Genomic DNA, 72,089 nt, shown 5'->3' with positions numbered 1-72,089 from the left:
TGTGATGCTTTTGAGACTCAGAGCTGGATTAAAGAAAAGAATTAAAGGATCGTTGTGGTTAGATAGTTCAATTATTTTACAGCTTGTGGAAGCACAATTTGATTATGAATTATGTAGAAACTTAAAGACAACAATAAAAATTTATCCTGGTTAGACAAAAATGAGAATGATACCATTCTCTCCCTTAGTAAAATTTTATTCTAAGACAAAATGGCCATTTTTCCTTACTGTATTTCTCTCTCTTTCTCATATTTTTATCTCTCTCTCATATTCACTATCTCTCTGTCCCCCTATATGTGTGTGTTGGTGTGTGTGTCCCAAGCTGGCCTTGAACTTGTGAAAATCCTCCTACTTAGCTCCCCACGTGCTGAGATTGCAATGTGAGACACAACTCCTGAACAAATGAAACAAATTGTTCTATCAAGGAGAAAATTTCTCACCTTGAATCAAACAGCTTTCTGTAATAAATGGGGCATGATTGTGTTCAGGGGCATTGGAAATTCGTGAGTATGGGAATCCCCTCTTCAGCATTGTGTTCTGTTTCCAAGTTGATGTGAAAAATCAGCATGTCATGAATATATCTTACAGCTTGTGGAATGAGAAATGTTCTTGGGCACAATTTCCTCCCCTACTGAGCCTGCAGGATGGGAGCAGAAGTTATAGTTGATTTAAAGTCAATCAGAGAGTTGATTATTACTCAGCAGTGATTGCAGCTCTCCACTGACTCCAGGGAGAATTTTCAAACACAAGCTCAGAATTCTAAGATAAAGGTGAGGGAAGGCTTCTAGAAGGTTCCAGGCCATACATAGCTCTACTCATTGTGCTCTCTTGACACAGGACCTTGCAAATTTTCCGGACACTGAGTAACCTGGGAAGGAAGTTGGAGACTTACAGTTTGAGATGGCTGGGGGCCATCCTGGAATTTCTCCTTCTAAGTAACTTTCTTCTCTCTGTGAATCCACTGTTTTCAAACACTGCTTCTGTTAGCTCTCTGGACATTAGGGCTCAAAGATATCTTCTGGCTCAGCAAAACGTCCTTTTATTAGCATTCTGCACTGACTGTCGTAAAGTTCATCCTATTTCAGTTAAGGGAGATGGAATAGTAGTGTCCAGTTACTGATCTGGAGATGTATTCACTTTCCAGTCTCATAATTTGAAGACTTTCAATATGGTGCCATCTGTCTGAGAATCTAGGGCTCTTAATGAGACCAGAATGGACTTCCTTATCTCATGCCACTGCATTCCTCAAAACTATGACTTGTTTAGCATTCTTCACAGACTAAGGAAACGATCACCCAAGCTCCAATCCATCACTCATGTTTGCTGGGCCTTACTAAAACCACTCTCACCTTCCCAAACGGTGCCTTGCCCTGACTGACGTCTTTGACCAGAGAGTCTCATGCTCACAACATCCTTTGTTTCCTTTCCCTTCTCACTCCATGTTTAATCTCTTTTTATTTATATTTTCCCACTGTCTTCCTTACCAATAGTCAACCTGATCACAGAACAGTTATTAAAGGAACAACTGACCCTGTGTTAAATTTTTAGCCAGAGAAATACAGGAAGCTGTGAAGCCATTTAGGTATTTTTTCTAGTCCTGTATTCATTTTCACATGGATTTATCAGGCTAAGATGATTAAAACGTTCCTTTATTGAATTCAGTAGAATATCTGTATTCAAGCATTCTTTCACCAACCTCTCGTACTGCTCTCCCTCTCCCTTTTTTCCTCTCCCTCTTTACCTCTCCCCACACACTTGATCTTCAATAATGGAGTTTCACAAGCTTTAAATATAGCTTTAAATCTGAATTCTCATGACGCCACTACTGACTCTTCTGTCTTCCTTTCCAGGTTCACATGTCTTATTACTGTTTAATGTTATCTGTTCACACTACAGACACCATACTGTGATCCAGTGCATGATTCAAGTAATTCAATGTATCAGAGATGCTCCTTACAGATGGATTCTGTAACTTTCAAGACAATATGTAGAATGTGGTTTGTGTTTCTCTAACTCAGTTACCACCACACAAAATCAATTGCACTTAGTACAGGGACAACAGATACTTTTTCCCTTCAAGGAAAAAGAGTTTTAGGATACCCTACTCTCTCTCCACACACAGAGTGTGAAAATGAAAGAGAATTTATCCATTTAAAATGTTGAAATTTACTATCGTAATTTTTCTACATGCTGCAGATTTAATTTATCTCATGTGAAGTCTCTTAACATGCTTTTACTGTTTCTCACTATGTAGCCATAGCTGGCCCGGAACAAGTATGCAGATCAAGCTAGCCTGGAACATAGTATAGAGACTTGCTTGTTTCTGCCTCCAGAGTACCAGGATTAAAGCCAATGCTGGGCCTCCAGTTTACAAGATTATGAGCTATTTGGAGGCTCTTTGTGTTTCTCATTTTGTGATTGTTTGAGTGGTTTGATTACAGGAAGTACTTACATTGATGATTGCCATTAGGGCATCAAATTGCATGTATCAATTCAGAAATTAAAACATTGGAAGGAAACTTGATGACACTGAGTACTGCATTGTTTAATATTAGGTCAGACAGGCCTTTGATCTCATTCTGTTAGGATTTCTGTTTTAAACAAAACCCTTTGATTATTATTGTACACAATCTAATTTGTGAAAGGAAAGACACATAGATCAACTGCAGTGTACAAATTTTTCTCTTGAAATTTCTGAAACAAAGAAAACCCACCAAAACCCAAATGTGTAAATTCTTGGGTTTCCTCTACTCTTAATGTCTTGGCTTTGAGCAATGATTCTCAACCCTCCTAATGCTGTGCCCCTTTCACACCGTTCCTTGTGTTGTGGTGACATCCTACCATAAAATGATTTATGTCGCTACTTCACAACTGTAATTTTGCTACTGTTAGGAATAGTGATGTGTATATCTATGTATTCTGATGGTCTTAGGTGACCCTTGTGAAAGGGTCTTTCAGCTCTCAAAAGGGTTATGATCCAAAGGTTGGGAACCACTGATTTAGATCCTTGACAGTTATGACAGTCCAACAGCAGGCAATGCTGTCACTAAATGAATCTTAAAACATAAACATTCCACATTTTCCTCTGGTCTAATATCTTTATGTCTTTTTTTTGTCTTGCAGATAAAAAAGCAAGTTCATCATCAGGACTCTTCCCTTTTCCCACTGATTCATGTACCCAAGCAAAGGCCGTTTCTAAGTAGCAATCATTCTTCATCTCTATACCAACACAACAAAGCAGAAAACCATCATTTCTTGTCCAAATATCTTTTTTATTTTATTAAAAATACCTTTATTTAATTATTTGAAGATTTCATGCATATTTACAATGGCTCTTATTCATCTCTAAACTAATTTTCTCCTCCTACTCCTCTTGGATCTCCCAACCTAACAGGTCCCTCTGCCACTATTTTGTTCTATTTTTCTTGTGTAGTTTTTGAAAAACACGGAGAGCAGGCCATTTATTATGGCATTCATTTTAGTTGTACCAATCAACAATTTGAGGAACAATCTGATTGCTCTTTGGCAAACCACCTGAACCTTTTCATTACAAACTGGGAAACTTATTTAAAGAAAAAAAAACCCAAACCAAAACAAAAAGTCCATTAGCTTCATCAATGTAGTTTCTGTTTAGTGCCTGAGTACCTAGGTTGAATGATACAGTATTTATAGCTGCTTTCATGCACTTGAAGACTTATTTACACAGGAACAGAATGTCTACTTTATGGCTGGAATCTATTCCATTTTGTTACTCCACCATATTATTTCCATGCACTCTTTTTTGGTGAACATGAAAGCGACTTTCACCTGCTGGCTGTTTTGGAAGATACCACTACAGAAAAGTATTTAGAGGCATTTTTGGTACTCTATTTTCTTTTCTTCCTTTTTATTGAAAATGGGGTTTTGTTCCTCCCCTTTCTCTACTTCTCTCAGTTCCCCATCCCCTCCCCTCCCATTTGGATACACTCCCTTCCCATAAAATGAAGTATAAGATTAAAACAAAAAGCAACACACTGAAGTTGGACAACACAAACAGAAGTAAATGAGCCCCTAAGAAGGCACAAGATGACCTACTTACTCATCCACATACTCAGGAATCTCATAAAAACACTAAACTGGAAGCCAAAATACATACACAGAGAATCTGGGCCAGATCCATGGAGATTCTGAGCATGCTGCTTCATTGAATTTGAGCTTTGATATTTTCTTGGTGCCTTCCATCACCCCTGGCTCTTACACTCTTCCCACACCCTCTTCTGAGGCATTTTTTGAGACCTGAGAGAGGGGGGATTTGATAAAGACATCCTGTTTATGGTAGAGTGTTCCAAGGTCTCTCACTCTCTGTATAATGTCCTCTGTATTTGTTCCTGTCTCCTCTAGAAGGAAGCTTCTCTGATAATGACTGAGCAAGGCACTGATATATGAGTACAACAGAATGCCATTAGGAGTCATTTTATTACTACATATTTTTTGTATTTGGGGACCTTAGGTTCCTGGGGTATCTAGTCTCATGTTCTTGGTCTAGCAGTTCTGGTAATGGGTTCCGTTACATGGAGTGGACTTCAAGTAAAATCAGATGTTCCTTGGTTACCCTCACAAGCTTTGTGCAACTTGGGCAAAACACCTTTGTAGATAAAACGTTTGGAGATAGGGCGATGATTATGTTTCTATTTTGGTGGGATACAGAGTACCTTCTTGTACCAAAGACACTAGATCATAGAGGTGGTTAAGGCTCTATCTATGTAGGCATCAGCTGACTTCTTCACCTTCAATAAGTTATGTAGGTGTTGTCTTCAGCAATAGAGCCTTGCTGTCAGTTTGTGTGGAGTAGCCTATAAACTTGGAAACAGCCTGGGTTGTTTGGGGATTCCCATAGGACACCTTTGTCCACTTATTAATTGTTGATCTTAGTGGGGTTTTTTTTGTTGTTATAGTATAGAAGTATAGTAATAAAACAGCTTGGTATTGGCATACAAACCAACATGTGGACCAATGTAATCAAACTGAAGACCTTAACATTAATCCGCACACCTATGAACATCTGATTTTTGACAAAGAAGCCAAAACCGTACCAAGGAAAAAAGAAAGTATCTTCAACAAATGGTGTTGGCATAATTGGATGTCATCATGTAGAAAATTGCAACTAGATCCATATCTATTGCCATGTACAAAACTCAAGTCCAAGTGGATCAAAGATCTCAACATGAAACCAGTTCCACTGAACCTGATAGAAGAGAAAGTAGAAAGTAGTCTTGAATGCATTGGCACAGGAGAGCACTTCCTAAATATGACACTAGTAGCACAGACACTGAGAGAAACAATAAATGGTACCTCCTGAGACTGAGAAGCCTCTGTAAGTCAAAGGACACAGTAAATAAATCAAAATGGCAGCCTACAGAATTGGGAAAATTCTTCACCAACCCCACATCTGACAGAGAGCTGATCTCCAAAATATATAAAGAATTCAAGAAAATAGACATCAAAAGTCTGCCCATGATATTCTAGAGTATCCCCACATTTGGCCCTGGATACCGGGGACTCTGGCCCTGGGTGACAGACCTACTCCAGCCCCTGGGGCACAAAGCCTCTACCACTGCTTGTATGCCTTCTCTTGCCCTGCTTGTCAAGGCCACAGAGCCCAACCTCCAGCTGTGTCTGTGTGGTGCTTGCAAGCAAGTCCTGGCTGACTGTGCTCTCCTTACCTTCACAGCAGAAAATGCACAGACTCTCACTGCTTGAGCTGGCTCTCTTGGCCTCTACTACCTGAGATGCTCCATAATGCCCTGAGGGTCTCAGCAAAGCAGATGCTAAGTCAGCTGCTGCTCCTGCTGCTCCTGCTTGTGGAGGGGTCTTCTGAAGTCACTGCTTGTTCTTATACTGCTAAGTCTACAGTGGCTGCTTGGTCTAGCTGTGGCTGCTCAGTCCCAGACACTGATTTCTGCATACTGGCTCCCACATTGGGGAAAATTAGTTCTATCCTAAATTATTTTCTTTATACCTAAGCCTACATTTTTCAGAACTAACGAGAGAGAGAGAGAGAGAGAGAGAGAGAGAGAGAGAGAGAGAGAGAGAGAGAGAATTGCTGCAGCCTAAACTTAGTTCCCCTAGTTTTCAAGTTATCTACAAGCAAAGTAAGTATCTTCAACAAATGGTGTTGGCATAATTGGATGTCATCATGTAGACACAAGTGTCTACTATTGCTCTGTTCTATATTTACAATTTTACTCCTGAAAAAGAGAATCACCGCACCCTAATTAATTATCTGAGCATGCCCCCTTAACCTGTTATGTTCCTTCTCTTTATCCTCCTTCCCCAAGTCCCACCATTGGGCACCATATATAGGAGACCTGTCCAAGGGATCTTGGGGGGAGGAGAGAGGAATAAGAAAGTATTAGATAGATATATAGGTGAAGAAAAATGATAGAGACACAGGACAGTTTCGGAAGGTCAATACTCAGCTGCCCAGAGTTTAATCATGATGGCCTTTTTACACATCAGCAAGAAGAGGAGCAAAAGACCTCCTATTTTCAAATCAAAACATAATGTACACCAAGTGTAGACCCTTCAAAACACCTGGTAACCACACATTTGACCAAATCATCTTATTATGCAGCCCTGCTGGGTAAAGCAAGCTCAGACTTTCTGACCTTGAGTAAGGCCTTACTAGGGAACCTCTGTGGGCCCCCACAGACCACCAACAAGTGTTCTTTCTCTGACTAATATTTGGCTTTGGGTCTCTGCATCAGTTCTCAACAGCTGTCAGAGATAGCCTCCCTGATGAGGGCTGGACTAGGCAACAATCCTTGTCTCTGGACAATTCAGGCTCCATGTCTGGTCATCCAGGCAGTGTTGACTTGGACTCCCTCTTGTGATGTGGGCCTCAAATTAAACCATTGCTTTGCCACTCCCCTAAGTTCTGTGCAACCATTGCCCCAGAACAACTTGCAGTCAAGACGGATTGTAGGTTGAGGGTTATGTGGCTGGGTTGGTTTTCCAGTTCCAGGACTAGAAGTCTTGCCTAGATACAGAAGATGATTCAGGCTCCATATCCTTCATAAATAGGAGTACTTACTAGGGTCACCCTTGTAGATTCCAGGCAGTTTCCACTGTACTAGGTTTTCACATCACCCCTGCCCCCAAAACTGTCTAATTTTTGTCTTCTCCCCCCATACTCTTTCCTTCCTTCCTTCCACCCAAATCTGATCCCACCCATTCCCATCCCTACCTACCCCCAGTCCACCTGCAAAATCTATTCGATTTCCCCTTCCAAAGGAGATCCATGTGTCTCCACTTGAGCCCTCTTTGTTACTTAGCCACTCTGGGTCTGTGGGTTGTGTCATGATTATCCTTTACTTTACAGCTAATATCCAATTACAAGTGAGCACATACCTGGTTGTCTTTCAGGGTATGTGTTACTGGGGTTGTCATTGGCTTTGGGCCACTAACCAGTTCCCAAATAAGGACAAACAGATTTATTATTAATTATGAATGCTCAGCCTTAGCTTAAGCTTGTCCCTTACATTAAGTCTTTGACTTAGTTTAACCTATTCCTATTCACCTGTGTTTCACTTTGGAGCTTTTAACCTTTCTTCCATTCTGTATGTTCTACTATTCTGCTCCCTCTGTATGTGGCTAGCTGGCCACTGATGTCTCCTTTTCTTTCTTCTCCTTTTTCTTTTCTTCTGGAGCCTCAATTCCTCCTCCTATTTACATTTCCTGCATGGAAGGTATGCCTATACCTCCTCCCTCAATATTGACAGTTCATCTTTTTATTAGACCAATCAGGTGCCTTAGGCAGGCAAAATAAAACAGCAAAATGTCTTTACATAGTTAAACAAATGTTCCACAACATAAGTAAATGCAGCATATCTTTACATAGTTAAACAAATTCAACACATCTATACAAAGTTAAACAAATGCAGCACATCTTTGAGTAGCTAAACATTCTGCAACAGGTTATTTCACTCACGATTACTTTTTAAAGTCCCATCTATTCACCTAAAAATTTCATTATGCCATTTTTAAACTACTGATACTACTCCATTATGTGAATGTATCACATTTTCTTTACCCATTCTACAGTTGGGGGCCATATAAGTTGTTTCCAGTTTCTGACTATTATAGACAAAGATACTATGAATATAGTTGTTCAAGTATCTTTTTGGTAGAATGGAGGATCATTTAGGTATACGCATAAGAGTGGAAAACTACGTCTTGAGGTAGATCCATTTCCAGTTTTTTGAGGAACTGCAACACTGATTTCCATAGTGGCTGAATAAGTCTACATTCCCACCAGCAATGGAGGAGTGTTTCTCTTGCTCCACATCCTCGCCAGCATGAGCTATCACTTGTTACTGACCTTAGCCCTTCTGACAAGTGTAAGATAGAATCTCAAAGTAGTTTTGATTTGCATTTCCCCAATATCACCATTTTTTAAAGAGTTTTTTGACATTTGAATCTCCTTTAGGGAGAATTCTCTGTTTAAATCTGTACCTCATTTTAAAATTAGATTGTATGGTTAATTCTCATCAGGTTTCTTGAGCCATTTTTGGTGATATTTTTTTTGTGCTGAAATGTGATTTTATTTGTATGTTAATAAATAAAGTTGCCTGGGGGTCAGAGCTAAAAGCAAGGCATTTAGCAGAAGTTCAGAGGTGGTGGCACACACCCTTAATCCGATCACATGGCAGGCAGTCTCTGGGTGTTCAAGGACACAGCGAAGCGGGGACCTGAACCTTTAATCTCAGTACGAACCATAGAGACCTGAAAGTCTGTATAGACAGGCAGTGATGAGGAAATCATGTGGTTGGGTTTAAAGCCAATGAGAAGGGAGAACAGAAAGGCAATAAAAAGATGGGTCACACAAGTCTCTCCGGGGAAGGACGGCAGTGACTGGTAAGCTAAAGGCTTTGCTAGTGCTCTGATCTTTTGGGCTTTTAACTCTGCATTTGGCTCTGTGTTTCTTATTTAATAAGACTGTTTAGACTTTCATCTACAGTTATTTATAAATTTTGGATATCAGCCTTCTGTATAAGTGGAGTTGCTGAGACATTTTCCCATTCTATGGGCTGCCATTCTGTCATATTGCCAGTATCCTTTGCCTTACAGAAGCTTTTCAGTTTCATGAGGTCCCAGTTATTAATTGTTGATCTTAACACTTGCACTATACACGGTCTGTTCAGGAAGCTGTCCCTACATGAATGAGTTTAATGCTATTTCCTCATTTTCTATGCTGTAAGGTTCTTTGTGTCTAATTTTAAGTTGAGGTCTTTGATCTACATGGACTTAAGTGTTATTGACAGTTGTGGCTCACACCAGCAGGATTTGCTGAAGGAGATGGAGGCAGGAGGATGCTTGATATTTCCAATCTGGAGTTTTGGCATTCTACAACAGATAAAAGAATATGCCAATATATAAACAAAGGGAGATAAGCAGGGCTCATGTCAAACTTGGGAGAAGCTTTCTCTTACCACAGCAGGGTAAAAATATGCTGGAACTACGCTTGATATTGCTGATGAGAACAAAGGGGCAAACTATGGGAAAGCATATTTCTAGAAATAGAAATACACTTACTCCCCATGGCACAGAACCTTTGCAGTAGGCTGTGAAGATGACCACAATGGATGAGAATGAGTAAGAGATGACAAATATGCAGACTAGGGTGAGAATAGTTTGGGTGGCTCTGTCCTCAGGTGAGACTTTCAGAAAGTGTTGAGAACTGTGAATATGCTTGACTTGTCTTTTATGTCTGTAGAGGAGGCTCACCATGGAGACACTTGAACAGGCCATGAGACCCAGACACAGGCCATCAGAGAAGCACAGTAAGAACATATAAAGTGCTGTAGCCACATTGCCAGAAGCAAACCATGAGCAGTACCCATAATTCATCCTGATAGTTGCATTTTTGTTGTAAATAGGGCCTGACACTCTAGTTGGAGTCAAGAAGTTTAGAAGCAGGTGCACAAGCCAGCCTAGTGAGCAGGAGGGACCAATATACTTTGTGGCTCTGTGTTTAAGAGTGATCCACCAGGAGTTGCTGGGGTTTATTGTGATCACTTGGAAGCAACTTAGTAGGCACATGGCATACAGGGACATCCCCCTTGTTATGCGGTAAATATACACTATCAATTTACATCCAACATCATCTACAAAATACTTAAATCCAAAATCTGACATTGTCCGTGGAATGCCTCTTAAGATGATAGACAAGTAGTTGGCGAATGTCAAGTGCTGTATAATCAGATCTTTTGGCATTAAATGCTTTCCAGTGACTATCAAAATGAGATAATAAAATAGTATTGAGGAATTTCCAAGCACTCCTACTGTAATCTGGGAAAAGAGGAAAATTCCCATTGCCAAGTTGTCAGAAGCCATTTTCATTCCTATTAAAATTGTAAATAAGTTTATTATGGTCTGATAAATGAAGGCACCATGGGAATAGGGAGAAGCAGAGTACTAGGGAGGTCCCCAGGAATCCAAAAAGATACTCCACCATAGACTACTGGCAATGGTCGAGAGGGTGCCTCAACTGACCTACTCTGATGATAGATGGCTGAATACCCTAACTGTCATCATGGAACCCTCACCCAGTGAGTGATGGAAGCAGATGCAGAGATCCATGGCCAGGTCACAGGAGGAGCTCCAGCAATCCTATCAATGAGAGAGAGGAGGGATTCTATGAGCAAGAGATATCGAGACAATAATTGGAAAAAGTACAGAGACAACTAGCCAAACTAGTGGAAACACATGAACTATGGACGAATAGCTGAGGAGCCCCCATGGTACTGTACTGGGCCCTCTGGATAAGCGAGACAGTTGTTTAGCTTAAACTGTTCAGGGATTCCCCAGAGAGTGGGAACGGGATCTGTCCCTAGTTCATGAGCTGGCTTTTTGGAACTTAGGGCCTATGCTGAGACACATAGTGCAGCCTTGGTGCAGGGATGAGGGGCTTGGACCTGCTTCAACTGAATGTACCAGGCACTGCTGACTCCCCATGGGAGACATTACCTTAGAGGAGGTGGGAATGGGGGGTGGGTTGCAGGAGAAGGTTGGGTGTGGGAGGAAGGATTACAGGGGAATCTGTGGTTGATATGTAAAATGAATAGAAAATCTCTTAATTAAAAAAAAGGAGAAAAGAAAAAAATATTATGGTCAATAGAACCTGGAAATACATTATGAATGTGAATTGTTTCAAGATGTTAGCTAAAATAATATATGTATCCATTTACTGTATTTACATAGCTCTCTCACTGAAGAAGAATTTCTAAAACTTTGTTCTTTATTGAAGGACATATCTGCACTCTTTAAACAGAAAGTTTTGATATGTTTACTAAAGATTAGTGTTTTCACTGGATGATGTACCACATAACTTTCAAAATAGTAATAAAGAGATTGAGGCAGACATACACATAAATTTGGGGCTCACCTGGTCTACAGAGTTAGTTCCAGGACAGCAAGTGCTACACAAAGTGAAACTTTGTCTCAAAAATCCCACCCCCAAAGTCTAATGTTTTCATTGCTTTTGACCAAACACAGTGATTTAGGGTCAATTTTCAAAGATAGAATTTTTAAAACATGCCATAATTTCTGAAATTCACATGACCAAAACTCAAAATTCATCAAGAAATACATGAGAAAATAAGGAAAATCATTTTTAGAATGAGGGGTTAAATATTCAGAATATAAAGAATATTTTATTTTAAGATATATTTTAGTGTTAATTGTGTGTGTGTGTGTGTGCTGGTGGTGGTTGCATATGAAAGTGAATCCTAGCAGGGGCCAGAGGCATGGGTTCTCACACAGCTGGATTTGTAGATGGTTATGAGCCACCAGTAGGAGCTAGTAACTGGACTCAGATTCAAAGTAAGAGCAGTATGCACTCTGAAATACTGACTCATCTTTCTACCCTAAAAAGAGTATTTAAAACTAAGTTTGAAAAATCTTAAATATAAAACAAATAAGAGATGGATTTCATCCCCGGATAAATTTCCTATGAACAATTAAAAAATGTCCATAATGTGTGCAAAATGAGGCTCAACACCACCATTAATTAAGGGAATACAAGAGGTGATGCAAATCCAAGTTGCAATGAGCTATCATCACATGCAGTACAAACAGGTATTAAGCAAAAAAAAAATAAATAAACATAAACAAAAGCAGGAGTTAAAGCTGCTGAGCACATGGTGAAATAAGATCCCTTGTGTCTACTCTATAAGAACATAGAATGTTGTAGAAGATTTACAAATTAGTATTGGTTTTCTTCAACAAAATTTATAAATCGTTACAAAGTGTTGAGTAAGAAGGATAAATGAAAGGTCTGGCATTCCCCACCATTGCCCTGCTGAGTCTCTGCAGTTCTTAGGAAGAATCTCAGGAAGACACAATCACTTCTTTCTTGACCATTTTTTTTGTGTAGCTAAGTGGTCAGACTTTCTGATCTTCAATGGCTTTGCATAAAATGAATATTCATCACATAAGTATAGCAATATCTCTATATAGCCTTACAGTGTACAGAAATTAATGTTTTATTATTCAAAAGTTGAAATACTAAAACTCTCAGGAAAATGTTAGTAATACAAGATGTAGGTAGTGGCAACAAGGCCCAATAGCACAAGAAATGCACCAAAAATTAAAGAGTGGAACTGCATGAAATTAGAAACTTTCTTCACATTAAAGAAAACTACCAGCTGAGGGGTGATACATCCTACAGAATGGGAGAGAGTCATTGACTTCTGTATTTCACTAAGGAGCTTTTAAAACTAGAATGTATAAAGTAAAATAAAGAATGAACAGTCTCTTCACAAACTTTCCAGTCATCAATCCGGTTAATGAAATGGGCAGTGAGAAGACGCATATGGGAGTAAATGATTTTTAAAAGCCTTTAACATATTTAGCTATCAGGGAAATTCAAACTACAAGTACTTTGAGACTCCATTGGAACCCTTAGTATGATTAACATCAAGAGAATACAAAACAACAAAGACTGACAATGTGGGAAAAGAATTCTACATTCTATACTGGTGGGATAGAATGTATTAAGTTCATTATAGAATTAAATAAAAGCTTTCTCAATATACTAAAAGTAGAATTACTATGTAACCCAACTGTATAATTTCTGAGCATACACACACACAGGATTCTATGTCTTACTTGAGAGAAGTTTGTAAATCCAAGTAAACTGCTGCATTATTCACAATAACAAGGAAATGATGTCCATCCTAGATATACATCGGTAGATATGGAAGTGATATATATATTTACACACACACACACACACACACACACACACACAGTGGAATTTTGTTTATCTGTAAAGAAGAATGAAACCATGAAATACTCAGGAAAAACTTACAAGGAAGTCAAGAAGGTGACAGAGACACAGGAAAACAAAAACTACATGTTCTTTCTCAAAGAGGGACATGGATAACAATGTCCACTAGTATGGAAGTGTTGAGAGTATGTGTTATAGGATATGGTTCCAGAAAGGAGATCAAAAGATGCAGAAGAAAGTGGTATTGAGGAGTCAAGGGGGAGGAAATAGGACAAATTTGTCATTAAAGTGAAAAGAATTACAAAGGTATAGGGAGGTGGAAGGGTGTTTTGGGGGAATGGACAAGGAAAGTGGAAGAGAATAATCAATAAATTTGCTTGAAAATGCCATAATGAACTTAAGTACTATGTTTGCTAATTAAAATTTTAAAAACCAAACCACATGATGAAAGGTGAGTACCAACTTGCCAAATATCTTCTAATCTCCACACACGCATGCTGTGTGATGTGCATATTCCTTCCCAAGAGTCAGTGAATCAAGGGATGAAAATGTAAAAGACATTAGAGTGATGATTGACAGGGATGCAAACAGAAGGTGATGAGTGTTTGTTTCTTGGGCACAGAGTTTTAAGGTTTTTTTTTTTTGGTTTTTCGAGATAGGGTTTCTCTGTGTAGCTTTGCGCCTTTCCTGGAACTCACTTGGTAGCCCAGGCTGGCCTCGAACTCACAGAGATCTGCCTGGCTCTGCCTCGAGTTTTAAGTTTGTGATGAAATGTTCTGGAAATCAGCTGCAGAACAATAGGATTATTTTTTCAAATGACTGGACTATAAACTGACAATAGTTAATATGATAAATGTTTGTAGTTAAAACTTGATTTTAACTTAAAAAGTAAGGGCACTGTGGTCAATAAATGAGAAATTCTTACAATGTTGTGTGCTACACAGCTGCAGGGATTACAGTCATTTAAGATGACACTGACTTGGGCTCATTGTTTACTGATACAAAGCTTGAGGTCATATTGATAAACTTGCATTTTTGTCTAGAAGGAAGAATTAGAAAAGTATTTAATAGGTATACAATATGATAGACTTTTGATGCTGTTATTTTGGTTTGGGATTCATTAATTAATGAATTCCCTGACATGAGACAGATATATGATAGCTTCTGAAATTGTAGACAGGGACCAAGATAACAGGAATATAGAAAGCCAAACACACCTGTGTGTATTTCCCAGAGGGGAAGAGGCCTAATTCTTCATATGACCAGAGTACTGTACCTTTATGTTCTTGCAGATAACACATGAGCTGGAAGCTTCTAACAACCAATTTGGGGTTGTTAGAAATAGAACATAGAAATAGAGTCATGGAAACATCTTTCATGTTTAAGAATAGCTGAAATACCAAGAAGTAAAGCATACTCCTGGTATGCATCTATTTCTTACTTGTAATTCATTTAATTTTTAACTCTTCAAGCTTCCAAAAAATTCATCTTTCCTAGTAAAAAACTATCCTATAATTCTATCATAGATAAAAATTTTAATTACCAGTATTAATGTTCTATTCCACCCATTCCTAAATCAAGCTATTTAGACACAAAAATAGAATATAGCATTTTCCAGAAGTATATAAAATGATTCATAATAGGAATGAAAATATTAAAAATACTTCAAGCTATTTAGGATGAGACAGGGATGCAGCTCATGGCTTGTCCTGTTGGTGCAAGGCCCTGGTTGTGTTTCCCAGTATCATTAGTAAACAAAAAGAAGAATCCAACTAAATCTTCCCTTTAAAATCTAAAACTTAGGAAGAGACATGTAGAAAGCGATAGAGAGAAGGTGAGAAAGATGGAGATGGAGCCAGAGCCATAGAGGAGAGATAGAAACAAAGGTGACCAAGTGAAGCTAGGCAGATGAAAATGAGGTGATATCACTAGGAGATATTTTACTAAGATATTTCTACTATGAGAGACTCAGTACCAGCTCATGGGAAGAGCAAGGTTCACGCACTTTGGGGAGGACTGGCGACAGTTGACTCTGACCTGAGTTATAAGTAGCCCCAGTTTCATCCAAAAACCCATTCAAATTCCCTGTTCCTGACCCAATACCAGAGTTTCCCCTACCCCACCTATTTCCTTATATTCATTCCTCCCTTCTGTCTTTTTTCTTCCTTCTTTCCTTTCTTCCCTCCTTCCTTCCTTTCTTTCTGTCTTCTTTCCTTCCTCACCTCCTTCTCTCTTTCCTTTTAGCAGAGCTGTTGAAAGAGTTGTTTAATATTTTTAAGTACAAGTATGATTAAGAGAGGCACTTAGCTGGAAAATAAAACTTATCCAACAACAAGCATGGCTTCTCCAAGGAGTGTTTTCTAATGTCTTTAGTTCTTGGTGTGCCTATTCTCTGGTCACTCACCTTAGTGCTCGGTGACACCATGATGGTAGGTGTTGCCATGAGAAGTGAGACTCTGCTATAACTGGGATGGGGCACTTTCCCTGACTTAAAGGTTCATGATCTCTTGGTACTCTTTCCCAGAAGATTGGTGATTTTCAAATCACTTCTAGATCCATGATGACAGCATTTCCACAAGGGTCTGAAGTAACTTTTAAATACCTTGGTCATGTCACAAAAGAAAATAAAATGAGCAACTCCAAGGAAGCAATTAGAAATTAGAATGGGAACTTTTCTGCCAATCCTTTGGGCACAAAGCATATGGCAGAGAGGCATGCAGAAGGAACAGAGCCCCATTGTTGTTAAAATAGAGGCAAACTGCATGGCCTTGCCCCAAGAGGAAATTTCCCTATCACCTTGTATCCTAGATACTATCAACATCTCCAAACTATGAGGTCCCAAAGACAGTCAGGAAAAATGCCTACCTGAATTGGTTATTAATACACCAAAGCAGAATCATTCAAGACATAGGACAATATTTCAGTAGATAAATATGTTTGATGTAGAAATCTGATGACCAAAGTTTGTATCAATGAACAACATTAGAACACAGTACCAAGGATTGGAGTGAAGGCTCAGTGGGTAAGAACCTTTCTTACTTTTGTAGATGACCAAGGTTCAGTTTCAAGCTCAGATATGACAGCTCAGAAGAGCTTGTGATTCCAGATCCTGAGGATCTGATGACCCTTCTGATATGCAAGGGATTATTCACAAATGTAAACATATATACACTTAGACACACACACACAAAAAATAAAATGAAATAAAATAAAGTGAAACAAAAAATTTGAAGGGCAGATCCAGTGGCAGAGACATCTGTCCTATGAGCTCCTAAGAGGTGTGAAGAATGAAGACAAGAGGATCTCTAAGAATCTGATCTCTACTGGGATTCAAATTGTAGAACAAAACAGTCTCTCTCAAGTAAGGTAGAACATAAGGCCCAAAAACCCTATAGTACAGAGGCCCACTAACACATAGGACACATGCATACTCACGTGAAACATAATACACAGGAGTTACACAGAAACCTCACAATTTATTTACTAATGAGAATTAAGATAAGAGCCAATATTTAGGCATTTGGTAATCTTTAGTGACCAAACTGTCAAATCTCTCATCTTCTTTACCCTCACATGCCACTTGGAAGTGACAACAGAGGAAGGAACAATCCAGAAGTTAAAGGCACATCTTCATTGACTAAGTACTAGTTAGAAGCTACATACTTCTTCATCTGCAGATGAGAAACTGAGCTGGAGCCCTGCTAACCTCGGGGGAGGGGGTACACAATTCAGGCTGATTTGTGGCACTTCCTCAGGTGATGGTGTATGTGGCTGACTGGTGGAAGCTATGGTTACACAGGGAGCAGGTGTAGGGCTTCTCTCCTGCGTGAATCATCTCATGAGCTTTCAGGTTGGTCTTGTGGCTTCTGTGGGTTATGTCAGACCTCATGAGCTAGGAAGTCTGAGACTGGATAGAAGCCTTTCTGACAAATGGGACAGCAAAATGGCCTCTCATTGCTGTGTCTTCTGTGGGGGACTGAAAGTTTACAGGGATATTTGAAGATTTTGGGACATTATTCAAATTTGTAGTTTTGAGGTTTTGCTGGATTCTTGAGCTTTGATCTGCATATGTGGAGATTATCTCATGATTTTGGTATACAGGGTCCCAGAGTAATTCTTCTAACAGCTAGAGGTATTTTGACTTGCTCTTCTGACATCCTGAGGGATTCCAAAAGAAACACCCACATTTTCAGGCTTAGGATAATGCCATCTCTGGATAACAAGATGGGAATCCATCTCATTTATGAGACTACTAACACAGCCATTTCTTTCAGCACTGGAGCGGAGTTGTAGCCATAGTCTCTGTTTTCATGCCCTGTGGAAATAAGAGAGCCTATGAAACTGTGTTTGGGAAGAGGACCCCACAAGACACCCCTCTGCCTTCCAGCTTCCCTACTGAATGTTGCCAAGAATGTATCTTGTGGGATCTGCAAAAGTATCCTTGCATTCTCTTGTGCTAGAGTTGTTGCTGATTTCCTTGTTTCAAAGGCCTCTTGACTTGTTTGAGGACATGTTCTGAGAAAAGAGGGCTTTTGTTGTGGAATATTAGTTTAAGATATGTTCCATTTGTTTATGCTGTGAAATATTTGTTTATTGATACAAAGATGTGTTGCATTCTTTTATGCTGCATCTGTTTAACTCTGTGAAGCTGTGTTGCTTGACCTGTCTAAAATACCTGATTGGTTTAATAAAGAGCTGAATGGAAGGCAGCTAAGCAGTAAAGAGGGATAGGCATGGCTGCCAGGCAGAGAGAATAAATAGGAGGAGATTTCTAGGCTCTATAGAAGAAGGAGGAGCAAGAAAAGGAGATGGAGAGGTGGAATCCAGGGGCCAGCTACACAGACAGCCAGTGTGTAAGAAGAAAAGAAAGATATATAGAATAAAGAAAAGTAAAAGCCCAGAAGCAAAATGTAGTTAAAAAGAAATGGGATAATTTCAGTTAGAAAAGCTGTCTTGAAATAAGCCACACTAAGGCTGAGCAATCATAAGTAACAATGATTCTCCGTGTATTTATATGGGAGGTGGGTGCTGGTCCCCCAAAATGTAAAGAAAAAACCAATTACAGGCTTCCTGTCCCTGTTGGAGAAATGGACCTCTAGAGAAGATCAGATGACCATTATCAATGAATCTTCAGAAGACGGATAACCTGCCCTCAACCTGCTTGCACAGGGTACCCAGACTGGAGGTTGGTTCATTTCTCTATCCCTCATCTCTAATGATGCCATGCTGGCATTCCCAGGTTATTTTCTCTAAAGTCACTATTTACAGTGTTTCCAATGTTGAGTCCCTGTTGCTAGAGAAAAAAAAGTTAGTTTCTTATGAGCTCTGGCCACAATGTTGTCTTGCAGTCTTCAAGCCATTAAAGGAGAATTAGCCTTTCTTTAAGGGACCAGCCTTTGTTTAACACATGGGCCTAACTTCATCTGATCCTCCCTCACATACATTTTCTCCACAGATGCACACTGCCTCTGCTCTTAGGAACATGACTGGCCATTATGGCAGCAGTGTACTTGGAATTGGTTTCAGTCATGAAATTCTCAATTTAAAGCAAAGCTCAAAAGAGTGTGAATGTGGAATAAAAGAAATTGTGAAATGAGAACTTGTGTACGGATTAAGAAACTCAAATAAATAGTACTCTGTAGTTGTCAGCATCATTAATTGAGCATTTTGGAAGCAGAGGATATATAATTTCCCTGTGTTCCTGGCCATTCAAGGTTACCCAGTAAAACCATGTTTCTAATAATAAAGAAACCAAACAAACATAACAACAGACAATGAGGATATCCAGAGAATCATCATGTCATGCTTCAAAACCTGTACTCCACAAAATTGAAAATCTAAAAGAAATGGTCATGTTTCTGGATAGGTGCCACATACCAAAATTAAATCAAGATCAGATAAACAATTTAAATAGACCTACAAACCCTAAGGGAATAGAAACAGTCATTAAAAGACACCAAGTCAAAAAAAAGTCCATGGCCAGATGGTTTCAGTGCAGAATTCTACAAGAATTTCAAAGAAGAACTAATATCAATACTCCTCAAATTTTTCAACACAATAGAAACAGAAAGAACATTACTAAACTCTTTTTTTATGAGTCTATAGTTACACTGATAACCATACCACACAATGATGCAACAAAGAAAGAGAATTACAGACCAATCTCTCTCATAAACATTGAAGCAAAAATACTTAATAAAATACTGGCAAACTAAATCCAAGAACACATCAAAAAATTATCCACTATGACCAAGTTACCTTCATCCCAGAGATGCAAGGATGATTCAACATATGAAAATCTGTCAATATATAACACCATGTAAACAAAATAAAGAAAAAACCACATGATCACCTCATTAGATGCTGAAAAAGTCTTTGACAAAATCCAATATTCCTTCATGATAAAAATCTTGGAGAGATCAGGAATACAAGAAACATACCTAAACATAATAAAGGCAATTTACAACATGCAGACAGCCACTATAAAATTAAATGGAGAGAAACTCAATGCGATTCCACTAAAATCAGGAACAAGACAAGGCTGTCCACTCTCCCAATATCTATTCAAAATAGTACTCAAAGTTTTTCTAGAGCAATAAGACAACAAAAGGTGATCAAGGTTATACAAATTGGAAAAGAAGAAGTCAAAATTTTTCTACTTGCAGAAGATATGATAGTATGCATAAGTGACCCCAAAAATTCTATGAGAGAACTCCTACAGCTGACAAACACCTTCAGTAATGTGGCAGGATACAAGATTAACTCAAAAAAATCAGTAGCTCTCCTATATACAAATGATTACCAGGTGGAGAAAGAAATCAGAGAAACACTACCCTTTACAAATCTACAAATAATATAAAATACCTTGGGGTAATCCTAACTAAGCAAGGACCTGTATAACAAGAACTTTAAGGTTCTGAAGAAAGAAACTGAAGAAGACATCAGAAAATGGAAAGATCTCCAATGGTCATAGTAAAACCAACATAGTAAAAATGGCAGTCATACCAAAAGCAATCTACAGACTGAATGCAATCCCCATCAAAATCCCAACACAATTCTTCACAGACTTTGAAAGAACAATACTCAACTTCATTTGTAAAAACAAGAAACCCAGGATAGCTAAAACAATACGGCACAACAAAACCACCTCTGGAGGCATTACTATCCCTGACATCAAGCTCAACTATAGAGCTATAGTAATAAACAGCTTGGTATTGACATAGAAACAGATATATGGACCAATGAAATAGAACTAAAGACCCTGATATTAATCCAAACACATATGCACATCTCATTTTTGAAAAAGAAGCCAAAACTGTACAATGGAAAAAAGAAAGCTTCTTCAACAAATGGTGCTGGCATAACTGAATGTCAACTTGCAGAAGATTGCAAATAGATCAATATCTATCACCATGCACAAAACTCAAGTCCCAGTCTATCCAAGACCTCAATATAAAAACAATGGCTGAGGGGTTCCCAACTGGATCAGGCCCTCTGAATGGGTGAGACAGTTGATTGGCTTGATCTGTTTGGGAGGCATCCAGGCAGTGGGACTGGGTCCTGTGCTCATTGCATGAGTTGGCTGTTTGAAACCTGGAGCCTATGCAGGGTCACTTGGCTTGGCCTGGGAGGAGAAGACTGGACCTTCCTGGACTGAGTCTACCAGGTTGATCTCAGTCCACAGGGGAGGCTTTGCCCTGGAGGAGGTGGGAATGGGAGGTGGGCTAGGGGGAAGGTGAGGATGGCTTGAGGGGAGAGAGCAAGGGAATCTGTGGCTGATGTAGAACTGAATTGTATTGCAAAATTAAAAAAAGATAAATGGTTTATATTTTATAGAAAAAAAAGCCAGTTACACTGAACCTGATACAAGAGAAACTATGAAGTATCCTTGAACACACTGGTACAGGAGACCACTTCCTAAATATAACACCAGTAGCATAGACACTGAGAGCAACATTTAATAAATGGGACCTCCAGAAACTGAGAAGCTTTTGTAGAGCAAAGTACACTGTCAATAAGACCAAATGACAGCCTACAGAATGGGAAAAGATCATCACCAACCCCACATCTTACAGAGGGCTGATCTCCAAAATATATAAAGAACTCAAGAAACTAGACATCAAGATAACGAACAATCCAATTAAAAAATGGGCTATAGAGCTTAAACAGAGAATTCTCGATGGACGAATTTCAAATGGCTGAAAGACATTTAAGGAATTGCTCAGCATCTTTAGTCATCAGGGAGATGCAAATAAAAACCACCCTGAGATACCATCTTATACCTGTCAGAATGGCTAATGAAAGCACTGCAGACAGTTTATGTTGGAGAGGATGTGGAGCAAGGGGAACACTCCTCCACTGTTGGTGCAAGTGTAAATTTGTATAGCCAGTTTGGAATCAGTATGGCGATTTCTCAGAAAATTGGGAATCAATCTACCACAAGACCCAACTATACCACTCTTGGGCATATACCCAAGGAATGCTCAATCTTACCACAAGGATACATGTTCAGTTACGTTCATAGCAGCATTATTTGTAATAGTCAGAACCTGAAAGCCACCTTGATAACCCTCAACTGAAGAATGGATAAAGATAATGTAGTGCATATACACAATGGAGTACTACTCAGCAGCAACAACAATGACATCATAAAATTTGCAGGCAAATGGATAGAACTAGAAAATATCATCCTGAATGAGGTAACCCAGACTCAGAAGTACATATAAACATGGTATGTACTCATTCATAAGTGGATACTAAATGTAAGGCAAAGTAAAACCAGACTACAACCCACAGCTCCAAAGAAGCTAACTAACAAGGAGGACTCTAAGCTGGACACATGGATAACCATAGGAAGGGGAAATAGATGAGACATCCATGAGTAAAATGGGGATGGGGGGCAATGGAGGGTAGGTGATGGGGGATGAGAACATAAGGGAATGGGATGGTCAAGCTGGAACAGGGACAGAGTGAGAGAACAACGAAAGAGATATCATGATAGAAAGAGATATCATGTGGCTAGGGAGATACCAGGTGCTAGGGGACTGAAGTGATGGCTCAGCAGTTCATAACTGGCTGGTTTTGTAGAAGACTTCTTTTGGTTCACAACATCTGTTTCAGATGGATCACAACAGCCTGTAATGCCTGGCACTTCTCATCTCTGTAGGAACTAAAAAACACGGTTACATACACACATGCCCACACACACACACACACAAATAAATTTAAATATTTTTTTAAAAGATTAGAAAATGAAAAAAAAAAGACTGAGCAATACCAACACAAAGAGGAATATTTGGCCTACACAAGGAAAGGCTTTTGATTGATGAATAGAAGTTTCCAAAGTTGAGAATGCAGGATAGTTTCAAGCCTTCAGTGTTTAAAATTTATATTGTTTATCTCAACAGAAAATATTCCTTAACATAAGGTATCAAGTTTCCTCCCCTTGATTCTTTAATATCAGTAATTTATCCATATCCTTTTTTTTTTTCTCGATAGAGAAAGAATGACTCCTGAGAATGTAGCAGTAGGGATCCTCTTCTCCCAGACAGCCATAGGAATCCTGGGCAACTGGTCACTTCTGCTTCATTATTTCATTTCGATATGTACTGAAAAGTTTTTGATGCTGAAAGACCTGATTATAAAACATCTAATCTTTGATAACTTTTTGGTTATTATCTCAAGAAGGATTCCACAAATAGTGTCAGAATTTGGATTGAAATCTTTCCTGGATGACTTTATATGTGAACTTGTTGTGTACTTTATTCTAGTACCCCAAGGTGTTTCCCTGTGCACCACGTACGTGTCTCCTCAGCTGCTTTCAAGCAATCACAACCAGCCCCAGCAGCACGAGATGGATGAAGCTTAAACACAGAGCCATCAAGTACATTGGTTCCTCATGCTCATTTAGCTGGTTTGTGCATCTGATCCTCAACATCACAACTGCTGTGAGAGTAACAGATCCTCACAAGAGCAGGAATGGCACCAACAGATTCAGTTTTGGATACTGTGCTGGGTTTGTTTCTGGAACCATTACAGATTCACTGTATTTGTTTCTGTTCTGCTTCAGTGATGGTCTATATTTGGGTCTCAAGATCTGGACTACTGTCACCATGGTGTGCATCCTCCACAGGCACAAGAAAGAAGGGACAGCATATTCACAGTGCCCAGGACTGCCCTAGAGTCTCCTAGAGTCTCCCCTGTATCCAGAGACATTCAATCCATTCTGATCTTTATGTGGACCCTTGTCACCTGCTACTCCATCTTTTCCATCCGGGTTCTTTATATGGTGTTCTTTGATAATTCAGGTTGATCAGTCCTAAAAATATTTGCAATTCTACAAACAAGTTTTTCCACATCCAGCCCTTTCGTTCTCCTCAGAAATAAAATTCTCCCTCCAGGTTGTACTTTCTTCATTGTAGAAAATGTAAAATTTTAAACTATTTTTACATGTTCTAGTAGCTTATTTTCTCTAATATATTCATGTGTTCCTTCATCAATCATGACTCTGTCTCCTTAGACCTGATCAACCAGAATGTTTTATATGAATTTCACAACAGGAGCAGCCTTGACTGTAGTCTTAGTCCTTCAACTGAATGACTTACATGAAAGTAGGAGACTCTACAAAGTATCTAGGAATTTCAGTCATTTGAAATAGCATCTTTATAGAACTGGCTCCTGGCTTTATAAATCCACTGATAATCTATCCTGTGATAGCACTCAAAATTGTCTGTGAAATGTGTGCAGTGTTAGGCAGTGCCCAGCATTTAACACATATATGTACAAATTATACATAACTTGAAAATTTTTTATTACTTTTTGGTGAAGTAATTGTGACCCTGAGAAAATACATCAGATGGACTAACCTTTCCTGAATGTTCAGTCAGAGTTCCCTGGCTGTCTTTTTAAATCTTGAAATGAGTATTTTATTGTATTCCTCTAGGAGCATGAGGTTGAAGATAGTTTTATCAGTAGATTTGGGGTTTATATGAAGGGTTGGTGCTGGGAAATAGAGCATTTGGGTTTTGAGGGATGTGCTGAGATGGGCTGAAAATCAACTCATGTTGAGAAACTGAACTGAATAGAATAGATCAGAAGTAATAACTTCTGGAAATAGTAGCCTAGGTGAACCCTAAACCCAATGTTGTAAAGTCGTACTTCTGAATCATTTGTGCCAGTGAGGTGGTAGAAGAGGAATGGGAGCTATTTGGGAGACATGTGATTCAACCAAAACTAATGATGTTTGGGAAACTCATGTAATAATTTACCAGTGTATAACCTGATTGGAAAATACAATTTAATAAGGAATTTTAACAGAGATATTCAGCATGATTTAGCAGAAACCATGGGTTTTCAAACAAAAATTCTGCTTCTGGATGAGATATATATTTCCTTATTTATTATTTGGAGAGTCTCCTGTGTTGCAGAATATTGGTATCCTGCATAGAGATGTGTTGCTCTGACTGGTTTAATAAAGAGCTAAATGGATAATAGGTAGACAGTAGAGAATAGGCAGGACTTCCAGGCAGAGAGAGAGAAACTGGGAGGAGGAAGCAGGAAACTGGGATTTTGCCAGCAGATTCAGAACAAGTCAGATGTGCCCAACTAAGAGAGGCTAACAGAGCTACATGGCAAAATGTAGATTAGAAAATACATAGGTTAATTAAGTTAAAAGAGCTGGTTGTGATAGAGCATAAGCTAAGGCGAAGCTTCATAGTTAATAATAAATCTCTGGGTCATTATTTGTGGGCTGGTGGTACAAAGATAGTCCAACAAGAATGTGTGCTGCAACCCCCAGACTCCCAAACCATTGAGGTATGGCTATTGTTCTTGGTTGCTTACTTGAACTGGGTGGTAAGACTCTCTTTCTGAGTACACCATACAGATTAGTTGCAGAACATTGAAAAATCAGTCTTGAACTGACCAGAAAACTCTTTTCCTGTTGGCTAGGTGGCATAGTACTGGAGGTGCTACATCAGCTTGTGGGAGAGAAGAGACATTAATGGTCTCATTCAGCACTGGACCCTGCAGGCTACAATAATGACCTACCCAAGCAAGATGTGCAAATGGTACATTAGTGTCATGGTTGTTACTCAGATAACCAGTTGCTTTCTTATTTTATCTGGGGCTAATAACACAAGAGGGAATTCATGCCTATTCCTGCAAATCTGGTCAAATCTCCAAATCTTGGGAGATCATAGACCCTATAGGGCAACCTACCACAGCTGTTTTCTTAAGTAGTCATATTGTCCAAATGCTGCCTTTTAAATATTTATGTTTGTACTCATAGATTTGTGTTATACTAAACCTTGGTCAGAGAAGCTTCTTTTTGTAGCAGTTAATGCATGAACTCATAACAAGTCAAGTGCTGAGAATGAGTTGTGAGTACTCAGCCATAGACATCCATTACTCCAGGTGCAGGGGACACGGCATATAAGAAGAAACAGAAAGAAAATTACAATATAGAAGGTACAGAGGACAGCTATGAAATTCTGTCTTCCGTATATGACATGCCTGCTTCCCATCTGGACTCACAGCCACTGTGGTTACGGGCATTAGATCTATACAATGTTCAGCCAGTGAAGATTCCAGAATGGATGGGGGAAGGGTTACTAATGCCCCACTCCTATATATGGACCATTGGCAAGTGGTCGGTACTGAGAGCAGGAGAGTGACTTTTCCTTGGCTGTTTGAGAACTAAGTAGACCAAACAACAGTGATGACCCACAACCATGAGCTATTAGTAGTATTAATTGGACTCAGTGGGGCACACAAAAAAGAGAAACAAAAAAAAGAAAGGATGTGAAATTGAGAGGTAGATATACTGGAGAGGAGATATTGGAAAAGAGGTGGGGGAATAGGTATGACCAGGCTACACTGTGTGTGTGTGTGTGTGTGTGTGTGTGTGTGTGTGTGTGTGTGTGTGTGTGTGTTTTAAAATCATAAAGAAAAGTATTTTAAAATAAACGTAAACCCCCCTAACCAATGATTCTTTCTTAAATTTATGCCATCAAAATACATGCACATTGCAAATAGAATCCCTTTGCTAGGAAGTTCAGAGAATCCTCATTTATACAAGCTCAAAATTCTCATTTATGCAATCTCAAAACTGGAATCCGCACATCAGCTGTTCAGATATATAACTGTAAACACATGCACTAGTGTTTCTTCAGACATGAAAACGAATGGACTCCAGCTGCACAGAAATGAAATGAGAAGCTCTTAGAAAATGCTGCTTCAAAGAAGTGAGATGTAAAATTTTCCTGGAATCTCCCATTTCAAGGCCCCTTGGTGCTGGTTATTAACTTCTGACATCACCTAAGATATTAGGTGGTGAGTTAAAGCTGACAAGTCTGCTCAAATCCAGACAAAGCCACATATTTCCCTTGTTCCCTCTCCTCTGCTCTAGGCATGGGACTTGTGTGGCTCTCCTTGTGACACCCTGAGTACTCTAAGGACTCACAGAAAAGTTTTTCTCAACTCTTTATAATGTCTTCTTGGATTTGCTGTCTTAATCTGGACTTTTTTCTTTTACAGGTAATTGGAGCATGGCTGTTGAAAAGGTATTCTTAATTCCCCATGTAGATGCTGTTATGGATCTAGAGCTGAAAATCACAGGTCCTGTGAGGGAAAAGACCAGGGAATTATAAGCCTGTAAGTAAGGGACCAGAGTCTCATCTCAACAAGACAGACTCAGTTGCTTACTCCAACTTCTGTGTTAAACAGAACACACGGTAAGTACATTTTCTCTTTATACCAAGCCACAAGTGACTGGAGAATCTATATTTAGAGGGAATAAGGGAAAGTTACTGTTGTTAAGTACTGAAGTAAGATGATGAAAAGGATTTCACATGAAATGGAAGCTATTTTTTGCTGGCAAAGGATGATGGACAGTTTCCTGCCTTTCCCTATCTGTGCATTCAGCAAGCTCCAAAGGGTCCCTTCCTATCTTATGATACATTGACTCCACTCATTTCTATATGTGTTATGAATATACATGCAAATGAAAACATCCAGTTAGACAGACAGACAGATAGATAGATAGATAATAAGTTGATGATAAATAGGTAGGTAGGTAGGTAGGTAGATACATAGATACATACATGTTGCATAGGGAGGTAGGTAGATAGATAGATACATACATACATAGATACATAGAGATACACAGAGATAGATAGATACGTAGATAGATAATAGATAATGTAGTATATGTGTATGGCTAGCAGAGGAGTGGTTGGATATTCTTCCATTTTCCTCTCTACCGTTTTTATTTAAACAAGATCTCTGGCTGAATCTAGAGCTTGTGTTTTTTTTTTCTAAGTTGATGACCAACAACCCCCAGCAATATCATGTAGGCAGTGTGATCTTAACTCAGGTCTTGATACTTGTAGTAAGTGCTCTTACCTTTTACCCCATCTATTCTGCCCATGTATTATCCATTTTAGGGGTTGAATTCTGCTCTTATTTTTCCCTCCTTTTGGAGAAAAGTTCCTTTTAAGATTTATTTCTATTATTTTAGATTACAGGTATTTGTGTTTCTATCTGTTTGTGGGTATGTTCATATATGTGTACAGGAGCCAGTAGAGCCCAGAGGTATCAGATTCTTCCTAGAGCCAGAGTTGCAGGCAGTGGTGAGGCACTCTGTGGGTGTCACAAACAGAACCCAGGTTCTTTGAAAGAATAGCAAGTGCTTTTAACTACTAACCCATCTCCCCAGCCCCCAAAGTTACCAATCTTAAAATCACAGGTGTGTAAGCCATTAATGACTTCCTAAAAAAAGATGATTTATTTTCTTAAAGAAATAGGTACTTTAAACCACAGCTTTTGTGTGACTGAATGGACAGTGTGCATATTGAGCAACAATGCACACACAGTATGATTGGCTCCTCCTCATTGCAGACTCATTTAGAATTCCTGTGTTTCAACTGAGAATTCTTCCAGTTAGTTTTGCAAAAGTTTGGGACAATAGATACCCTTCTGCATCAGCTTAAGGGATGTACAGAAAACACAGTTACTATTATCCTCAGCACTTTATCATGAGTTTTATGAATACTATTCTTGATTGAAAACCCGATGGGGAAAGCTAACTGTTGACTGGTGTGGTTTTGACCATTCCTGGTACAATCTGAAGTTCAGCAGACATGTAGGACATGAGCCCAGGGTTCAAGTGAAAAGGTGATGGAGAGTGCTGGCCCTTCCAGGAACCCAGAAAGAGCATCACAGGCTGGACAGGCCTGGACTCAAGCAAAGAACACTGCAAGGAGAGCAGGGCGGGGTGGGGGGCATTCTGGGAACTGTTGCTTCTGAGCACTTCCCTCTGTATGTGAATCCACTACAAATTCAGACACAGCTTCTCCAGTTCCCTTGATGCCCAGCCTGAAAGACACTTTTCTAGTTTTTCAAAATGAATTTATGGAAAATTCTCCTTTGAATTGCATCAGAGAGATGACTAGCATTCATTTTCTGGTTTAGACCTTTTATCACTTTTCCTCCGTGTTGTTGAAGAAATTTCATATTGAGCTATCTGTGTACTGACAAAGTCTTTCCTTTCTAGATGTTCTATTATCTATTTACATCTTCCACTTCCCATTATTTTGGAAGAACTGCTTATTATTCATTATAGACTGATGAAATGACTGAACCCAAATACGGCATCTATCACAAAATCTGACTCATTGGAGCTGTCTTGTTTGAACACAGTATCTCCTACATTGCCTGATTTTCCACACTGTTTAATAGCCTGACACTTTTCACCCTGTGAACCAATGTATTTTGTCTTATCATCTTCTCCCTGTCTAATTTCAGGCTAGTGTGCTGTTAAGTCTCTTGTTCTACACAATGTATTTGTTGCTCTCTTCCTACCTCACTACATCACTTAACCACAGAAGCTTTATTAAGCAAGTATGTGACTTAGTATAAACTCCTATGAGTAGAAATTTTCTATTCATTTTACATGCCAACCACAAATCTCCCTCTCTTCCCTCTTCCCACCACCAGACTTCCACCCAACCCACCCCCTCATCCCCACATTTTCCAAATTGAGGTTTCCCATGGGGAGTCAGCAGAGCCTGGCACGCTCAGCTGAGGCAGGTACAAGCCCCTCCCCCTGCACCAAGGCTGTGCAAGGTGTCACACCCTAGGCACTGGTCCCCAAAAAGCTGCCCATGCACCAGGGACAGATCCTGATCCTCCTACCTGCCGCCCACCCCCAAACAGTTCAAGCTAAACAACTGTCTCCCATATTCAGAGGAACTAGTCTAGTCCTACTGGGGCTCTACAGCTATTAGTCCACAGTTCATGGGCTTTACTGGCATGGCTGGCCATCTCTGTATGTTTTCCCATCATGATCTCCACTTCCCCTGCCCACAGAATCCCTCCTCTCTCTCATCAATTAGATTCCCAAAGCTCAGCCTGGTGCTCAGCTGTGGATCTTGCATCTGCTTCCATAAGTCACTAGATAAAAGCTCTATGATGACAGTTAAGGTATTCACTAGTCTGTTCACCAGAGTACATCAGTCCAGGCATCCTTTCGACCATTGCCAGAGTCCAAGGTGGGGTCATCCTGTGGATTCCTGAGAACTTCCCCAGCACCCTGCCTCTTCCTATTCCCATGATGTCTTCATTTTTATGGTATCTCTTTCCTTACTCTCCCATCCTGTCCCTGTTCCAGCTTGACCCTCCCATTTCCTTATGTTCTCATCCCCATTCTTTGCCTTCCATCACCCCCCACACAAACACACACTCCCAGTTTGCTAATGTAGACCTCATCTCTTTCTCCTTCACTCGGCTATCTATGTGTCCTTCTTAGGGTCCTTGTTAGCTAGCTTCTCTGGAGCTGTGGGTTGTAGTCTGGTTGTCCTTTGCCTTATATCTAGTATCCACTTATGAGTGAGTACATACCATGTTTGTCCGTCTGAGTCTGGGTTAGCTCACTCAAGATGATATTTTCTAGTTCTATCCATTTGCCTGCAAATTTCATGATATTGATAATGATGTAATTTGAGCTACAAATAATTAATACACATTTACATGTCTTCTTCCTGGTTGTATTGATGCTGTTAAATTTGTTTATCTCAGGTGAACAGAACATGGTTCCTGAGAACTTGCCAATGGGGATTCTTTTTTTTTCTCTAACAGCTGTTGGGATTCTTGGCAACTGGTCAGTTCTTCTTCCATATATCATGTCAGTATTCACTGGAAAAAGTCTGATGCCCAAAGACCAGATTTTAAGGCATTTGATTCTAGCCAATTCCTTGGTCATTATCTCAAGAGCAATTCCTCACATAATGGTACAGCTGGGCTTGCAATATCTCCTGGGTGACCTTTTATGTAAACTCACTCTCTACAATAATCGAGTGGCCCGGGCCATTTCCCTGCACTGCACCTGCCTCTTGAGTTGCTTCCAAGCAATCACAATCAGCCCCAGCAACTCCAGGTGGATGAAGCTTAAACACAGAGTCTCCAAGTACATGGCTCGGTCCTGCTCACTCAGCTGGCTTGTGCATCTGCTCCTAAACAGCAAAACAGCTATAGATGTGATTGGACCTGATACTAACAAAAACTTCACCAAGAAAATCAAGTTGGGGTACTGCTCGGCGTTTGTTGCTAGCAACCTTGTAACTGTACTACGTCTGTTATTGCATTGTTTCATTGATGGTCTGTATTTGGGTCTCATGGTTTGGACCAGTGACTTCATGATGCGCATCCTCTACAGGCACAAGATTCAGCTACAACATATTCACAGTGCCCAGCATTCTCTCAGAGTCTCCCCTGAAGACAGAGCCACAAAAACCATCTTGACCCTTGTCTGTACCTTTGTCCTCTCCTATTCAATGTCCTTCATATTAGTTATCTATAATGTGGCATTTGACAATCCAAGTCTGTGGATAATCAACATATTTACATTCCTAGACACATTTTTTCCCACATTTTGCCCCTTCATCCTCATCTGTAATAACAAATCTGGTACAAAGAATCATTTTTCCTGCTGTAGGAGAAGGTAATTTAACATGATGATGTGTGTGTTATGATAAATTTAAATATTCTTTCATCTATTACTGATCATTAGACTCACACATGACCAGGTGTTGTTTAGCAAGTTAATGGCTCTCTAAATTAAGCATTGCCAGTTGTTACTGCAGTCATAATGCTGCCTAAGCAGTTCCATGAGATGAAGATATCCCTTTGTTTTTATTCTAAAAGCTAAGAGATTGGGGATCATCATGTACTAGGTGGAGCTCCAGGAGTCCAATCGATGAGAGAGAGGAAGTGTGATATGAGCAAGAAATATTGACACCATGATTGGAAAAAGCACAGGAACAAATAGCCAAACTCCCGGAAACAAATGAACTGAGGAGCCCCCATGGAACTGGTCTAGGCCCTCTGGATAAGTGAGACAATTAATTAGCTTGAACTGTTTAGGAGGTCCCCCAGGTGGTGGGACTGGGACCTGTCCTTGGTGCATGAGCCAGCTTTTTGGAACCCAGAGCCTATGCTGAGACATTTTGCTCACCCTTGGTGCAGGGAGGAGGGGATTGGACCTGCCTCAACTGAATGTACCAGGCTGGGCTGACTCCCCAGGGGAGACCTTGCCTTGGAGGAGGTGGGAATCGGGGGTAGATTGCGGGAGAAGGCTGGAGGGTGGAAGAAGGGAGGACAGGGGAATCTGTGGCTGATATGTAAAATGACTAGAAAATTGCTCATAGAAAATTAAAAAAAATATGATACGCTTAAAGATATCTAATTAGCTGTTGAGGTATGTGTTTCTCTTCAAGCACAGCCTGGACTCTGATCCCACTGCTGCAACTGAATTACAGAAAAGAAGAGCAAAGAGAAATCCAGAATCTTTGGCATGTTTATGTGATCAATTCCATTTTATTCATTCACGTTTTGACTTCATCGATGTTCTGCATCTGATCTTATGATGTGGGTTTGTGGCTCCACTTCCAGGTTCCTCTATGGGAAGAAATGACAAATGCTGTCTATTTGCTGTGCCCATTGTTTCCTAAGACTTCCCTGGAAGACAGAGACTTTCCTAGTCATCCCAATTCTGCTGTGGGCCGTTGTTACCTCCTACTCAGTTGCTTGCACCCTGGCATTCTGTATGACAGTCTATGACAACCCAAGGCTGTGGAGGTTAACCTCTACATTTCTACAAGCATTCTCCATACGTTGTCCTACTGTATTCATCAGTGTTCCCAACTTAATCTCCACACTCTCTTTTCCCTGCCATAGAAAAGATAGTATTTTTCTAATCTCTCAATGTGTCACAGTTGTTGATTTCTGTTCATGAATATATACATATGTTCTTTATTATTTGTGCAAGTCTAACATGAGGTAACATGATGGTTAATATTGATAGTCCACTTTATAAGATCTAGAATCACACAACAGACAGAATCTGGATACATCTTTGAGGGAGTTTAAAGCTGGGTTAATGGAGGTAGAGGACCCACTCTAATTCGGCACAGCCATTGGTTCTCTGGTTAGATTCCTGGACTGAATAAATTGGGGAAAACAAGTTGAGAACTGGCATGCATCTCTCTTTGCTATCTGTCTAGAGATACCATGTGATCAGCTGCGTCAACCTCTTGATACCATGATTCCTTCCCATGATGGACTGTGTACTCAAACTGCAAGCTGAAATAAACCAATTCCACTCTAAATTGTTTTAGTCATTTTTTTAGTCAAAACATTGAAGAAATTAACTACATAACTCAATAGTATTCAATAGTATTCTAAATTGTACTGATAAAATCCTATGAGTCATTGTGGTGGCTACAGCATATTTAAATGGAGTTAAATTTTGAGGCTTTTTTTTTGTCTTTTTACATTGCTGTAAAATGGACATCTCAATGCCTGCTGGCAGAAGATAGCAAATACTGCAACTTTGGGGAGGCTGTCAACTCAAGTTGATCCTCCAGGACTTACAACATTATGTAGAATGGGGTCTATATTTTTCCAACTTATGTGATTAATACATGCTTAGAATTTCAGCTTTGTATATACAAGAGAAAAAAAATACATACCCTAGAGAAGACAACAACTATTTTTCCTCTTCCTATGTGACCCGTCCCGTGGGCCACGTTATTTGATGAGACCCGAGGAGGCACCTCCTGAAAGATCAATGGGTGTGAGAGAGAAAGGAGACCAGGCGCGTAAAGGAAGACAAAGTCAGTCTGAGTTGCGTCAAGGTCTCGTTTATTGCAAGGGGAATCAGGTTTATATATGCTAGGAGCTAGGAGAAGTAGATAGGGGTATGGAAAGTTACTAGGAGGAAGTTAGGGTAAGGTAGGGTTCAGGAAAAGGTCTCTTTGTTCCAGGGCCTGATCAACGGACCATACAGCAAACCATTATGTTTCAGGGAGTAGATCAAAAGGTACATACTGTGGTTTTGTTGAAAAATGGTTGCTATTGAAACTGTTAACGGAAGATTGGGTACACTGCTTTTTCCCATGAGAATCAGTTAGGCTACTTGGCTCCTGACACCTATGAAATAACAGGAATAAGAATTTAAACAAGGAACAAGTTCATTTAAATCAATGCTAATAAATAAAAAAAATACATAATTTTTTTCATTATAAAACTGAAAGTTTTCCTGCCATGATTTTTAAGATTTATGTACTTCTAATCTAATATTATCTAATTCTGTTAAAGCACTTTTTCCTTCATCCACTTCTTTTTACTAATTTATATTTCAAGGGTGGGGTTATTGAAGCCTGTGTTTTTGTCTGAATAGTTGCACTATATGAAAAATGGGATAGGTTATAAGAGATTATTCAGTTCCATGATTTCCAAGATAGTAGACATCTATATAAGGTGAATATCATTTAAAGATAATCTGTTGAAAACATGTGTACTGTCTGTTATAGTGTTTTAGTACAATAATTCTACCATTCTGTAGGCTGAGACAGGAGTATGGTTATGAATCTGAGGTGAGTTCAAACAAGATAGAAAGTCTGAGGCTAGCCCACCCTACCTTATTAGACCCAAGCAATTCAAATCAAAACTTAAAAAAAAAAACACTATCACCACTACCAGCACCACCACCAAAAACATTTGAAGACTGAGAACTAAAAGTTGTCTTAGTTTAAAAAAATAGGACTTAGTATGTCCATTGCTCTTATTTACCCCCCAGAAAGTGACAGAGAAAGCAGTCTGGTATAGACCTAGAAACTTCATCCCTACTGGGTAATTTTCACAGTGCCAGGGATTTCTATTACATTGCTGGAGTTGAAAAGTTATCATCAATTATACCCAGCTTGCCACTGTGCACCATGACTATGAATAACTTTGAAAGACATGCTCACTGGTGTAATAGTGACACAAGCATCAGTCCTGCTCCACAAGCTGAAAACCATGCCTGGCACCATTATGGGACCAAGAATCCATGGCTAGACAGGTCATAGGCTCTAGGAGAGAACCTATTGCTTCTAATCTTCTAAATGAACATAGTATTAGACTGACTCCTAATGGTTTGTCATACCCATAGATTACTACATCTCCCAGTCCTCATCAGGTAAGTTCCTATTTGCAGTAGATAATAATTAACTTAGAAATGCATAACTGTCTAGGTGCAGAGAATAAGAGACTGTATGACAATGCTTATCCCTAAACAGGATGTCTCGATCACATCCCCTCCTCATAAGACTCAAGAATCTTTGCAGAAAAGAACATGGAAAGACTGTAAGAGCTGGAGGTGGTTGATGACTATACAGAAACAATGTCTTCTGTGCACAGCAGGGCACTGCACATGTGAATTCACAGTGGTTGTGACAGCATGCACAAGACCTGTACATGTCCAAGCCATACCAAATCCCATCATACAAAATGGAATTGGCACTAAATTCTTCCCTAGCTGGGGGCTAATGGCAATTGTCAGCTGTTGAGATAAGAAAAGACACTGTTTTCTCTAACAGCGTAGTTCCTGGTAATACTATAGTAAGACTATACTCCAGTGGAAGATCATGCACGCAAGAATATTTGGGCAGCACCAATTGGTCTTGCTTGGTAGGTCTGTTTTTAAAACACAGAAAGTTAGTGGGTATGGGAGGGAGAGTGGCTCTGGGAAGAGTTGGAGGAGGGGTGAATATGTTAAAACAGCTTATACCAAACTCTCAGAGAACTATTACAAACTGAAAAAATATAGAGATCAATATGATTAAACCATGACTTTTTTTTTGAGATGGTCTGAGAAAAGACAAATTTTGGTTTTATTGTGTTTCTCATTTTCACTGAAAACTTTATCTTAGACTTGTGGAGTGATTTCTTTTTTCCTCCTTTTTTTAAATTAAGAGATTTTCTACTCATTTTACATATCAACCACAGATTCCCCTGTCCTCCCTCCTCCCACCCCCCAAACATTTCCCCCAATCCACCCTCCTATTCCCACTTCCTTTGAGGCAAGGTCTCCCCTGGGGAGTCAGCAGAGCCTGGTAATTCAGTTGAGTCAGGTCCAAGCCCCTGATCCTTGCCCCAAGGCTGCACAAAGTGTCTCACCATAGGCACTATGTTCCAAAAACCTGGCTCATGCACTATGGATAGGTCCTGGTCCCACTGCCTTGAGTCCCCCTAAAGAGTTGAATCTAAACAATTGTCTCACTTATCCAGAGGGCCTAGTCCAGTACCATGGGGGCTCCTCAGCTATTGGTCCACAGATCATGTGTTCCCACTAGTTTGGCTAGTTGTTGCTGTACTTTTTCCAATCATGGTCTCCATATCTCTTGCTCATAGAATCCCTCCTCTCCCCCATTGACTATACTCCTGGAGCTACACCTGGGACCTGGCCATGGATCTCTGCATCTGCTTCCATCAGTCACTGGATGTGGGTTCTTTGATGACAGTTAGAGTGTTCTGCCATCCGATCACCAATGTAGGTCAGCTCAGGCACCCTCTCAACCATTACCAGTAGTTTATAGTGTACACATTTTTGGTGTGTCCTGGCGACCTCTCTAGCACTCTGCTTCTTCCTATCCCCATGGTGTCTTCATTTATCATGGTATCTCTTTCATTGTTCTCCCACTGTGTTCCTGATCCAGCTATGACCTCCTGCTCCCCTAATATCTATTTCCCCAATTCTTGCCCTCCATTACCCTTCCTCACTCCCAGTTTGCTCATGTAGATCTCATCCATTTGTCCATTGCTGGGTGATCAAGTGGCAGGAACCCTGGGAGTTACATGGAAGGTCTCTTTGATGAGTGTTAGAGCCTCCTGTCAAGTCAAGGGGAGTTCCTGGGGTGAGAGATGGCTAACTCAGGAAGACAGTCATTTTGAGAAGAAGTACTGAGAAGGTATTGTAGTTTTTATTATTCATGAGAAAGTACTTCCCCCAACAAAACCGTTACCAGGGAGGATATCCAGTGCCCTAAATTAGCACGAATAAAGCAAAATAAACCCATTGGTGGTTTGATGGACATACTTGAATGTAATTTATTTACATGGTGACAGAGAGACTGGGGAATTAATATTTGGGAACTTAAGGCTTTAGAGGAGATACCCTGGTCTTAGAGATGGCTCAGTCAGGGAGTCAGGGAGGTGCTTACAATGTAATTATGAGGTCTGAGGTGGAACCTCAGCACACCCTTAAAATATGGCTTGAGACAGTAGCATGTGACCCAAAACGATTTGCTTCTGGGATTTTTACTTTTCTTTATTCTATGTATCTTGCTTTTCTTCTTACTCCCTGGCTGGCAGTGTGACTGTGTGGCTGACCCCTGGAATCCTCTTCTCCATTTACTTTTCTTGCTCCTCATTCTTCTCTTCTATGCAGCCTAGATTTCCCCTCCTATTTATTGCCTCTGCCTGGCAGCTATGCTTACCCCTCTCCTACTTAGCTACCTTCTGTTCAGCTCCTTATTAGACTAAGTGAGTGTTTTAGACAGGCAAAGCAAAACAGCTTTACAGAGTTAAACAAATGCAACATAAAAGAGTGCTGTAGCAGAAATCTTAAATGGTCTTTTTTAATAAAACAAACCCAGAGCCAAGTATTTGGGTGAATACTGGAAGATCAGAGAGACAGAACAAGCCACAGCCACCTCACCTCGCCAGTTCCTCAGCTGGTCCTGTTTCCTCAGACTGGAAGCCTCTTCGTCCTCATATCCGAATGGCTCTCAGCTGAACTGTGCTGCTCAAAACCTAAAAGATTAATCAGCCAAATGCTTCCAGTTCCTGGTCTTCACACCTTATATACCTTTCTGCTATCTGCCATCACTCCCTGGGATTAAAGGCTCACTTCTTGGGATTAAAGGTGTGTGTCATCATGCCTGCATATAACCTTGAACAGATGGATTTCTGTGCCTGCAATGCTAGGATTAAAGGCGTGTGCTACCACTGCCTATCCTAAGTATCTAGTCCTCATATCTGAATGGTTCTAAGCTGAACTGATGCTCCAAAGCCTGAAAGCTTAACCAGCCAAATGCTGGTCCTAACGCCTTACATACCTTTCCGCTTTCTGCCATCACTCCCTGGGATTAAAAGCTTGCTTTCTGGGATTAAAGGTGTGAGTCACCATGCTTGACTCTATCCTTGAACACATGGATTTCTGCCTCTGGAATGGTAGGATTAAAGGCGTGTGCTACCTACCACTGCCTATTTTAAGCATCTAGTGGGTTTTCTGTACTCTGACCCCAGATAAGTTTATCAGGGTACACAGTATTGTGGGGAATACAATACCATCACATTTCTTCTATTTTTGTCTAAAATTAAAAAAGCTTATAACTAATACAAGAATAACTATCTAATAAGTATATACAATATGTACAGTAAAAAACTCCATTATATATATTAACAATGTCCATTCCAGTAACATTTGAAAAACTCAGACAAACTAATTTTCATTACTTATCCTATGTAAAACAAGTAGTTCCTTTTTAAAAGTATTTTTCTTTTCATAATAGAATCAGTAATCTACCTTTTGTCATTTTTATATATTCCTCTTTTTCTTTTTAGAGTGCATTCAATTATCTACCCATTTATCTTATTACTTCTTTATCTGTTTTTCTCAGGGTAGATTCAGTGATCTACCTCATATGTATATTCTCTTCTTTATTTTTCCTTGTTTTAAAAAAACAAAACCTCTGAATCTAATCTCCATGATCACCTTTTTTCCTGACCATTAACAATTAACAGCTTGTAACCAACCATCATAAACAATGACAATATTCATAACTCATAAAACAACCAAAAACCTCCCATTCCACCGCTTGGGAATGTGGGCAATGTTTTCTTAAAATTACTTCCTGCTTTCTAGGTGTGAAGATATCTGTAGGGAATCCTGAAAAGAAAACTTTTCGGTTAATTGTCAAGTCCTGTATCATTTGTCCAGTCGCTGCTTAGTGTGAAAGTTCAAGGCTTGTCTCAACTCCTTGCTCGAGTAGTCTGTCAAGCTGAATCATCTCAGCTAGCCATCTCGAAATTGTCCTGAGCAGTTTGTCGTCCAAAGCCGATCTTTCCTTGGTGTTAATCAGCTTAATGGCTTTACCATAGTCCATGTGGAATCATCATTGTGAGATCCTATCATCCTTTGAAGATTCCAAAGTCGCTGTTAGGTGTGGTCATAGTTCCCCTTAGAATTTTTTTTTGTCCCTCCTCTGTGGTTTGGAGCAAACACAGTCTCATAAACGTCTGTTTCTGGGAACCGTGAACGTTCTTCCCGAGAAGAGAAAATCTTCACAGCAATAGTCTTGCCAAACTTTCCCAAACTGACCTTTTTCGATGTTGTCTTGTAACACGATGGTCCTGGCAATTCTCTGAACAAGCATCAGAAAATCCTTCATCCCAGGTAGAGGCATCACCGTCATCACCAATAAGATAAGAAGGAGCCAGCAACTCGGAGCAGCAGCCACTGCCTCCATTGTCCCACCACTGTTTGTGGCTCGGCCCCAGCCAAAGCTTCTCCTAGGTTGGCCTCAAACTCAGGATTCTCCTCCCTCTGCCTTCTTCAGTAAATCTTACCGGCATGTGCCACCACAACCAGCAGAGTGTAGTTCGGGTCTGAGCTGGGGCCCACAAGGCCACAGGCAAGCGGCTTTTTCCTGAATTTGTAGCACAAATGTTGGCAGCCAGATGTAGCAGGAATCTTAAAAGTTCTTGCCAGTTCCTTTGCTGATCCAGTTTCCTCAGACTGGAAGCCTTTGAGTCCTCATATCTGAATGGTTCTCAGTTGAACTGTGCTGCTCCGAATCCTGAAAGCTTAACCAGACAAATGCTTCTAGTTTCTGGTCCTCATGCCTTACATACCTTTCTGCTTTCTGCCATTAGTCCCTGGGATTAAAGGCTCACTTTTGGGATTAAAGGCATGTGTCACCATGCTTAGCTGTATCCTTGAACACATGGATTTCTGTCTCTGGAATGCTAGGATTAAAGGTGTGTGCTACCACTGCGTATCCTAAGTATCTAGTGGCTTTTCTGTTCCTGACCCCAGATATGTTTATTAGGGTACACAATATTTTGGGGAACACAATACCACCATAGTCTTCTCTCAGAGATCAGGCCTCAATGTCAGTTTCATGAACTGAGCTATTTGTTTCTGGGAGGGCCATGAATAGACAGTTAATCACTGATGCCCCTGCGAGCAGGACCAGGAGATAGGACACACCAAGTCTGTGCCACTGAGCCAGACCCTACAGTCAGCACTTGCTAGGCCAGCCAGTCTCCACAGCAGCTCAGGGACAAAATATGGGACTGGTCCATGTCTGCCCAAAAATGGGTAACTGTAACCCCAAACTAACCCTAGCCAATTAAAGTTACTAGTATAACTGTCACTCACATAAATCAATCCCAAGTCTGTTCCTATGTAGTCTGAAGACCAGAAGAACCCCTTGCTTTACCCCTATGAAAACCCTGCCCCATTGCTACTCTGGGTCTCTCCTGCTCTGCTGCATCAGATAGACAGTGACGCCAGGGTATACCCAACAACAGTAAAAAGACTTTGCTTTCTTTTTTTATTTTTTATCAGATTTGGTCTCTTGGTGATCTTTGGGGATTCTGGGTACAACACTACATTCAGAAACTTCATGTTCTTAACATAGGCTCTTTGCATGTTCTGCATCCCTTGAGAAACTGCTGGCTCACAGAGATGTTTTCTCCCGAAGTCCTCCTGATTGATTCATTGGATTTGCTCTTTTGATTTGTACACATTTGAACTGACAACTAATTGGTGGAGAGTCATTTAAAATTTTCTCATTTCTTTATGTACATGATATTATGGATTGAGAGTTGAGTTGAAATCCATTTCTGTAGTAGGAAAGGGGACCAGGGTATAAGAAAGCAATATATCGGGGCCAGAGTGTCATCTCAACACAGGACAGACTCAGCGGTTCAGCTCAGCAATTGCTACTGTGGCATCCCACAGTATGCAGGTGAGAATTAATTTAATATGTACATATAGATAAAGATAAACTTGAGATTTTCCAGGGTAGGGTGTATTGACTATATTGCTGTGACTAGAATTGAGTTTAAAAATATTTTAACAGGAACTGTCAGGTATTTACTACTAGATGTAGAATGAACTGTATCCATCCTTTCTGATGAAAATCTAATTATTTCCAAAAGATCCCAAAAGTAATGCTTAATACCTTTGCACCTTAAAGTACAATCTTCTAATCTTCTCTTCATTTCTTCTTTGTTTCCTTTTTTATTTATTTAATCCTTCATTCTTCCTTCCATTTTCAATGTACTTTTGATAAGAGTTGTTAAATTTCCATTAGTAACCAAGGAGCTATTTATGATTGATTGTTGCCAGGAGAGGTCGAATCAATAGTCTTCAATCTAGTGGATCATTGGCACTGGAATGAGACAGAGGGCAGGAGGCAACCAGGAGAGTCTGAGATACAACATAGTAAAACCACAGGCTGAAGCATGTTCATTTTTGTTGGCAGAGAGAGTGGCATGTATTTCTCTTTGGAAAACATGAGGTTTGATAGACATGACATGAAGACTGTGATCTGCGGAGGAATTAAAATTGGGTGGCCCAAAAGAGCAAGGTGATTTTTGGTCTCTCTTCATTTTTCCTTTGTTTACTTTTTTTCCTTTGTTTACATCTCTATCTTTAATTTTGTTGTTGCAATATGTTTACTTTGAGTCCATTCTTCTTATAAATTCACAAAGTCATTGTGGGTGGCCTTGCACTACAATTCTGTGGCTTCTACTCCTCGGATCTGGGGTTGAAGATTGCCTCCCTCCTTCAGGCATCCTTTTTGTTTGTTTTTCTCTTTAATTCTGGTTTGAGAGACTTTCTATCTCTGAAACCCCAGCTGGAATTCACTCCGTAGTCTGAGATGGTCTCAACTCAGACATGCACCTGCTTGTGTTTATTTAGTGCTAGGACTAAAGGTGTGTGTAGGGATTAAAGGCACCTGACTTTCTCCAAGCATTGGAATTGTAAGGCTGAATTGTGTCCCCTGCAATTCTCATGAATAGTGAAACACAGGGGTATGTTTATGATTCTCTGGGAACAAATGTTTTCATAGGAGTGTTTCTTCTGGCCAACATTGTTTTAATTACCTAAAACCCAGAATATTATCAACAAACTGAAGATTCAATCATTTTCACACCTTTTGGTTAATCCATTTGCAAACTTTGATCATTTTTTCCTATTATGTGGATTTTTTTATTCTCCCAGAAAACTGAGGGTTGAGGTTTAAACATTCACAATTTTAGTGTTATGGTTTTCAGACTTCAGAAATATTAGTCACTGAGCTTTAAGGCTTCTTTGGGATGATAGCATTTGGGGTTCTTTCAATTTGTTGGGATTCAGCACATTTTGATATAAGACCATAGTCTTTGGGCATAAGACCCGAACATGTGGATATCAGAGGAAACAATTCAACCTAACAATCAGCATGCTTGGAGAAATTCATTCATAATGACACAAGCCTTTAATCCCTGTACTTTAATTCCAGAGTAAGCATTTGCGAGTTTGAAATTAAACTGGACTACATAAGAGTTACAGTCCACCAGGGATACATAGTGAGACAATGTTTTAAAAAACAGAACAGCAGCAACAACAAGACAGTAAAGAACAGACAGAAAACCAAAATGGTTTCTTGAAGTAGTGAGACAGCTCTGGGCCCCCAGCACTGAGTACTATGAAGCCATAGAATTGTAGTGCAAGATCATTATCTACAACCTAATGAGTTTGTGAGTAGACCTGGCTAACAAGGCAGCCATTTGAAAAAACAAGCAAACACCAAAAAAAAAAATAGAAAAGCAAAGAAAAAAAGACAGGAAAATGTAGACAAATTTCTAAACAGTCTTAATAAATGAGAAACACATAGCCAAATATAGGGGTAATAGCCGAAGAGATCAGAGAATTAGTGAAGAGCCACTGACTACCCTTTAGTTCACCATCAAGTTGTAGTTTCCTACACCAGAGAGCTTTATCCTGCCTAACCTGAGCTTTTATTACTTTCCTGTTCTGCCTTCTCATTGACTCTAAGACCAGCCACATGTCTTCCTAGTCACTGCCTGTCTATACAGACATCCAGGTCTCTATGGTTTGTACTGGGATAAAAGGCTTGTGTCACCAGGCTTGACTGTGTCCTTGACCACACAAAGACTCTGCCTGCCATGTCATCGGATTAAAGGCTTGGTCTACTACTGCCTGATTTCTGTTCCAGGTTACCTATAACCTCTGATCTCCATGCAAACTTTATCTATTAACATACAAATAAAATCACTTTTCAGCACAATTAAAATATCACCATAGGAAAATATTCATTTTGTATATACATTTTAATTCCACCCTAAACTACAATCCTCCTCACATATCTATCGTACATCATGTAAAACAAGTAAAACATCTCCACTTTGTTCCTAGAGATGAGCCCAGGAAAGGCTGGCTTTTCTATGTTGTGCTTCAGACACCCCCTAGACTCTTCTCTCTGTGTGTCTCATTCTACTGCCAAGGCTTTACCTTGTTCACAACACCATTTGAATTCCAAACCCTGTGGATATCAGAAATTTTTAACCAGTTTGGAATGAGTTGTATGTCAGAAGTCATAGTAGGTGATTGACAATCTTTATAATTCCTTTCAGCCTGTTACTGTCCCCTTTCACTGCAGTGACTGACTATGCTTGCTTTGGATGTGTTCTCCTTCCATGGCATAATCCAGGATTGCATAGAGATGCAAAGCTGGGGCTGAGGGAGGATTCCATGTGTAATTCAATCAGAGGGGCAAGTGTCTTTCCCGTTTGGTTAGCTTGTTTTTTTTTGCTCTAGTAAGGCTTTTCACTGGTCTTCCTACAATACCAGGCTGTTCTGGGTCTGGAGACCCTTCAGTCCACTTACTGAATGCTAGGATGAAAGTGTTGACTGCCACACCCACAAGCAGGAGGTGTGGTCCAATCTTATTATCAAATGATTGGCATCTCAGATTGAATCACTGAAGCCAGGTACTATAAAAGGAAGTCAACTTGAACAGAACCTCAGATGAAGAAGAGCCGTGACCTGGAGACACATCGGCTCCTAGTGCCAGCTGGAATCACTGGAGAAATTCACTGTAGAGACAAGTAACTGTAGAATAGGAACCTTTGACTTCTTTGTTGCTTGAGTATGTGTGTTTTGGGAATATTTGTGGGGTTTGGGAGATGCTGCTTCACAATTTTGGGAGATCTCAAAGATATAGTGTGGTCCTTTCGACCTTTCTGATTAAGGGTTTAACCATTAAAATTCTGAAGGATAGCAATATGCTTTTTTTATAGACTTGTCTTGGCTGTCCTGTGAGTTAAAGGTTGTTGGTCATTCAGTTTCAAAGTTTTTCTTATGAGTGTTCAGCTTTGTGGCTCTTTAGAATGGGAGACAAGGGTGAATCTTAATATTTGTGGTTCAGCAACTACAACTTCACCTTTTATAGAGAAGGAACAGATAGCCCTGTGCTACTGAACACCTTGCTGTTTTCTTCCTTCAGGTCATAACATCTTCAACCCAGGTTGTTTCTCTCTGATGAGTCATGGACTGTTACACTCACATCTTTTTGTTCTGGTCTCTAGAATAAATTATGTAGGACTTTCTTGAAGTATTTAGTGTAAAGAAATAATGGAACTGTGGTTATTGGAATGTATCTGGGACCCATAAACTCATAGGGAGTGGCACTATGAATAGGTGTGGCCTTGTTGTAGAAGACTGAATGAAACATGCCTTTAATCCAGACCTTGATGTGGAGGGCACACCTTTAGTGTGGACCACACCATCTGGAGTAATTGAGTCACTATTCAGGTTGGATTTGAGGTCTTTTTCTCAAGCTTCAATCAATGTGTAAGAGTATATCTGTTGATGTACTGTGTATCAGTCTCAGCTCTAGCACCACCTCTGACTTTCTGAGGCCATGCTCCCCAAAATGAGGGACTGAACCTCTGAACTGTAAGTGAGCCACCAAAATGAAATGTTTCCTTTATTAGAGTTGCTGTGGTTATGGTGTCTTTCACAGCAATAGTAAATCCTCAATACGTTAGAAACCATCTGTGATAAGACTCTTAGCTGTTGTTATTTAATTATGTCAAGTTTAATTTATAGCTTTAACATATTCACAACTTTCTTAAATAGATCTTCAAGTCACAAGAGAGATACTTGACTGAGAAAGTTGAATTTTTTGAGGAGTCTCAACAGAATGACTTCACAGCAAAACAACTCCTTTAAACCCCAGTCACCAGAAAGTGGCCTTGTATTAGACAACAGGAACTTCCTTCCAAGCCAGGATACTTCTCTACAGTGGGAAGAAGATATCTGTAACTTCTCAACTGCTCAGCTCAACTTTCCCACAAATGACAATGGTTACTGTGCAAAGCAGGAACTGCAAGCAATGTGGAAGTGGTTTAACTCCTGGTTGAAGCCAGAAAAGCGTAGCAAGGAGCAGATGATTTCTCAGCTGGTCTTGGCTGAGTTTCTCAAAACTGGACACTACAAGGACAAGTCTGTCTTGAAAGAGAAGTGGGAATCAAATGGCAGAAACCTGGGGAGATTCATGGAGGATCTGACTGATAAGTGCTTGAAGCCTCCCATCATGGTGAGTACCTTGGTTGAGAGATGGTTAAGTTATCAATCAAGACAGTCATTTATATTTGGCGAAAAGTAAGAAGATGTAGTGATTTTATATGTGAGTCTTTTTCACTCCAACAATTATTTACAATGGAGATTATTTACTACTGTAAATGTGATACAAATTTAATGGGATTATAAGTTTAAGAAGCTCATCGCTCTTTTGGCTGATACAATTATATTTAGATTCTTTACATGGTGATAGGGAAACTGGGAGATGATATTTGAGCAAAGCTTGTAAGGGTTTAGAATAGAGACCCTGGCTGGGATTGGAAGATGGCTCATTTAGGTAGGTGATTTTATATTGTAATTAAGAGTGTTTAGTTGGAATTGCAGCACACACTTAAAATTCTGGCTCTCAGACATAGTCTATTATTCCAGGATCTGGGCTGTGTAAACTGGGGATCTAATTGAGTTAATGGTTTTCTAAATTGTCATTATAACATGCCATTAAGTTCCTATGTAAAAAACTCAATGTGCAGGAATGTAGAATATGATTTCTGATGATGAAATGTGGCTATTAAATGAGCATTCAACACCAACACACCCCTAAGAAAAGACCTGATGAATAATAAAGTGCTGCAGTTCAAAGTTTTAGAACTGAAATTCTTAATTTGGATGTAACTGCATTGAAACTTCTTTAAATGTCTAGGTTTGCATAATTCTCAGTTACTCTCAGAAATGGTCAAGGTGGTGACATTTTTGAATCATTCCATACATCCATTTCTAAATGTCGTGGTTGAAATAACTTCTTATTGCCTTAACCTTTAAATTTGGATATTAGTTGGCTTGTTTCATTGCTTCTTTAGGGTTTTTTTTCCCATTTGGGACTGACTTTTGTTCAAGTGGCTTGAGTAGGATTCAGAGGAATTATATTTTCCCAGCACTTCAAGTACTGGATTAAAGCTGTCCACCACCACACCCTGATGTTTATTTCAGGTTTTTACTCTAAGCACACATTGTCATTTCAGTTTGTTTTATCCCACATTTCACTCCTTTGATTTTGTTTTAAACTGATCATTTCATGATTGAAACTGAATTCCAAATAAAATGCTGTCAGCTTCCTAACAGCAGAGACAGCATGTTTAGGTGGAGACAATATATGTGTTAGAAGGGTTTCAGTCAGATGTAAGTTGTATTAAGGACTTAATAATAGAAAACAACACCCCTTAGAAATAGAGCTATGATACTAGGGGCATCATCAACCAAGGGTTTTTATCTAGAGTTAGTAGTTAAATTTAGCAACCAAAAATATAGGTATTGGAAATACAACCCACTCCCACAGCAAAGTGAAGTGACAGTGGAAGAGATAGGGACCACTGACAGACTAATGGCCATAAGTGGGGGATGGGAAATCCTCAGCTATCTGGGAATGAAAATGTCAGAGTCATGCGCATGAAAGCAGAAAGTTACAATTGCCAATATGACACCAGGACACCAAAAGGACATCAATTACACAGTTACTGTAGACATCCTAAGAATTTCAGAAAAAAACTAACTATTACTAATCAAAGGCTGAATAAGGAGCTTCTAGCATAGCAGCCATCTCTCAGACAAAGACTACAGAAATGTTAAGGGTTCTGAGCACTGAGTAATAAGTATAGATCCTGGGTGCAAGAGAAGGAGGAAAAATAAGGAGCTACAAATTAAGGAGATACAGAGAAACAATAGCCATACAACTCTTTGTTAAACAGAAAAAAATTATTAGAACAGATAACACCCATCAATTAACAGAAGAAGCCCTAGAGGTGCAAGACCCACAGGCAAGTCTATGTCAGAATTTTTACAGGCTCCTTTGGGTCTTCTCGATCTCCAGACTACCTCCGTCCTTGATATGTCCTACCTAGCCTTGGTATCTTCTCAGTAAACCAGCTATTTCATTATAGTTGCCCTAGATTGGGTGGAATGGGGACAGTCCTTGGAAAAAATGAGAAGATTTTTTGATGGAGTAAGTCTCTATTTTCTGAATTGGAACAGTAATACCTTCCCTTGTTCAATGCATTGACCAGGTGAAGAAAATGTTGTGGCTAGACATTGCAGAAACCTAACCTTACCTTTTCCCTTGGTACAGTGACTCAACACTTGCAAATACATTGTGAATAAGGACTTTAGAAAACATAACTTGTGAATGACATAATAACACCATAAGAGATGAGAGATAGACAAATGACCTAACTCATAGTTCAGTGATCCCGTGCAATCAGTTAGAGGACAGGTTTTCACTCATCCACAAATCCACAGATTCATTGGCAATGGTCCTCTGGCTTTGTTTATAGGTTCACACCTCCATGCAGGGGCAGGAAGCCCTCTTTTCTAAGAACATGTCTTTAGAAGAAACCATCAACCTTCTGAAAGAACAGCAATCAGCAAGAAGTTCAATACAAGAGAGTACAAGGACACCCTTGCCAATCCCCCAAGACATGTTATTGACAACAGGTAAGTGTCAGGAAGCTGCACAGAGGAAGGGTATTGTGTCAGGATCTTTTCTTGGGCACAGTTTCATAGACTGTCTTGTTTCCACAGGACATGAAGACTGGGAAGATAGCCAAAACAATGGCTGGAGTAATAGTGATGTAAATGATGGGGATAGTAGTCCTGGAAATGAGATGGACTCCCTTTCCCTTATCCAACAAGGTCAGTTTAATGAACCTAAAGACAGAAGTGTTTCTGATGGAAATCCTCTGGATTTAAGCAGAACAAGTCAAGTCACCTCTAGGTACCAGGAAGAATTTCATAGAGGAACTTCTTCTGAAGATGTCCCTATGGAGGTACAACCAGAGATGACCTCCAGTCCAGAGCAGATAGAAGACTGCCAGAATCCTGATGCAAGCTCCACATGTGGGGGTCACCAAAAGACACCCCTCACAGACTCAAAGACATACAAATGTGAGGAATGTCCCAGAACCTTTAAATATCCCAGTAGACTTGCCGCCCACCAGAGAATACACAAGAAGCAAAAGTCATTTGTCTGTAAAACATGTCATAAGGGCTTCTATACTCGCTCAGACCTGAGAGTACATAAGGTCATACACCAGGAAAATAAACCTTTCAAATGTAGTACATGTGGAAAGTCTTTCAGCAATCAAACCAATCTGAAAGCTCATGAGAGGATTCACACAGGAGAGAAGCCCTACACCTGCTCCCTGTGTAACCGTAGCTTCCGCCAGTCATCCACATACCACCGTCACCGGAGGAATTGCCACAAAGCAGACTGAACTGTGTACCTTCCTCACCAGATAATAGCAGGGCTACAGCTTACTGTTTCATCTGTAGATGAAGAAGCATGTAGCTTCTAAACAGCAAGTAACCATTGAAGACATGACTTGTAACTTCTGGATTGTTCCATCTGTCTTTGTGGATAAAGAAGATGAGTCTGTTTTATGTTAAGTAATATTTTTCCAAAGCCTTAAATAGCTTATAATTTCTGCCTGATATATATTAAATAAATGAATAGAATTGTCATACAATTGCCTCTCATGAATATTTTGTGTGGCCTGTGCTTGTGATTTTGTGAGTTTTTGTCTGCTTTTTTTGGCCTCAGTTCCACAGCACGAATGGACAATAGAGGACTGTGTTGTCAGTTCTTTATTTTTGCCTTGTTTGAGACAGTGTCTTTCTTGTTAGGAGCTTTGTACATAAGTATGTCTGATACTACAGATTCCAAACATTCTCTGCTCTGCAGCCCTTATCTCTACAGGTTCATGTCAGTGCCTTGCCATTCCCTCTGACTTTGGTACCCCATTAAAGTTTCAATCCCAAGTCTCAGGCTTGCAATATAAATGCATTGCCCTCTCAGCCATCTCCCATGCTAGGAGTGATTACTGCTTAATGTTCAAGAATGTGCCCCCACAGGTTGGACAGGGTCCTGATGTAGAGTAAAAAGCTTCAGTTGCTCACAGTGGCTCAAACGAGCCATCTTTATCAGTTCCCTTATAGTCCCACTGTAATCTTCATAGCTCTATCCACAGGTCCCTAGAAACTTATGGAATAGAGGGAGCTGTGTGGATGCTTACCTCACATAATGACAAATAGAAGGCAATTGGCAAATGTTTTCAACGAATGAACTCTAAAAAGTATCTTACAGAAAAGAAAAAAGACTAATATGTATATTGTAAAACAGGATTCTGTGCAGCGTTGAAGACAAGCAAAGGCTGATTGAGATGTTGGCATCTGTGTATGTGTTGGTGATTTCCAGGTTGAAGCCTAGCTGAGTTCAAGTAACCTGTAGACATGTTGTGGCAAACCATGATATTCCCCTGATGTATGTAGTGCAGCCTTACAGCTAGTCACCAGGAGCCTTCAATTTATTAAAATACAGAATGAGCTGACATGAATACCAATACAATTTATACATTTTGATGTTGAAGTTCTTTTTTTGTTTTTGTTTTTGTTTTTTCAAGACAGGGTTTCCCCTTGTAGTTTTAGTGCCTGTCCTGTATCTTGCTCTGTAGACCAGGCTGGACTCAAACTCAAAGGGATTTGCCTGGCTCTGTCTCCCGCTGTGCTGGGATTTTAATTTTTAGGGGTATGCCATCTCCACCTGGCCACTTTGAAGTTCTTATTGTTGGCATACCTTTTGGCTGATCCTTTCCCCAGCATTTGGCTTTCTGATCCCTTTCCTCATGATATGTTCTCCAGTTTTTTTTCCTCATGAGACTTGTAGATTTAGTCTCTCGAGATTTCAGTTTAAAGATTCCTGGACTGAGTTTGTGGGGATTTCTTACCCTTTTCATCTTTAGAGATTGTAGCCTTTGTGGGATTAGAGAATTTTGGAGTAGAACCACAATTTTCCATATGTAATCATAAGAACATTTACAAGGATACATATGTAAAAATTTTTAAGGACAAATCACACAAGAACTTCTTTGTAACATAAAGTATATCAGAAAAGCCATGCTCATTCCACAAACTGGGATTCAGAAGGAACACTTAGTTCTTCATTTTGTAAGAAAATCTTAACTCGCAGAGACATGAAGTATCAAATATTGATGAAATTCCATTGGATCTTAGAGAGCAAGGTGTTCATTGTTCCATCCTGTAGTTTATTCCCTCTCATATGCCACTCAAGTGACATGTCTGGTGTGACAATGTTGTGGAAATATGGATGGAAAAGGATCACCTTAAGGAAAGCCCCACACAGGAAAGTTCTTTCACTTGAAATCAAGTATTACAAAGCAACACCTTAGTATGCACTATTATTATAAATTTTAAATAAAAATTAATTAAAAGTTGTAATCATAGCTCTGTGGCCCATTTGTTTCATTTACTACATGACTGTCTCTTGACTCCAGATCCTACATGCCATGTTCTGTGTCATCCACTTTCTAGATGGCTCATCAGAATACCTGTATTATGTAATATTATGTTCCTTTTTGTCAATTTTTCTTTATTAAGAAATTTTCTACTCACTCTACATACCACCCACAGATCCTACCTCTTCCAATCTCCCAGCTCTCCCTCCCAAGCCACCCCACATCCCCATATCCCTCAAATCAAGTTCTCGAATGGGGTCAGCAAACCCAGCATACTGAGCCTAGGCAGGTCCAAGCTCCTTCCCACTGTAACAAGGCTGCTCAGGGCACCACACTACAGGCACCAAATTCCAAGAAGCCTGTCCATGCACCAGGGATGGACACCAATCCCCCTGCCTGGGTGTTCCCCAAACAATTCGAGCCAAACCACCATCTTCTATATCCAGAGGGCCTAGTCCAGTCCCATGGGGGCTTCCCAGCCACTAGTCTACAGTTCATGGGCTTCCACCAGTGTGGCTGGTCATCTCTGCACTTCTCCTGTTGTGATCTCGATGTTTCCCGCCTGCAGAATCCCTCCTCTCTCTCATCAGTTGGATTCCCAGAGCTCAGCCTGGTGCCTGGCTGTGGATCTCTGCATCTGCCTCCATCAATCACTGCAAAAAGGCTCTATGATGATTGTTAGGGTATGCGCTAGGCGAGTCACCAGAGTAGACCAGTCCAGGCACCCTATGGACCACTGCCAGCAGTCCAAGGTGGTGTCATCCTTATGGGTTCCTGAGAGCCTCCCAAGCACACTGCCTCTTCCTTTTGCCATGATGTCCTCATCTATCATGGTATCTCCATTCCTACCCTCCAACTCTGTCCCTGTTCCAGCTCAACCCTCCCATTTCTCTATGTTCTCATTCCCCACACCTCACCCTCTGACACCCCCTCCCACACATCCAGTCTGCTCCTGTAGATCTCATCCACTTCTCCTTCACTGGGTCATCCATGTGTCCCTCCTAGGGTATTTCCCTGTTAGCTAGCCTCTCTGCAACTGTGGGTTGCAGTCTGGCCATCCCTTTCCTCACATCTGGTATCTACTTATGAGTGAGTACATACTATGTTTTTCCTTCTGAATCTGGGTTACCTCACTCAGGATAATATATTCTAGTTCCATCCACTTGACTGCAAATTTCTTGATATCATTTTTGTAACGGCTGAGTAGTATTCCATTATGTATATGTGCCACATTTTCTTTATCCATTCTTCAATTGAGGGGCATCTAGGGTGTTCCCAGGTTCTTGCTATTATGAGTAGTGGTGATATGAACATAGTTGAGCATGTGTCCTTGTGGTAAGATTGAGCATTCCTTGGGTATATGCCAAGAGTGGTATAGCTGGGTCTTGAGGAAGACTTATTCCCAATTTTCTGAGAAACTGCCACACTGATTTCCACAGTGGCTGTACAAGTTTTCATTCCCACCAACAGTGCTCCATATCCTCTCCAACATAAGCTGTCTTCAGTGTTTTTGATCTTAGCCATTCTGACAGGTGTAAGATGGTATCTCAGAATTGTTTTGATTTGCATTTCCCTGATGACTAAGGAGGTGTTGAGCAGTACTTTAAATGTCTTTCAGCCATTTGAGATTCTTTTGATGAGATTCTCGGTTAAGCCCTTTAGCCTGTTTTGTAATTGGATTGTTCAGTACTTTGAATTCTAGCTATTTGAGTTCTTTCTATATTTTGGAGATCATCCCTCTGTCAGATGTGGGATTGGTGAAGATCTTTTCTCAATTTGTAGACTTCCCTTTTGTCTTAGGCGGGTCACCAGAGTAGACCAGTCCAGAACATTTACAGGGATACATATGTAAAATTTTTGCTCTACAAAAGCTTCTCAGTTTCAGGAGGTCCCATTTATTAATTGGTCCCATTTATTAATCTCAGTGTCTGTGCTGCTGGTGCTATATTTAGGAAGTGGTCTCCTGTCCAATGGGTTCAAGACTACTTCCTACTTTTTTTTCTGTCAATTTCAGTGTAACTAGATTTATGCTGAGGTCTTTAATCCATTTGGAATTGAGTTTTGTGCATAGCCACAAATACAGATCTATTTGCAATCTTCTGCATTTGACATCCAGTTATGCCAGCACCATTTGTTGAAGATGCTTTCTTTTTTCCCGTGGTACATTTTTGGCTTCTTTGTCGAAAATCATATGTTCATAGGTGTGTGGATTAATGTCAGGGTCATCAATTGGATTCCGTTGGTCCATGTGTTGGATTTATGCCAGTATCAAGCTGTTTTTATTACTCAATACTAGAGCTGAGGTCAGGGATCATGATGCCTCCAGAGGTTGTTTTACTGTACAGGATTCTTTTGGCTATTCTGGATTTTTAGTTTTTCCATATGATGCTGAGTATTGTTCTTTCCAGGTCTGTGAAGAATTGTGTTAGTATTTTGATGGGGATTGCATTGAATCTGTAGATTGCTTTTGGTAAGATTGTCATTTTACTTTGTTAATCCTGCCTACCCATTTTCTGACATCTTCTTCAATTTCTTTTTTCAGGGACTTAAAGTTCTTGTCATATAGGTCCTTCACTTGTTTAGTTAGAGTTATCCCAAGTTATTTTATGTCATTTGTGACTATTGTAAAGGGTGATGTATCTCTGATTTCCTCCTCAGCCTGTTTTTCAATTGTGTATAGGAGGGCTACTGATTTTTTTGAGTTAATCTTGTATCTTGCTACATTGCTGAAGGTGTTTATAAGCTGTATGAGTTCCTTGGTCAAATTTTTGGGGTCTCTCGTGTATACTATCATGTCATCTGCAAATAGAAAAAGCTTGACTTCTTCCTTTCCAATTTGTATCCCCTTGATCTCTTTATGTTGTCTTATTGCTCTGGCTAGAACTTCAAGTACTATATTGAATACGTATGGGGAGAGTGGACAGCCTTGCCTTGTTCCTGATTTTAGTGGAATCGCTTTGAATTTCTCTCCATTTAATCTGATGTTGGCTGTTGGCTTGCTGTAATTGCCTTTATTATGTTTAGGTATGTTCCCTGTATTCCTGATATCTCCAAGATCTTTATCATGAAAGGGTGTTGGATTTTGTTGAATGCCTTTTCAGCATCTGCTGTGGGATGTATGGCAAATGTGTTGCTAATTAATCAATAAAACACTGATTGGCTGTTGGCTAGGCAGGAAGTATAGGCGGGGCAAGGAGGAGAATAAAGCATGAGAAGATACCGGTAAGCCACGAGCCATGTGGCAAGGTATAGATTAATGGAAATGGATTAATTTAAGCTGTAAGAACAGTTTGCAAGAAGCCTGCCACGGCCATACAGTTTGTAACCAACATAAGTCTCTGTGTTTACTTGGTCGTGTCTGAGCGGCTGTGGGACTGGCAGGTGAAAGAGATTTGCCCTGACTGTGGGCCAGGCAGGAAAACTCCAGTTAGAAATGGCATCCAACGTGGTGGCAAGAGTTTCCACCTAAAACCTGAGAAAAGATTCTAAAACCGAGCTTAAAAACAGTTCCTAATTGTCTCTCTCAAATGAGCGGCAGCTGCCGGTTTGAGCTACTGGCCAGTTCCTAGCATATGCACACGACCTGCAGTATGGCAGGAATGAGGCTTCTGCAAGTGGCACGTTAAGCTGCATGGTGGATTTAGCCTTTGCAGGTACAAAACAAAAAAAGAGGTTTTTGGGCTATACACTGCTTGGATAAAAGCATAGACCCATGATAGCTCCCAGAGCTGGTGGTAAACGTAGCCGTGTTGGGAAGCTGAGGTGGGCGGAGCCAGCAGCCACAGCTGCTGCAGTTTAAAGTGATAGATTCACAATAAGACAGATTCAGATGTAATAGTTTACAATGTGTGTAAAAATGTACGTAGGCTTGGAAGAGAGAGAAAAAGAAATATATACAGTTGTATAAAGAAATACATAGTTTTTAAAAATAAAGTCTTTAAAGAGACAGTAAAGGTAATATAAAAAATAAGCCACGTAAAAATGGATATTACACAGAGAATCTGGATTGTGTTGTCTTTGGGATTCTTAACTGCAGAGAGATATTTGATTGTAAAGGAAGCTGAGTTAAACCAAAATGTATATTTTAAAGATACCTTGACTTCAAAATTTGAATGTAAGGATATGTTACTTTGGAAAAGAGACTCTGCTTTTATTTCCACAGAAAGCCAGAGGCTATGGATTTGTTTAAGATTAAGATACATCAGGTTTGACCAGCCAAGACCCCCTGAAAGATCTCCGATGACACCATGGCCCAGATGATCCAACATCCAGAATGGTTTGAAGGCATCTGGCTCAGACGATACAGCCTCATGGACTGTTCCATAATTCTAAAATTTTCTTTGTTTCCCCATAAGATACAGCGCCCCCCTCCAGCAGGAAGTAGTAAGAGAAGCTACGCCCAAATTCCCAAATTATATGTAATTTTACTTTGTTAAGGTTAAAACCTTCCTTTTTGAAAAAAAAAAAGGGGGGAAGTGCTGTGGGATGTATGGCAAATGTGTTGCTAATTAATCAATAAAACACTGATTGGCCGTTGGCTAGGCAGGAAGTATAGGCGGGGCAAGGAGGAGAATAAAGCTGGGAAGTGGAAGGCTGAGTCAGAGAGACACTGCCAGCCGCCACGATGACAAACAGCATGGGAAGATACCGGTAAGCCACGAGCCATGTGGCAAGGTATAGATTAATGGAAATGGATTAATTTAAGCTATAAGAACAGTTAGCAAGAAGCCTGCCACGGCCATACAGTTTGTAACCAACATAAGTCTCTGTGTTTACTTGGTCAGATCTGAGCGGCTGTGGGACTGGCAGGTGAAAGAGATTTGCCCTGACTGTGGGCCAGGCAGGAAAACTATAGCTACAAGCATCTAGTGACATGATCATGTGTTTTTTTTCTTTGAGTTTGTTTATATGGTGTATTACATTGACAGATTTTCATATGTTGAACCATCTTTGCATCTTTAGGATGAAGCCTACTTGGTCATGGTGGATAATTGTTTTGATGTGTTCCTGGATTCAGTGAGCCAGTATTTTATTGAGTATTTTTGCATCAATGTTCATGAGGCAGATTGATCTATAGTTCTCTTTCTTTGTTGCATCTTTGTGTGGTTTGGGTATCAGGGTCACTCTAGCCTCATAAAAAGAATTTGGTAATATTCCTTCTGTTTCTATTGTGTGGAACAATTTGAAGAGTATTGGTATTAGCTCTTCTTTGAAAATCTGGTAGAATTCTGCACTGAAACCATCTGATCCTGGGATTTTTTGGTTGGGAGACTTTTAATGACCTGTTCTATTTCCTTAGGGGTTATTGGTCTATTTAAATAGTTTATCTGGTCTTGAGTTAACTTTGGTATGGGGTACCTATCCAGAAAATCGTCCATTTCTTTCAGATTTTCCAATTTTGTAGAGTACAGGTTTTTGAAGCGTGACCTGATGATTCTCTGGATTTCCTCATTGTCTGTTGTTATGTCCCCCTTTTCACTTCTGATTTTGTGAATTTGGATGCTCTCTCTCTGCTTTTTGGTTAATTTGCATAAGGGCTTATCTACCTTGTTGATTTTCTCAAAGAACCAACTCTTTGTTTCATTGATTCTTTGTATTGTTCTCTTTGTTTCTACTTTATTGATTTCAGCCCTCAATTTGTTTATTTCCTGGTGTCTGTTTCTCCTGGGTGAGTTTGCTTCTGCTTGTTCTAGAGCTTTCAGTTGTGCTGAAATTTCTCCAACTTCTTTATGTGGGCATTTAGTGCTATGAATTTTCCTCTTAGCACTGCTTTCAAGGTGTCCCATAAGTTTGAGAATGTTGTACATTCATTTTCATTGAATTCTAGGAAATCTTTAATTTCTTTCTTTATTTCTTCCTTGACCCATTGGTGATTCAATTGGGCATTATTCAGTTTCCATGAGATTGTATGATTTCTGTAATTTTTGTTGTTGTTGAAGTCTAACTTTATGCCATGGTGGTCTGATAAGACACAGGAGGTTATTTCAACTTTTTTGTATCTGTTGAGATTTGCTTTGTGACCAAGCATGTGGTCAATTTGGAGAGGGTTCCATGGGGTGATGAAAAGAATGTATATTCTTTTGTGTTAGGGTAGAATATTCTGTAAATATCTATTAAGTCTATTTGAGTCATAATGTCTGTTAGTTCTCTTATTTCTCTGTTAGGTTTCTGTCTGGCAGACCTGTCCATTGATGAGAGTGGGGTGTTGAAGTTTCCCATTACTAGTGTATGGGGTTTGATGTGCGATTTAAGCTTTTGTAATGTTTCTTTTACGAATGCCAGTGCCCTTGTATTTGGGGCATAAATATTCAGAATTGAGACTTCATCTTGTCGGATTTTCCCTGGGATAAATATGTAGTGTCCTTCCCTATCTCAATTGATGTTAGTTTGAAGTCTATTTTATTAGATATTAGGATAGCTACACCAGCTTGCTTCTGTAATCCATTTGATTGGATTGCCTTTTCCCAGCCTTTTATTCTGAGGTGGTGTCTGTTTTTGAAGTTGAGGTGTGTTTCTTGTATGCAGCAAATGGATGGATCTTGTTTTTGTATCCATTCTGTTAGCCTGTGTCTTTTTATAGGTGAATTGAGACCATTGATATTGATGGATACTAATGACCAGTGATTGTTAATTCCTGTTATTTTTTGGTTGGTAGTGTTTTATGTTTCCCTTCTTTAGTATTTGTTGGTATGGGACTATCTCTTGCCTGTGCTTTCATGGGTATATCTAACTTCCTTAGGTTGGATTTTTCCTTCAAGTACTTTCTGTAGGGCTGGATTTGTGGAGAGATATTGTTTAAATCTGGTTTTGTCATGGAATATTTTGTTTACTCCTTTTATGTTGATTGAGAGTTTTGCTGGGCATAATAGTCTGGGCTGACATCCACGGTCTCTTAGTATCTGCATAACATCTGTCCAGGATCTTGTGGCTTTTAGAGTCTCCATTGAGAAGTCAGGTGTTATACTTATGGGTCTGCCTTTATATGTTACTTGGCCTTTTTCTTTTGCAGCTCTTAATAGTTTTTCTTTACTCTGTATGTTTAGTGGTTTGATGATTATGTGGCAAGGGGAGTCTTTTTTTTTTTTTTTGATCCAGCCTATTTGGTGTTCTGTAACCTTTTGTATTTTTATAGGCATTTCCTTTTTTAGGTTGGGAAAATTTTCATCTATGATTTTGTTAAATATATTTTCTGTGCCTTTGAGTTGGTATTCTCCTTCTATCCCTATTAGTCTTAGGTTTGGTCTTTTCATGGTGTCCCAAATTTCCTGAACATTTTGGGTCATGACGTTATTGGTTTTAGTGTTTTCTTTGATGAAAAGAATAGAAGAAATACTTCTATTGTATCTTCAATGCCAGAGATCCGCTCTTCCATCTCTTGCATTCTGTTGGTTATTCTTGCACGTGTAGTTCCTGTTCATTTACTCAGATTTTCGACTTCCAGCATTACCTCAATTTGTGTCTTCTTTATTGACTCTATTTCAGTTTTGAAATCTTGAACTGGTTCCCTCATTTGTTTAATTGCTTTCTTTTGGCTTTCAAGGGATTTACTGATTTCTTCCCATTTTTTTGTTCGACTTTTCCTCGACTTCTTTTTTTATTTCCTCTTTTAAGATCTCTAATATCTTCTTAAAGTCATTTTTATGGTAGATATCTTCCGTTTCTTCTGTGTTGGGATGTTCAGGTCTTGCTGATGTAGGTTCAGATGGAGCCATAATGGTTTTTATGGTTTTGATTGTATTTTTGCACTGGCATCTACCCATCTCTTTCTCCACTTGGTGCAAGTGGTGTCTGTATCTGAGAGAGCCTCTCTTGGTCTGATTAATACTCTTGATCCAGTGGGAGCTCTTGGTCTAGTCAATGCTGATGAACTTTTTGTCTCACGATCAGCTTAGTCCAACTGGCGCTAGTGGGCTCTGTCTCAGGGAGCAGCTGCAGTCTTACCATGTGGTAGATGGTGGTAGTGTGACCTGTGTGCAGGATGTCTGCCTGTCTACTGGACTCTTAGCCCAGTTGGGTGCTGGCAGACTCTATCTCAGAAAACAGTTGCAGTCCCAGAGGGTGGGTGGGTTTGAGGAGCTGGGGCTTGGGTTACAGGGTGTGATGGGGGATGGGAGTAGTCTGACCTGTGTGCAGGAGGTCTGCCTGCCAACTGGCCTGAAACTGGAACTCCAATGGGTGAGTGTGTAGGGGCATAGGGTTGTGCCCCTTGACCCAAAGCCTAAGGGGTGGGACATGTTTTCGGTATGAGGATAAAGACTCACCTCTTAGTCCAGCCAGGTGCTGGCAGGCTCTGTCTCAGGGAACAATTGCAGTCTCAGAGGGTGTGTCCTGACTGTTTTCTTAAGGTGACCCTTTTCCATCCATATTTCCACAACATTGTCAGACCAGACATGTCACTTGAATTGTAGTGTCTACATATGAGAGGCAATAAACTACACCTTGCTCTCTGAGATTCAATGGAATTTCATCAATGTTTGATACTTCATGTCTCTGAGATTTAACATTATCTTACAGAATGTAGAACAAGTCTTCCTTCTGAATCCCAGTTTGTGGAATCAGCATGGTTTTTCTGATATACTGTATGTTACAAAGAAGTTCTTGTGTGATTTGTCCTTAAAAATTTTTACATATGTATCCCTGTAAATGGTCTTATGATTACAAGAACTTATGGAAGAAAAACGTGGCCAGATTAATGAGTTTGATTTTTCACCCTAAAAAGGTCTTTCTGAGATAGCCTTATTGTCCACCTGTATATTTCTTGACAAACATTATTGTTGGTTTAATTACACAGGATTAGGGCATGTGTCCCCACTAGCACTGTGATTTGGATTCTTCTGCCTCAACTGCTTGAACACTGATTCTCTATCTTACTCATAATACACTAACTTGCTATTGCAATTACTCATGTTGTGGGGACAGCCAAACATAAAATTATTTTTGTTGCATCTTCATTATTGTAATTTTGATACTTTGATGAATTGTAATATAAATAGCTTATTGAAGGATATAGGATGCCTGTGTACGGTCACTTGGCCTCCAAAGAAGTTGAGACCCACAGGTTGAGAACAAGTGCATTTTAATGTTGGATTACACACATATGTCACAATGGGCATCAAAAATTGAACCTTTGATTTTACTTGGTGTGTGTGATTTTTTCATTTTGTTGTCTTTAGAAAAGCTCTCATGTAGGCAAGGGTGGCATGGAACACACTATGTAGCAAAGAAGGACTGAACTTATGATCCTCCTGACCACATCTCCCAGGTGCTATGATGCAGGAATGCACCATGCCATCAGGATATCTCATTGTTATTAGCTGAATTCTGTTTTCTGACACTCACATGTACAGGTCTTAACCCCCAAACCTAGGATATGACCTTGTTTAGAAACATATGGAAAACTGTGGTTCTATTCCAAAATTCTCTAATCCCACAAAGGCTACAATCTCTAAAGATGAAAAGGCTAAGAAATCCCCACCATCACAATCCAGGAATCTTCAATACTAAAATCTTGAGAGACTAAATCCCCCCAATGTACAAGTCTCATGAGGAAAATAAAAAGACTGGGGAACATATCATAAGGAAAGGGATCAGAAAGCCAAATGCTGGGGAAAGGATCAGCCTCAAGGTACGCCAACAATAAGAACTTCAAAGTGGCCAGGTGGAGATGGCATACCCCTTTAATCCCAGCACAGTGGGAGGCAGACCAGGCAAATCCCTTTGAGTTTGAGTCCAGCCTGGTCTACAGAGCAAGATCCAGGACAGGCACTAAAACTACATGGAGAAACCCTGTCTTGAAAAAATAAAAACAAAAAAAAGAACTTCAATAACAAAATGTATAAATTGTATTGGTATTCATGTCAGCTCATTTGTTTTTTAATAAATTGAAGGCTCCTGGTGACTAGCTGTAAGGCTGCACTACATACATCAGGGGAATATCATGGTTTGCCACAACATGTCTACAGGTTACTTGAACTCAGCTAGGCTTCAACCTGGAAATCACCAACACATACACAGATGCCAACATCTCAATCAGCCTGTGCTTGTCTTCAACGCTGCACAGAATCCTGTTTTACAATATACATATTAGTCCTTTTTCTTTTCTGTAAGATACTTTTTAGAGTTCATTCGTTGAAAACATTTGCCAATTGCCTTCTATTTGTTATTATGTGAGGTCAGCATCCACACAGCTCCCTCTATTCCATAAGTTTCTAGGGACCTCTGGATAGAGCTATGAAGATTACAGTGGGACTATAAGGGAACCGATAAAGATGGCTCGTTTGAGCCACTGTGAGCATCTGAAGGTTTTTTACTCTACATCAGGACCCTGTCCAACCTGTGGGGGCACATTCTTGAACGTTAAGCAGTAATCACTCCTAGCATGGGAGATGGCTGAGAGCGCAATGCATTTATATTGCAAGCCTGAGACTTGGGATTGAAACTTTAATGGGGTACCAAAAGTCAGAGGAAATGGCAGGGCACTGACATGAACCTGTAGAGATAAGGGCTGCAGAGCAGAGAATGTTTGGAATCTGTAGTACCAGACATACTTATGTACAAAGCTCCTAACAAGAAAGACACTGTCTCAAACAAGGCAAAAATAAAGAACTGACAACACAGTCCTCTATTGTCCACTCGTGCTGTGGAACTGAGACCAAAAAAAGCAGACAAAAACTCACAAAATCACAAGCACAGGCCACACAAAATATTCATGAGAGGCAATTGTATTACAATTCTATTCATTTATTTAATATATATCAGGCAGAAATTATAAGCTATTTAAGGCTTTGGAAAAATATTACTTAACATAAAACAGACTCATCTTCTTTATCCACAAAGACAGATGGAACAATCCAGAAGTTACAAGTCATGTCTTCAATGGTTACTTGCTGTTTAGAAGCTACATGCTTCTTCATCTACAGATGAAACAGTAAGCTGTAGCCCTGCTATTATCTGGTGAGGAAGGTACTCAGTTCAGTCTGTTTTGTGGCAATTCCTCCGGTGACGGTGGTATGTGGATGACTGGCGGAAGCTACGGTTACACAGGGAGCAGGTGTAGGGCTTCTCTCCTGTGTGAATCCTCTCATGAGCTTTCAGATTGGTTTGATTGCTGAAAGACTTTCCACATGTACTACATTCGAAAGGTTTATTTTCCTGGTGTATGACCTTATGTACTCTCAGGTCTGAGCGAGTATAGAAGCCCTTATGACATGTTTTACAGACAAATGACTTTTGCTTCTTGTGTATTCTCTGGTGGGCGGCAAGTCTACTGGGATATTTAAAGGTTCTGGGACATTCCTCACATTTGTATGTCTTTGAGTCTCTGAGGGGTCTCTTTTGACGACGCCCAGGTGTGGAGCTTGCATCAGGATTCTGGCAGTCTTCTGTCTGCTCTGGACTGGAGGTCATCTCTGGTTGTACTTCCATAGGGACATCTTCAGAAGAAGTTCCTCTATGAAATTCTTCCTGATACCTAGAGGTGACTTGACTTGTTCTGCTTAAATCCAGAGGATTTCCATCAGAAACACTTCTGTCTTTAGGTTCATTAAACTGAACTTGTTGGATAAGGAAAGGGAGTCCATGTCATTTCCAGGACTACTATCCCCATCATTTACATCACTATTGCTCCAGCCATTGTTTTGGCTATCTTCCGAGTCTTCATGTCCTGTGGAAATAAGAGAGTCTATGAAACTTTGCCCAAGAAAAGATCCCAACACAACCCCCTTCCTCTGTGCAGCTTCCTGACACTTACCTGTTGTCAATAACATGTCTTGGGGGATTGGCAAGGATGTCCTTGTACTCTCTTGTATTGAACTTCTTGCTGATTGCTGTTCTTTCAGAAGGTTGATGGTTTCTTCTAAAGACATGTTCTTAGAAAAGAGGGCTTCCTGCCCCTGCATGGAGGTGTGAACCTATAAACAAAGCCAGAGGACCATTGCCAATGATTCTGTGGATTTGTGGATGAGTGAAAACCTGTCCTCTAACTGATTGCACGGGATCACTGAACTATGAGTTAGGTCATTTGTCTATCTCTCATCTCTTATGGTGTTATTATGTCATTCACAAGTTATGTTCTCTAAAGTCCTTATTCACAATGTATTTGCAAGTGTTGAGTCACTGTACCAAGGGAAAAGGTAAGGTTAGGTTTCTGCAATGTCTAGCCACAACATATTCTTCACCTGGTCAATGCATTGAACAAGGAAATGTATTCCTGTTCCAATTCAGAAAATAGAGACTTACTCCATCAAAAAAGGCTTCCCATTTTTTTCCAAGGACTGTCCCCATTCCACCCAATCTAGGGCAACTATAATGAAATAGCTGGTTTACTGAGAAGACCAAGGCTAGGTAGGACATATCAAGGAGGGAGGTAGTCTGGAGATCGAGAAGACCCAAAGGAGCCTGTAAAAATTCTGACATAGACTTGCCTGTGGGCCTTGCACCTCTAGGGCCTCTTCTGTTAATTGATGGGTGTTATCTGTTCTAATAATTTTTTTGTTTAACAAAGAGTTGTATGGCTAGTGTTTCTCTGTGTCTCCTTAATTTGTAGCTCCTTATTTTTCTTCCTTCTCTCGCACCCAGGATCTATAGTTATTAATCAGTGCCCAGAACCCTTAACATTTCTGTAGTCTTTGTCTGAAAGATAGCTGCTATGCTAGAAGCTCCTTATTAAGCCTTTGATTAGTAATAGTTAGTTTTTTTCTGAAATTCTTAGGATGTCTACAGTAACTGTGTAATTGATGTCCTTTTGGTGTCCTGGTGTCATATTGGCAATTATAACTTTCTGCTTTCATGCGCATGACTCTGACATTTTCATTCCCAGATAGCTGAGGATTTCCCATGCCCCACTTACGGCCATTAGTCTGTCAGTGGTCCCTATCTCTTCCACTGTCACTTCACTTTGCTGTGGGAGTGGGTTGTATTTCCAATACCTATATTTTTGGTTGCTAAATTTAACTACTAACTCTAGATAAAAACCCTTGGTTGATGATGCCCCTAGTATCATAGCTCTATTTCTAAGGGGTGTTGTTTTGTATTATTAAGTCCTTAGTACAACACACATCTGACTGAAACCCTTCTAACACATATATTGTCTCCACCTAAACATGCTGTCTCTGCTGTTAGGAAGCTGACAGCATTTTATTTGGAACTCAGTTTCAATCATGAAATGATCAGTTTAAAACAAAATCAAAGGAGTGAAATGTGGGATAAAACAAACTGAAATGACAATGTGTGCATAGAGTAAAAACCTGAAATAAACATCAGAGTGTGGTGGTGGACAGCTTTAATCCAGTACTTGAAGTGCTGGGAAAGTATAATTCCTCTGAATCCTACTCAAGCCAATTGAATAAAAGTCAGTCCCAAATGGGAAAAACCCTAAAGAAGCAGTGAAACAGGCCAACTAATATCCAAATTTAAAAGTTTAAGGCAATAAGAACTTATTTCAACCATGACATTTAGAAATGTATGTATGGGGTGTTTGAAAAATATCACCACCTTGACCATTTCTGAGAGTAACTGAGAATTATGCAAACCTAGACATTTATAGAAGTTTCAATGTAGTTTCATCCAAATTAAGAATTTCAGTTCTAAAACTTTGAATTGCAGCACTATTATTCATCAGGACTTTTCTTAAGGGTGTGTTGGTGTTGAATGCTCATTTAATAGCCACATTTCAGCATCAGAAATCATATTCTACATTCCTGCACATTGAATTTTTTACATAGGATCTTAGTGACATGTCGTAGACAATTTAGAAAACCATTAAGTCAATTAGATCCCCAGTTTACACAGCCCAGGTCCTGGAATAACAGACTAGGTCTGAGAGCCAGAATTTTAAGTGTGTGCTGCAATTCCAACTAAATACTCATAATTACAATATAATCACCTACCTAAATGAGCCATCTTCCTATCCCAGCCAGGGTCTCTATTCTAAACCCTTACAAGCTTTGCTCAAATATCATCTCCCAGTCTCCCTATCATCGTGTAAAGAATCTAAATATAATTGTATCTGTCAAAAGAGCCATGAGCTTCTTAAACTTATAATCCCATTAAATTTATATCACATTTACAGTAGTAAATAATCTCCACTGTAAATATTTTGTGAAGTGGCACAGCCTCACATATAAAATAACTACATCTTCTTACTTTTCCCCAAATATAAATGACTGTCTTGATTGATAACTTAACCATCTCTCAACCAAGGTACTCACCATGATAGGAGGCTTCAAGGACTCATCAGTCAGATCCTCCATGAATCTCCCCAGGTTTCTGCCATTTGATTCCCACTTCTCTTTCAAGGCAGACTTGACCTTGTAGTGTCCAGTTTTGAGAAACTCAGCCAAGACCAGCTGAGAAATCATCTGCTCCTTGCTACGCTTTTCTGGCTTCAACCAGGAGTTAAACCATTTCCACATTGCTTGCAGTTCCTGCTTTGCACAGTAACCATTGTCATTTGTGGGAAAGTTGAGCTGAGCAGTTGAGAAGTTACAGATATCTTCTTCCCACTGTAAGGAAGTATCCTGGCTTGGAAAGAAGTTCCTGTTGTCTAACACAAGGCCACTTTCTGGTGACTGGAGTTTAAAGAAGTTGTTGTGCTGTGAAGCCATTCTGTTGAGACTCCTCAAAAAATTCAACTTTCTCAGTCAAGTATCTCTCTTGTGACTTGATGATCTATTTAAGAAAGTTGTGAATATGTTAAAGCTATAAATTAAACTTGACATAATTAAATAACAACAACTAAGAGTCTTATCACAGATGGTTTCTAACGTATTGAGGATTTACTATTGCTGTGAAAGACACCATAACCACAGCAACTCTAATAAAGGAAACATTTCATTTTGGTGGCTCACTTACAGTTCAGAGGTTCAGTCCCTCATTTTGGGGAGCATGGCCTCAGAAAGTCAGAGGTGGTGCTAGAGCTGAGACTGATACACAGTACATCAACAGATATAATCTTACACATTGATTGAAGCTTGAGAAAAAGACCTCAAATCCCACCCCAATAGTGACTCAATTACTCCAGTTGGTGTGGTCCACACTAAAGGTGTGCCCTCCACATCAAGGTCTGGATTAAAGGCATGTTTCATTCAGTCTTCTACAACAAGGCCACACCTCCTAAGAGTGCCACTGCTTATGAGTTTATGGGTCCCAGATACATTCCAATAACCACAGTTCCATTATTTCTTGACAGTAAATACTTCAACAGGGTCCTACACAATTTATTCTAGAGACCAGAACAAAGAGATGGGAGTGTAACAGTCCATGACTCATCAGAGAGAAACAACCTGGATTGAGGATGGAATGACCTGAAGGAAGAGAAAAGCAAGGTGTTCAGTAGCACAGGGCTATCTGTTCCTTCCCTATAAAAGGTGAAGTTGTAGTTGCTGAAACTCAATATTAAGATTCACCCTTGTCTCCCATTCTAAAGAGCCACAAAGCTAAACTTTCATAAGAAAAACTTTGAAACTGAATGACCAACAACCTTTAACTCACAGGACAGCCAAGACAAGTCTATAAAAAAAGCATATTGCTATCCTTCAGAATTTTAATGATTAAACCCTTGATCAGAAAGGTCCAAAGGACCACACTACATCTTTGAGATCTCCCAAAATTGTGAAGCAGCATCTCCCAAACCCCACAAATATTCACAAAACACACATACTCAAACAACAAAGAAGTCAAAGGTTCCTATTCTACAGTTACTTGTCTCTACAGTGAATTTCTCCAGTGATTCCAGCTGGCACTAGGAGCCGATGTGTCTCCAGGTCACGGCTCTTCTTCATCTGAGGTTCTGTTCAAGTTGACTTCCTTTTATAGTGCCTGGCTTCAGTGATTCAATCTGAGATGCCAATCATTTGATAATAAGATTGGACCACACCTCCTGTGTGTGGGTGTGGCAGTCAACACTTTCATCCTAGGATTCACTAGTGGACTGGAGGGTCTCCAGTCCCAGAACAACCTGGTAGTGTAGGAAGACCAGTGAAAAGCCTCACTAGAGTAGAAAAAACAAGCTAACCAAACGTGAAAGACAGTTGCTCCTCTGATTGAATTACACATGGAATCCTCTCTCAGCCCCCAGCTCTGCATCTCTATGCAATCCTGGAATATGCCATGGAAGGAGAACACATCCAAAGCAAGCATAGTCAGTCACTGCAGTGAAAGAGGACAGTAACGCGCTGAAAGGAATATAAAGATTGTCATTCACCTACTATGACTTCTGACATACAGCTCATTCCAAACGGGTTAAAAATTTCTGATATCCACAGGATTTGGAATTCAAATGCTGCAGTGAACGAGGTAAAGCCTTAGCAGTAGAATGAGACACACAGGGAGAAGAGCCTAGGAGTTGTCTGAAGCACAACATAGAAAAGACAGCCTTTCCTGGGCTCATTTCTAGGGACAAAGTGAAGGTGTTTGACTTGTGTTACATGATGTACCATAGATATGTGAGGAGGATTGTAGTTTAGGTTGGAATTCAAATGTATATAAAAAATGAGGATTTTCCTGTGGTGATAGTTTAATTGTGCTGAAAAGTAATTTTATTTGTATGTTAATAGATAAAGTTTGCATGGAGATCAGAGGTCATAGGGAACTTTGAACAGAAATCAGGCAGTAGTAGTCCAAGCCTTTAATCCAATGACATGGCAGGCAGAGTCTCTGTGTGGCCAAGGAAACAGTCAAGCCTGGTGACACAAGCCTTTAATCCCAGTACCAACCATAGAGACCTGGATGTCTGTATAGACAGGCAGTGACTAGGAAGACATGTGGTTGTTCTTAGAGTCAATGAGAAGGCAGAACAGGAAAGTAATAAAAGCTCAGGTTAGGCAGGATGAAGCTCTCTGGTGTAGGAAACTACAACTTGATGGTGAACTAAAGGGTAGCCAGTGGCTTTTCACTAATTCTCTGATCTCTTCGGCTATTACCCCTATATTTGGCTCTGTGTTTCTTTTTTATTAAGGCTGTTTAGAAATTTGTCTACATTTTCCTGTCCTTTTTTTTTTTTTTTTTTGCTTTTCTAATTTGTTGGTGTTTGCTTGTTTTTGCAAATGGCTGCCTTGTTAGCCAGGTCTACTCACAAACTCATTAGGTTGTAGACAATGATCTTGCACTACAATTCTATGGCTTCAAAGTCCTCAGTTCTGGGGCCCAAGAGCTGTCTCACTACTTCAAGAAACTATTTTGGTTTTCTGTCTGTTCTTTACTGTCTTGTTTTTACTGATGTTCTGTTTTTTAAAACATTGTCTCACTATGTATCCCTGGCTGTATTGTAACTATTATGTAGTACAGTTTAATTTCAAACTCGCAAGTGCTTGCTCTGGGATTAAAGGCTTGTGTCATTATGAATGAATTTCTCCAAGCATGCTGATTGTTAGGTTGAATTATTTCCTCTGATATCCACATGTTGGGACCTTATGCCAAAAGACTGTGGTCTTATATCAAAATGTGCTGAATCCCAACAAATTGACAGAACCCCAAATGCAATCATCCCAAAGAAGCCTTAAAGTTCAGTGACTAATATTTCTGAAGACTGAAAACCATAATACTAAAATTGTGAATGTTTAAACCTCAAGCCTCACTTCTTCTGGGAGAATAAAAAAAATCTACATAATAGGAAAAAATGATCAAAGTTTGCAAATTGATTAACCAAAATGTGTGAAAATGATTGAATCTTCAGTTTATTGATGATAGTCTGGGTTTTAAGTAATTAAAGCAATGTTGGCCAGAAGAAACACTCCTATGAAAACATTTGTTCCCAGAGAATCATAAACATACCCCTGTGTTTCACTATTCACTTCCTTCATGAGAATTGCAGGGGACACAATTCAGCCTTACAATTCCAATGCTTGGAGAAAGTCAGGTGCCTTTAATCTCTACACACACCTTTAATCCCAGCACTAAATAAACACAAGCAGGTGCATATCTGAGTTGAGGCCATCTCAGACTGCAGAGTGAATTCCAGCTGGGGTTTCAAAGATAGAAAGACTTGCAAACGAGAATTAAAGAGAAAAACAAACAAAAAGGATGCCTGAAGGAGTGAGGCAATCTTCAACCCACATCAGAGGAGTAGAAACCAGAGAATTGTAGTGCATGGCCACCCACAATGACTCTGTGAATTTATGAGAAGAATGGACTCAAAGTAAACATATTGCAACAACAAAATCAAAGTTAGAAAAGTAAACAAAGGAAAGAAAAAAGTAATCAAAGGAAAAATGAGGAGAGACCAAAAATCACCTTGCTCTTTTGGGCCACCCAATTTTAATTCCTCCGCAGATCACAGTCTTCATCTCATGTCTATCAAACCTCATGTTTTCCAAAGAAAATACATGCCACTCTCTCTGCCAACAGAAATGAACTTGGTTCAGCCTCTGTTTTTTCTATGTTGTATCTCAGACTCTCCTGGTTGCCTCCTGCGCTATGTCTCATTCCAGTGCCAAGGGTCCACTAGATTGAAGACAATTGATTTGACCTCCTGGCAGGAATCAATCACAAATAGCTCCTTGGTTACTGATGGAAATTTAACAACTCTTAACAAAACTACATTGAAAATGGAAGGAAGAATGAAGGATTAAATAAATAAAAAAGGAAAGAAGGAAGAAATGAAGAGAAGATTAGAAGATTGTACTTTAAGGTGCAAAGGTATTAAAAATTACTTTTTGTATCTGGTGGACATAATTAGATTTTTATCAGAAAGGATGGATACAGTTCACTCTACATCTAGTACTAAATACCCGACAGTTCCTGTTAAAATATTTTTAAACTCAATTCTAGTCACAGCAATATAGTCAATTCACCCTACCCTGGAAAATCTCAAGTTTATCTTTATCTATATGTACATATGAAAGTAATTCTCACCTACATACTGTGGGATGCCACAGTAGCAATTGCTGAGCTGAACCGCTGAGTCTGTCCTGTGTTGAGATGACACTCTGGCCCCGATTTATTGCTTTCTTATTCCCTGGTCCCCTTTCCTACTACAGAAGTGGATTTGAACTCAACTCTCAATCTATAATATTATGTACATAAAGAAATGAGAAAATTTTAAATGACTCTCCACCAATTAGTTGTCAGTTCAAATGTGTACAAATCAAAAGAGCAAATCCAGTGAAGCAATTAGGAGGACTTCAGGAAAAAACATCTCTGTGAGGCAGCAGTTTCTCAAGGGATACAGAACATGCAAAGAGCCTATGTTAAGAATATGAAGTTGCTGAATGTAGTGTTGTACCCAGAATCCCCAAAGACCACCAAGAGACCAAATCTGATAAAAAATAAAAAAAGAAAGCCAAGTCTTTTTACTGTTCTTGGGTAAACCCTGGCATCACTGTCTGTCTGATGCAGCAGAGCAAGAGAGACCCAGAGTAGCGATGGGGCAGGGTTTTCATAGGGGTAAAGCAAGGGGTTCTTCTGGTCTTCAGACTACATAGGAACAGACTTGGGATTGGTTTATGTGAGGGACAGTTATGCTAGTAACTTTAATTGGCTAGGTTTAGTTTGGGGTTACAGTTACCCATTTCTGGGCAGGCATGGACCAGTCCCATATTTTGTTCCTGAGCTTCTGTGGATACTGGCTGGCCTATCAAGTGCTGACTGTAGGGTCTGGCTCAGTGGCACAGACTTCGTGTGTCCTATCTCCTGGTCCTGCTGGCAGGGGCATCAGTGATTTACTGTCTTTTTTCATGGCCCTCCCAGAAACTAATAGCTCAGTTCATGAAACTGACATTGAGGCCTGATCTCTGAGAGAAGACTATGGTGGTATTGTGTTCCCCAAAATATTGTGTACCCCAATAAACATATCTAGGGTCAGAGAACAGAAAAGCCACTAGATACTTAGGATAGGCAGTGGTAGCACACACCTTTAATCCTAGCATTCCAGAGACAGAAATCCATGTGTTCAAGGATACAGCCAAGCATGTTGACACATGCCTTTATTCCCAGAAAGTGAGCCTTTAATCCCAGGGAATAATGGCAGAAAGCAGAAAGGTATTTAAGGTGTGAGGACCAGAAACTAGAAGCATTTGGCTGGTTAATCTTTCAGGTTTCAGAGCAGCACAGTTCAACTGAGAACCATTCAGAAATGAGGACTCCTAGGCTTCCAGTCTGAGGAAACAGGATCAGCAAAGGAACTGGCAAGAACTTTTAAGATTCCTGCTACATCTGGCTGCCAACATTTGTGCTACAAATTCAGGAAAAAGCTGCTTGTCTGTGGCCTTGTGGGCCCCAGCTCTGACCCAAACTACACTCTGCCGGTTGTGGTGTCACATGCCAGTAAGATTTACTGGGGAAGGCAAAGGGAGGAGGATCCTGAGTTTGAGGCCAACCTAGGAGAAGCTTTAGCTGGGGCCAAGCCACAAACAGTGGTGGGACCATGGAGGCAGTTTCTGCCGCTCCGAGTTGCTGGCTCCTTCTCATCTTATTGGTGATGACGGTGATGCCTCTACCTGGGATGAAGGGTTTACTGATGATTGTTCAGAGAATTACCAGGACCATCATGTTACAAAAAAACATCGAAAAAGGTCAGTTTGGGAAAGTTTGACAAGACTATTGCTGTGAACATTTTCTCTTCTAGGGAAGAACGTTCACGGTTCCCGGAAACAGACATTTATGATACTGTGTTTGCTCCAAACCACAGAGGAGGGACAAAAAAAATTCTAAAGGGAACCATGACCACACCTAACAGCGACTTTGGAATCTTCAAAGAATGATAGGATCCCACAATGATGATTCCACATGGACTATGGTAAAGCCATTAAGCTGATTCACACCAAAAAAAGATCGGCTTTGGACTACAAACTGCTCAGGACAATTTTGAGATGGGTAGCTGAGATGATTCAGGCTGACAGACTACTCAAGCAAGGACTTGAGACAAGCCCTGAACTTTCCCACTATGCAGGGCCTGGACAAATAATACAGGACTTGACAATTAACCCAAGAATTTTCTTTTCAGGATTCCCTACAGATACCTTCACACTTAGAAAGCAGGAAGTAATTTTAAGAAAACAACGCCCACATTCCCAAGCGTTAGAATGGGAGGTTTTTGGTTGTTTCATGAGTTATGAATATTGTCATTCTTTATGATGGTTGGTTACAAGTTGTTGATTGTTAATGGTCAGGAAAAAAGCTGATCATGGAGTTTAGATTCAGAGGTTTTGTTTAAAAAAACAAGGAAAAATAAAGAAGAGAATATAGATATGAGGTAGATCACTGAATCTACCCTGAGAAAAACAGATAAAGAAGTAATAAGATGAATGGGTAGATAATTGAATGCACTCTAAAAAGAAAAAGGGGAAGATATAAAAATGACAAAAGGTAGATTACTGAATATATTATGAAAAGAAAAATACTTTTAAAAAGGAACTTCTTGTTTTACATAGGATAAGTAATGAAAATTGTTTTGTCTGAGTTTATCAAATGTTACTGGACTGGACATTGTTAATATATATAATGGAGTTTTTTACTGTACATATTGTATATACTTATTAGATAGTTATTCTTGTATTATTTATAAGCTTTTTTAATTTTAGACAAAATAGAAGAAATGTGG

General features: G+C 39.9%; 4 protein-coding genes across 4 annotated transcripts; 2 read left to right on the top strand and 2 right to left on the bottom strand.

Annotated features, from left to right (window-relative positions):
* Positions 1-9,438: 9,438 nt before the first annotated feature.
* LOC131904449 (vomeronasal type-1 receptor 4-like) lies at positions 9,439-10,404 on the bottom strand. The gene has a single exon (XM_059255600.1). The coding sequence runs from the start codon at positions 10,378-10,380 to the stop codon at positions 9,439-9,441; it is 942 nt and encodes a 313-aa protein (XP_059111583.1). The 5' UTR covers positions 10,381-10,404.
* Positions 10,405-30,321: 19,917 nt separating this feature from the next.
* LOC131902744 (vomeronasal type-1 receptor 2-like) lies at positions 30,322-31,272 on the top strand. The gene has a single exon (XM_059253730.1). It carries the CDS (start codon positions 30,322-30,324, stop codon positions 31,270-31,272), a length of 951 nt encoding a protein of 316 aa, XP_059109713.1.
* A 13,602-nt stretch (positions 31,273-44,874) lies between these two features.
* LOC131904439 (zinc finger and SCAN domain containing protein 4C-like) lies at positions 44,875-48,517 on the top strand. The gene is made up of 4 exons (XM_059255596.1): positions 44,875-45,270; positions 47,579-47,738; positions 47,826-47,936; positions 48,309-48,517. Exons 1-4 carry the CDS (start codon positions 44,875-44,877, stop codon positions 48,515-48,517), a joined length of 876 nt encoding a protein of 291 aa, XP_059111579.1.
* Positions 48,518-61,525: 13,008 nt separating this feature from the next.
* Positions 61,526-65,157, bottom strand: LOC131904428 (zinc finger and SCAN domain-containing protein 4-like). Its single transcript, XM_059255594.1, is given in 4 exon segments — positions 61,526-62,121; positions 62,124-62,216; positions 62,304-62,463; positions 64,762-65,157. Coding segments are annotated over 4 exon segments (1,245 nt in total).
* Between the last annotated feature and the right edge of the window lie 6,932 nt (positions 65,158-72,089).

The sequence above is a fragment of the Peromyscus eremicus genome, chromosome 1, assembly GCF_949786415.1.
Source record: "Peromyscus eremicus chromosome 1, PerEre_H2_v1, whole genome shotgun sequence".
NCBI classification, from domain to species: Eukaryota; Metazoa; Chordata; class Mammalia; order Rodentia; family Cricetidae; genus Peromyscus; species Peromyscus eremicus.
The sequence above is the reverse complement of the archived record's forward strand: the minus strand, read 5'-3'. Positions and strand labels throughout refer to the sequence as shown.

Excerpts from the sequence above, each read along its gene's own strand:
- LOC131904449 (XM_059255600.1), bottom strand. The coding sequence starts at position 10,380 with ATGAAAATGGCTTCTGACAACTTGGCAATGGGAATTTTCCTCTTTTCC.
- LOC131902744 (XM_059253730.1), top strand. The coding sequence starts at position 30,322 with ATGCTGTTAAATTTGTTTATCTCAGGTGAACAGAACATGGTTCCTGAG.
- LOC131904439 (XM_059255596.1), top strand. The coding sequence starts at position 44,875 with ATGACTTCACAGCAAAACAACTCCTTTAAACCCCAGTCACCAGAAAGT. Across the intron at positions 45,271-47,578 it reads GCTTGAAGCCTCCCATCATG|GTTCACACCTCCATGCAGGG; the intron begins GTGAGTACCTTG and ends CTTTGTTTATAG. Across the intron at positions 47,937-48,308 it reads CCTTTCCCTTATCCAACAAG|ACCTGAGAGTACATAAGGTC; the intron begins GTCAGTTTAATG and ends ATACTCGCTCAG.